The following is a 68,517-nucleotide window of genomic DNA, read 5'->3' as shown; positions in this document are numbered from 1 at the left end:
AATGCTGACATGTCTCATTGTAGGTACCCTAAACAAATGACGAGCCGCAGAAGACCAAGCGATGAGGGCAATGAGTCACTTGAGAGACGCACCAAGCATAGGCAAGAGCGGCCTTCTTCGTCAAGGCGACAAGACGAAGAGCCTGATACTGTTGACCTCTCGTATGGGTATCTGTTTGAGGACGACCCTGCCGTCCACGCTTCATTCGTACGTGACCATTTGAACCGGCCGTTATGTGCTCCAAAATCTTTGGATACAGCCTTTTTTGATAAGGAGGGATTTGAAATTGTGGGGGTGTTGGAGGCGGCACATCTGAGGGTGTTGGCCGAGACCCTATGTCCGTATTCAGAGCTTATGGTGCGGGCCTTCTACCATAACCTCAGCTACGTACAGGGCGAGCTGAGGTCGAGGGTCTGTGGAATAGAGATCATCATGACGGCACCTGCATGGTTGGAGATACTCGGCTATGATTTTGACTCTTCTCAGACTGTGGTGTATGACGCTGATAGTGGTGTAGTACTTCCAGGATATGTACGAGAGGATGCCGTGCAGGAGCAGAGAAGAGTCTGTGGGGAACACTTGCACTATACGGTGGGGTTGCTTTCTGTGGAGTCCCGTATACTACACTATGTCCTCACCCACGTTCTGTTTCCGCGATCTTTTAATCATTCCAGGGTGTTGGAACATGACATTCCCATTATGTGGGCTATCCGACATGCCCAGATGGTGAACTGGAGGCACTATATCTGTTGGTTTATGTTTAAGGCCAAACATAAGGGTCATCTTCCATACGCCTGTCTGGTACAGAGTATATTGGTTCACTTTGGTGTTCCCATGGAGACTGAGCTGTTAAAGAAGACCACGGGCTATAATTGCAAGTTCGGAAAGTGTCTATTGGAGCAGTGCAAGATTACTAAGAACACGAGATCGGGTGTGTGGGAGTTTAGTGGTATGCCCCAGGTTGAGGTTCCTTATGTTGCCCCAGATGACCATATTGTTGAGCCAGATGTGGAGGAGGAGGAGGAGGATGTGGCTGAGGTTGAGGAGATAGCTGAACCTGAAGGTGGATTTTCACTGCGTGATGTCATGAAGGGCATAAATGCAATGACAAAGAAGATAGGAAAGATGGCACTGGCACATAAAAAATGGAGAAAGAAAGGGAATGAAAGGTTTAGACACATACAGGGAAGGTTTAAGGGTGTGGAAGACAGGCTTGCTCGTCTGGAGCTTGCAAGAGGTGGTCAGGTAGCTGAGGCAGCAGGGGATGGGGGTCATGTGTCAGATGAGGACGACTCGGAGACGGACACAGACGGGGATGACGAGTAGATTTAGGGTGTACATCATGTTATTATGTTTTGTTCATGTATTTCCTTTAAGTCGTTGATGTAATGTAACTTTTTTTAATGAATGCAGAATTGTTATGTTTTTTGGATCTATGTTATGTTGTGTAATGAATTTAATTCCATTTCAATATTGTATAACTTATGAATGGAACCTTTTTAGCAATTTGATCATCACGGCACAAAACAATATTGAACAGGTCACATTCGTCCATAACACATCACAGCAAATCAGTACATGTGTTTAAAAAGGCTACATCTTGTATTGTTAACCGTAAACAAACGTTATGACAACATACGACTTGGTTTTAGGAATTTAATGTCCACATGGGTTTTTTGACTCGGAAATTATGCTCCCTAAGTCACACTCCCTTAGTGGATCAGTGTAGAGTGGGAACCTAGGGCAAAAAACATGTGTAATTCGGATTTGGGGTCCTAAACCAACAATTTAGTCGATTAACCTGTACTGGTTTAATCGACTAAATTGTTGGTTTAGGACCCCAAATCCGAATTACACATGTTTTTTGCCCTAGGTTCCCACTCTACACTGATCCACTAAGGGAGTGTGACTTAGGGAGCATAATTTCCGAGTCAAAAAACTAACTACAACCTTAGTAGATTTATGGTTTTATATGCTTGTATTTGATGTCATGATGTTTGTATTTGAATGTAATGACGGTGCTATGTTTGTATTTGATCTCATGATGTTTGTATTTTAATGTAATGACGGAGCTATGTTTGTATTTGATGTCATGATATTTGTATTTGACTCATCTTAGTTTTTTGACTCGGAAATTATGCTCCCTAAGTCACACTCCCTTAGTGGATCAGTGTAGAGTGGGAACCTAGCAAAAAACATGTGTAATTCGGATTTGGGGTCCTAAACCAACAATTTAGTCGATTAAACCAGTACAGGTTAATCGACTAAATTGTTGGTTTAGGACCCCAAATCCGAATTACACATGTTTTTTGCCCTAGGTTCCCACTCTACACTGATCCACTAAGGGAGTGTGACTTAGGGAGCATAATTTCCGAGTCAATACAAATACAAATATCATGACATCAAATACAAACATAGCACCGTCATTACATTCAAATACAAACATCATGACATCAAATACAAACATAGCACCGTCATTACATTAAAACACAAACATCATGAGATCAAATACAAACATAGCACCGTCATTACATTCAAATACAAACATCATGACATCAAATACAAGCATATAAAACCATAAATGCCTATAATGTTAAACCATCAAAACATTAAGCCCCTCCCCAGCTTCCTCCGCAATTCATCTTGTATTGGGAATCTTCATAGGACATGTACGTTTGTTGTGACCAATTTGCTTACACAGGCTACATCTACTCTGACTGCTTGTCGGTTGAGACTCAACCCAATCCATCTCATTCTGTATCCTTGACGATTTGGGTCTTCCTTGTGCACGTACCAAAGATGCATTTGGGATAATGGTTGGGCCATCAATTTGTGGAATCAACAACTCATTGCCCATTGGATACCAATGTGCAGCATATACCTTATCAATTTGTGCAATTGAGAACACAGGATCAACATAATCATAGTGGTTCAACTTTTCTACCTTGCACACCGCTAAGACGTGACTGCAAGGAAATCTTCTAGATGTGAACCGTCCACATTGACATTTGCGATTGAGCAAGTCCACCCTGATTATGTCACCTGCATCATGAGTTGATTGATTGTAGGCATCCTCAACTTCAAATAGTTGCAGGTCCCTATCAAAAACCTGCACACGGAGGCTCACTGTTAATTGATCATTTTTTTGGATGATATCCTCAACTTTTTTTGCAATTCTCCAACCCTTTGCCTTTGCCTTTTGGATCTTTTCACGTCTCTTGACGAAATACTCAACAAGTCTACTTTGAGTCATCTTCACCAATGCTGTTATAGGCAAATTACGTGCACCCCTCAGGACCTTATTCACACACTCAGATAAGTTAGTCGTCATGTGACCAAACCTCCGACCCTCCTTATCGTAAGACCTGCACCATTTTTCTTTGGGAATCTGATCTATCCATGAAGCTACTTGAGGGTTACTGTCGATAAATTCCTGGAATCTGATATCAAAATAAATCTTTGAACTTAAGTACCCTGAAATACAAAATGATGCGTTAGATACAAATAGATGAATTATATACAATTTGTACATATTAAAAAGAAGATTGTACCTAGCTTCATCAGGGTTTTCTTTAATTCCACATCTCTGAACTTAGTGTTAAAGTTGCTTCCGATGTGGCGTAGACAAAACACATGATACGCAAATGGTGGCTGCCAACCGGCATGATCTCTTACAGCCCTGATGATGCTGGGATGACGATCGGATATTAGACAAATGCCATGCTTATGCGTGACGTGAAAACGCATGAGGCTAAGAAACCACGACCAATCATCCAATCTCTCACCCGGAGGAACAATAGCAAATGCAATAGGGAGAATGTAACCATCTCCATCTTGTGAAGTTGCAATCAAAAGAGTTCCTTTGTATTTACCGTACAAATGCGTGCCATCAATTTGGATTATGGGTTTACAATATTTGAAGGCCCCAATGCACTGGTGAAAGGTCCAAAATACTCGGTGAAAGACAGCCTTATCCGTATACACTCGACGTTCATCAACACATTGGTTCGTATCAATCTTGAACACAGAACCCACATTAACCTTCGTCATGTATGTCAGCCAACCAGGCAAGAATGCATACGATTTATCCCAGTCGCCAAATAACTTGACAATGCCTTTCATTTTAGCCTTCCAAGCTTTCCTGTAAGATATGTTGTATCCATACAAACGTTGTACCCTCTCTTGAATAAGAACTGGCTTCAATGATGGATCTTCTTTTAACATACCTATATAAAAAAAAACACCGGCCAACAGTCAGAATACAAACTGATTAACGTAAACATACCTTAGGAAGTTAGATATATCGAATAATACATACTGATAATGGTTGCACATATCACATCAGAATCCAACTGTCTATGATCCCGGGTAAGACCTTGGTTTAGGCAGGTGTGTTCTTTAACCCATTTACTAACCACCCAAGTATTTCCATTCTTCGGCAACAATGCCCTCACATACCAGGGACATCCATCATTATGGTGTTGACACTTCATCACAAATCTATGGTCATCACTTTTTGCCACAACGGCAGTACGGTGAGCCTTCATACAATATAATTTGACTGCATGTTGCATTTCAGATTTGCTACGAAACTCCTTATACAAATATAAAGGATCCTCTAATTGCCAGCCACCGTGATCATCATCGTCACCATACAATATCTCTGTCTCATCATTAGGGTGGGCCCAATTAATGAAGGTATAATGTGAGCTTTCATTCCAAAATGGCTGGACCTCAGAACCTACGGATGCATTATAATGCCACCGTCAATACCATTCATAACAACAAAAATAATTGCTAAATTAAATCTTTAAAAAACAAATCTTACCACTGCTAACAGGGTCAACACGAAGTGGTCTCATAACCTGCGAACCCGGGGATGGTGAGCTTGTGTCAGCGTCGAAATCACCTTCTACGTCAGTATCTGACGTGTCACCTAGCGGAATAACACTCTCAGGTTCACCTTCCTCATCGCTGTCCATATCGGCATCCTGTTCATCCTCATCTATTTCCCGCAGTGTTATCTGACTTATGACATGTGCAGGTGCAGATAAATCGACTACTCTTTCTTCATGACCAAAATACGGTTCACTTCTTGTATGCATGGGTGCAGATGAAGATTGACCACAATCTAATTCAACATATATCTCAATAAAATTTTGAAATTTTCGGTCAACAATTGCATCTATGACACATTTGACATCTTCATCATCACATATATCGTTACCAATGTAGTAAATAGCATCCTTACCAACTGTTGTCTCTACCCTGGCAATCATCCGTTGAACGCATTGGCTGCCTTGCAGACCCAATTTTTGCTGAATTCTCTCCTTTAACTCATTGTATGTAGTGCCCCGTTTGATTTTCAACATTTTCGTTTTTCCTTCAAATTGAACACCATTGGGGCCTTCATAATGCTTTCCATCATAGTAGATCATTGTCACATACATGTTTGGACTTGTGCTCATCTTCCTCACGAAATTGGGACTTGGGTTCTGAAATTGGGGGTTTGGGTTCGGATTTTGGGGTTTGGAATTGGGCAATGACAATGATTTCACAATATTAGGTCTGTAGAGATGGTGGGATGAAATACAATCGGATTGAGAGGATTACACATGAACAAAGGGAGCTATTTAGGTTTACACAACAACAACAATCGAAATGAGACCGAAAACATGGAAAATATAGGGTTTCAGTCGACATTTAGTCGACTAAATATCGTTACTTAGTCGACTAAATATCCCAAAAATGTAGTCGATTAAGATGATTTTTTAGTCGACTAAATTTGCGGTAGTCCACTTTCTGAAGATTGACCATTTGCTCGACTAAAACAGCATGGTAGTCGACTAAAAGGGGGCAGGTTGGTGGATAGTTCTTGATCAGGGGCAAATTGGTTATTAATTAATTAATGAGGGGCAAAAGGGTCAAAAAGCCTGTTTTCATATATTATATGTAACCCTTATGATATTTAAATGAAATTATTTTAATCTCTAGAAATTAATTGAATTAATTATTGGACTTTGGCTTTACTCTAATAGATGTGAATATTTGAATTCTGATTTGGAAAATTATGATATGATGATTGGATTTGGGTTTTACTCTTTAAATTATGATTTGGAAAATTATGATATGATGATTGGATTTAGGTTTTACTCTGGTAGATGTTGAATATGAAAATTGTGATATAACTGGACAATAGATTTGAAAATTATGATGGATTTGAAAATTATGATATTCTTGGATAATAAATCTGAAAATTATGATGGATTTGGAAATTATGATATTATTGAAAGATTGAATTTGGAAATTATACTCTTGATTAAATTGATGTGGAAATCATGAAAACTATTTGACAATTATGAGAATCGTGACAAGATTGAATTGATTGTGTGTGATTGTAATAAATAATAGTGGGAAGATAGCTTTTGGGATGGTACCTCCTAAAAATGACGAACACAACATTTGGACTTTATGCCTTTGATATTTATTTGATGTGACAATGATGTTTACGTTCTTCCCAAAGTGGTATCTGGCAACAGGTTTCTCGGGGTACTAGTAGCAATTTTGGGAAGAGGTGTGTACACTAGGATTTGATATTTTGATGATGGCCAATTTTGATTATACGTGGCTGGCAACAGGGTTTCTCGGGTCTACCATGGTTCTCTTTCCACTACATACACTAAATAAACTTAATAAAGATTATGAATAATATTTGATTCGATGTGAATATATATTGAAGTTGATAATTTGATGTGATTATTATGAGAATATATATGATGAATATTGAAGTTGATATTTGATCTGATTATGATGAGAATATTTTATACATATGATGAAGTTGATATTTGATTCAATTATTATGAAATTATATATTTAGTTTGATTACTATATTTGAGTTATGTAAATTGTGTTTTTGATTAGGATTACCAGTTTGGCTGACTGTTTGTGTTTGTGGTTGTTTGGTTGCAAAGATCCTACGGGGGAGCAGAGTTTCAGTGATACAGGTAGCAAAAGATGGGGCTAGCAGTGGGCAGTGAGGATAACGACTCAGAGAATTTCCAGCTAGTTCTAAAAAATTTTCTTTTTTGGTACATTGCCAGGAGGTATTCCCATTCAACCTTCTCCGGGCACCATGCCCTCGGGGTACGGCCCGTTTGGGCTAGCCCCTCATTGTAACAGTGGGTGCACTAAGCTTCGCAACCGGAGAAAGGACGAGACTAATCCCCCAACCGAAGATTTTTTGGCTTATCCTTTGGCCCCCAAAGATTTTCCAAGAAACTGCTTGAGGCAGGGTTTGATCCCTGCACCAAGCAATCCCTTGGGAGCTCAGCTGCCAACTGAGCTACCCTTGGGGGTTAGTTCTAAATTTTATGTATAATACAAAGTCTCTGATTTTATTTTGATATTTATGAATGTAATAGAGTTGGCCTTGCACTTGTCCATGTACAGGTGTGACGGTAACATTTCCCCAAATTAGTTTTAGATTAACTTCCGCAATATTACTATGATCATAAATAAATAAAACGTGAATTTTGGCAATTTCTTTATTATAATAATGTTTCATAAATTGTTAGAAATTTGGGGGTGTTACAACGTATTAACCGTGATGTTATAAAAGAGGATGAGACTGGGTTTCTCAAAAAGATTTCTCCAGAACCCCGATTTTGGTTGTGGGGAATACCTCGGACCAAAGAAGAAAAACTTGAAGCCATGCTTCGTAGATATCATGGTGGGAGTAATAGGAAAAGATCCGAATTACGAGGTTCCAAGAATCAGGGTCGAGGTAGATCTTCCTCAAATATTCATACTTCGCAATATATTTCAAGGACTAAATTTAATCCATTAAGTACAGCTTCTCATCATATCTCGGATATAGCAACTTCCTCAAAAGTTACTACTCCAAAATCTTCAAAATCTAAATAGGTTGACTCCAGCTATTCCTGCGTCTTCTTAAGTTATAAGCTCATAGAACAGGTTTGTGACACTTTAGCCGATTCTACTTTATTAGGTTGCTCTCATAAAAACATTTCAGAACCTAAGTCAGCTCTAGGTGATATAATTCATCCAATTTTAATATCGGATGAATCATCAAGCTCATCAGCTAGTAGCTCTTTTGATTCAGGTATATCTACACTTCTTATTTTGATTTTTCTTGTTTTAGGTATTTATTGGGTCATCTTCTATAGAATTATTGAGGAATCTTGCTCTGCTGAGTCGGATTCTGAACATCCTCTAGTTGTTTTAATATCTAAATACCCTTGGGTGACATATGAAGTTTTGAGTACTTTATCCGAGTTAAGTGTAGAGGATGTAGCTGAGATTTCTGTTGGCAATTTAGAAGATTATGATATTTTAAGCGTGAAATCCGGTTGAGGAACTTAATTTGAGAAATAACATTGTTGAAAGAACTCTAAACAGCTTTTTCAAGCTCATATTGATAATATGAAGCATCTGCTTGAGCTTCTTTCAACTTAGCTTTAGTTTGCTCTATTGTAATCTTGCAGCTTTTTCAGAGAATCAATATTTGTAGAATTAGCCTTCCTGGAAGTAAATAGATCAGCCTTCATCATTTTCAACTCCTCCTTTACTTTGGTAAAGTCCTCAAAGATCTTCTCAGCTTTGGCGTTTTCTTCTCTAAGGGCAACAATCTCGAAGTATGCTTTGCCATATTTAGTTTTTAGGGAGGCATAAGTTTTCACCAAAGAAGTTGCCTTCATCGAATATTTTTTGGAAATATTCCATCGGTTCATCGCTTCGTGATTAGTCCGATTCGGGGCGGGTCCAGGATTAAGGCTTTAAATCCCTCCCAAATGTGGTACTGGGGAGATTCGAACACATGCCTTCACCCCCAGTTAATCTAAAAAACGGGGGGCTAAAATAACATTATGTTAGTTCTAAACGAGGTGCTATTTTATATTATCATTATGAGCTTGAAAAAGCTAATTTGAGTTCTTTCAACAATGTTATTTTTCAAATTAAGTTCCTCAACCCGGATGTCACGCTCAAAACTGTCATCCGGTTGGATGGAGACAATAGTGAAGGAGATAATGAAGTAGGTGATGGAGATATTATTGTTGTCGGGGTAGATAATTTGATGAAGGATCGTCTCGAGATTCCTAAAGAATGAAGAACCGAGATGCCAGTTTGAGATTGTATCTTGATTTGGGGCCTTTGAGCCCCATTTGATATTGTAACGAATATTGTCGAGTTTATTCCCGTTTCTTTTTGCTTTTGATATTTTCTCTTCATGCATATTTGCATTTTTTTTAATATTTCAATGCATTACTTTGCTTACAATATTATTTCGATGCAGCCGGCCATTTAGGCCAAGGTCTTTAATTGCTTGATCATATATTTTGATTGAAGATATGATCTTAGCTTATTTTACCCAATATCTAGGTTTATGATAAACTCTTTATCTATTGACTCAGATTTATATCCGATGTATATTTTTGACCTGGCTGAGGTCATACTATATTATGTGGAATCCATGCTTTTATTTGACTGGTGTTACCATAACATTTTATTTATTTTAATTCGGCCTATTGCCAAATCTTATATTTTGAAGGTAACTTTATCCCTTCCATTAGTAACCCGGTTTTCATATTAACCAAGATCAATTTACCCAGATTAATAGCGATAACGTCATATGTCAATTTCAGCTTATTAGCCACACTTTTTGAACATTCTGACTTGATCAGAATCATTTTGACAATTTGCCTCCGTAACTCGGATCATTATATTGATGCATCAAAGTTGACTTTCAAGAATATACTTGAATGAAAATTTCCTCATTTATTCAAAATGAAAATATTGATTATATGATTTTGTCGATGTAGTCGACTTCAAACGATCCCTAAAATACAAAAAGAATTCACCTAATTACCGAGGAATATTTGAAATAGTCTTTCTATGGAACTCAGATCCTAATTATAAAATAGATTTAGCTTATCCGCATTCCATGTTCCTTAACAGGCTTCTTTTCTAGAGTCTTTAGGATATAGGCTCCTTTACCAAGTTTCTCTTTTACCCAGTAAGGGTCTTCCCAGTTTGCAGCTAATTTTTCATCTCTAGCATTCTTATTTCCAATATCTGCTCTCTGAAGTACCAAATCATCTTGTTCAAATGATCTTGGCCTTACTTTTCTATTTTATTTAGCTACAACTAGTTGTTTAGTTTCCATATCTTGACAATGTGTCATTACTCTGACTTCATTTATTAAATCCAACTCTATAGCTAGAGCTTCACTGTTCTTTTCTTCTTCTTCTTTCAGAGTCTTCATTCTCCTCCAAGATGGCTATCTTATTTCAATCGGGATCATAGCCTTACATCCATAAGTATGTCTGAATGGAGTTTCCCTAATTGCCATTTGAATGCTTGTCATGTATCCCCACTAGACAAAATATAATTGTTGAACCCAACTTGCCTTAGCATCTTCCATCCGCATCCAAAGTCCATCCGTAATTATTTTATTAGTAGCCTCGACTTGCCCATTTGAGTAGAAATGTGAAATGATGTTGAATCTTGAAATCATTCATCAATTCTTGGAACCTCTTATCAATAAACTAGGTTCCATTATCTGTTACTATCTCGGCTGGAATTCCAAATCTGGAAATAATATTTTGTTCAAAAATCTTTGAACTTTAATCGAGGTGATGGTGGTAACAGGTTCAGCTTCTATCCATTTTGTGAAATAATTAACAGCTATAATCAACCATCATAACTACCTTTCAACCGCTTTAAATGGTCCCAACAGGTCCATGCCCCATTTATAGAAGGGCCATAGAGCCGAGATGGAAGTCAATTCTTCTGGAGGAGAAAATATCATCTTTGCATATTTCTGAAAACTATTGCATTCTTTTGCATCAACTTCCATAGTTGGCCAATGATGTCCTACTCGGATAGCTTTTCGAGCCAAAGATTTGGCCCCTATATGTTGACCATTAATTCTTTCATGGATCTCTGCCAATATATACTCAACCTCTTCCGAGTTCAAACATTTCAATATTGGAGAATGCAAGCCCTTTCTGTATAATTGATCTTTTATCAATGTATACATAACTACATCTCGAATCAATTTCTTAGCCTCGAATGAATCTTCTGGTAATATTCCTTTTTCCAAATATGTAATGATTGGCAGCCTCCAATCTTCTGACGACATAATAACCATCACACAACAAATCTCAGCTATACTCTGTTGAACCACGGTTCTACGATTATTCGAGTTCTTTGTACTTTCCAATTTAGAAAAAATATCAGCTCTGATATTCTCCCCTCAAGGAATATGAGTGATTATAACTTCATCAAACTCGGATATAGTCTCTTTCACTATATTCAAATATTTTATCAACAGAGACCCTTTAGCTTGATATCTCCCTTTAATTTGTGAAGTGACAAGCTGTGAATCACTTAAGACTTTTATTTTTTCTGCTCCATGTTCCTTTGCTTGCATTAATCCGGCTATCATGGCTTCATACTCTGCTTGATTATTTGATGTTGGAAAGTTCAAGTGTAAAAAGTGTTCTACTGAAACCCCTTCTGGGCTTTCCACAATGATTCACACTCCCTTTAGTATTTGATGATCCATCAACATAAACTTTCCATATGTCATCATTATCACCACTTCCTCCATTAAATGCAGTGAGCTCCATTATGAAGTCTGCTAGCACTTGAGATTTGATGGCATGCCGAGTTTCATAAGAAATATCAAATTCAAAGAGTTCAATTCCCAGTTAGTCAGTCACCCAACCAAATCCGGATTATACAACACTTGTCGAATTAGTTGATTAGTTCTGACAACTATCTGACGCTCTTGAAAGTATGGATGAAGTCTCCTTGCAATAGTGAGTAAGGACAATGCCACTTTTTCTAATTTCTGATATCTCAATTCAGAACCCTAAAGAGCCTTGCTAACAAAATATATTGGATCTTCCCTTTATCTATTTCTCTCCCTAACACAACACTTATTGCTTCTTCTTCAACAGCCAAATATAAAATCAAGATTTCTCCTTATTCCGATTTTGATAGAACCGGAGGCGCTGCCAAACATCTTTTAATTTTTTCAAATGCAGCTTCACAATTCTAGTTCCATCCATATTCAGCTTCTTTTTTCAATAATTTAAAAAATGGTAGAGCATTTTCTGCAGACTTTGGCAAATTTAGTCAATACAGCCAATCTAACTGTTAGCTGTTGAACTTTCTTTTTATTTTTAGGAGCCTTCATGTCTATTACCGCTTTGCATTTATGTGGATTTGCTTCAATTCCTGTATGGGTTAACATAAACCCTAAAAGTTTTCCAGCCGGGACTCCAAAAGCACATTTAACCGGATTCAAACGAATTCAGTGGACACACAACTTCTGGAAAGTTTGCTCCAAATCCTGAACATGGTTTGCAAGATCTACTACTTGACAATCATATCATCTATATAAACTTCTATATTTCTACCAAGCTGGTCTTCAAATACTCTATTCATCATCCTCTAATATGTTGCCCCTGCATTTTCCAAAACAAACGGCATTATATTATAACAATAATTCGCCTTCTACGAGATAAATGCCATTTTTTCTTGATCTTCAGGATACATTGGGATTTGATTATACCAGAATATGCATCCATGGAAGATAACAATTGAAATCCAAATGAATTATCAATAAGTTGATCTATATTAGGCATTAGATATTAATCTTTAGGACATACCTTATTGAGATCAGTATAATATGTGCAGACTCTTCATTTCCCACTGAATCTCTTCACCATAACCACATTGGATAACCATGTGGTATATTGAATCTCCCTTATGAACCCGACATCTAGAACCTCATTTACATGCTCATCCAAAACCTGCCTTCTTTCAGGCCCTAGCTTTCTCTTCTTTTGCGCAACCGAGGTTGATCCGGGATACATTGACAACTTATGACAGCAAAACTTTGAATCAGTCGTAGATATTTTGGATGATTTTCACGCAAAAACATCTTTATTCTTCTTCAGAAAGTCTATCAACCCGGCTTTTATTCAATCTTAGTAAACCGCCTAGGTTCATTACCAAAGACAAGATCTTCTAATTTTCCATCAGGTTCTGGTCTTAAAATCATAGCTTCTTCTCTCATATCCAATTCAACTATATTGACTGGCTTACTTGGATAGCGAGAGATATCTTTCTTACCTGCTTTATCCCCTGGACGAATCCATGGTGGAGATGAATGCCCTCATTTATTGTCTTTGACAGCATCAAAATAACACTCATGTGACTCTTTTTGGTCTCCTTGGATAGTGATGATTTCATTCTTATTGCTCACCATCTTCAATTTCTGATGCTTGGTAAAGACAAGCATATCCCACTTAAGAATAGTTGGCCTCTTCAAAATTATATTGCATGGAAAGGAAAAGTCTGCAATGAATCTCACTTTTTCGACTTAAATGCTTCCTTTGTTCCCAAAGTTAATTTGAGATCTATATATCTCTTTGGAGGGATATTTTCTCCATTGAAGGCTATCAAGTTAGTCTTGCATGGCTTCAGATCTTCCTCATCAAGATTCATTCTTTTAAAGATATTTAAAAAAAATGATATCGGCACAGTTGCCAGCATCTATAAAGATTTTCTTAACCCGATAATTACCAAGGTTCCTATGATAACCAGTCCATTTTTGTGTCCTAGTACCACATCTGCCAAATCCTCTATGGTAAAATTTAACAAAAGAGGCTTTGGTTTATTGGAATCTTCCATGAATTTTGGCCGATCCCTAACCGAGAGCACTTCCTTAAGATATTTTCTTCTTGTACTTATTGTATCTCCCCCTCCACCAAGAGCTCCACTGATAACATTGCAGTCGAACTCGGCTTCAGGAAATTCATCATCATTTGATTCTGCATTTCCTCCTTTTTCATCTTTCTTCTTATTTTCAGGAACCAGGATTTTGCTCTTGTTGCGCCCTTTTTGTTTTCGTTTGTTATTTTTCCAGCCCTGAGTTTTGATCACATACTGGCGTAATTTGCCTTCTGTGATGAATCTTTCAATCGCATCTCTAAGATCCCAGCACTGATCAGTAGTATGCCCAGGTCCATTGTCCAAGCCAACTACAATCAAATGCATATTTTCCTGTAACCCAAGAACCTACAGTGCTGCACCCTTGAAATAATCCAGATACTTCATAAGTGTCTCCCCAAGTTGTTGTCTAATTTTTCCAAGTGCAAACTCGAACTTCGGGTGTTTCTTGCTTGTAGCAAAATTCAGCAAGAATTGATCTTTAAAATCCTCAAAGGATCTTATTGAATTTTCTGGCAAAGTAGAAAACCACGTCTGAGCTGCTCCTATTAGAGTTGTAGCAAATATTCGGGAAATGATAGGTTTATTAATTCCTCGTATATACATATCTGTATTAAAAGTATCTATATAAACTTGTGGATCCTGGCTTCCATCATATTTCGGCAAGTGTACTGAATCAAACTCTTTCGGGAATAATGAATTCACAATATCATCAGCACGACCTTGAATCTGAATATCACAGTTGTGATCAGCTTCATACCGGTTCTGCTGAACTTGCATATCCCGATTATGATCAACTTCTCCCTGGTTAGGCTCCACATTTTTTATTCTTTCAGCATTCTGATCACGAACTACGACATTGGTAATTCGATCTATATCAGTTTCACCTCAACCCTCTATCTTGAACTTGATTATTGGCATCCCTGACCAGGTTTTCATTATCATTAGCATCTTTGCTGTGATGAACCTCTCTTTGCCTTTCTCTTCTTCTATTTTCTTCATCTCGAATTTGGCATCTAGTGCATTCTTAATTTTGCAATTGCAAAAAATGCTCCTTCATCTCTTGAAATCTTCAAACATCTTCCTACCTTTGAAGATTATGTTGTTCCATCTCTTCCATCCACCTTAAGATCGCATTGAAAGCGGTCTGTGCAAGGCAAGCATCTAGATTTATAGGTTGATGTTGAAGAGGTGCTATTTGATTCTGAGGATTACCTGCTAGAGCAGGTATGGAGGTTGTATCCGAGACATCCTCACTTACATGAACTGCATCGTAATTTGGCGCAGCTTCATGTTTAGGCTGATTGAAAGATTGATCCACCTCCACCAGAACTGGATTCACCGGTAGTTGTGCATAAGGTGGCAGGTGACTGTTACTCTTTGTATGAACCATTCTTGGCTGTGGGAATGAAAATTTATCTTTTCCACGGATTGCGCCAATGTTCTCTCCTGAAGACAAAGATGTCTAGCTCAAAGGACTAGTAAATTTATCTTGGATCTAGGTGCTCTAAGATATCTATGAATTAGATACCCTTGAGTATGGCAGATCATTGTGCACAAATAGCTAAAGAACAACTTTCGTCAAAGGGGTTGTGTGTGCACAATGATAACATAACAGTAAAATAGAGAGAGAATGAAGCATACATGTAGGTTTTACCTCTTATTTATAGGACTTACCTGTGTGTATGAGAATTCTGGACCATTTGTGCCTCCTCTAGAAGCCCAAGCCCAAGTCTGATAATGTTGTATTAGGATTAATATTCTCCTTTGATTATATCAAATTCTTATTTGGATTATCCCTTATTGGGCTATACACTAAATGGGCCTCATATATAAGTCCATAACATCATCATTAGCAATAAGTGAACATGTCATGAGAGAACCAATTTGATTGTCTTGAACCCGTGATTTGTCATAAATTTTCTTCTTCATATTATTGTAGGTCGTGTCATGTCTTATTTGCATTTTTTACCTTTGAAAGTTATATCAATTTGACCTTCCAAATTTTCTATAATTGTGATAAATTATTGCACGAACTATTTAAAAATTTAAACTAGCTTTTAAAGAAGAAAAAATGGTAGAATTTGAAAGTATTCGAGGAGTGAAACAATGATAATATGAGTGGCTGAGATTTGATAATATGAAAGAATGGATGTGAGGCAGTGAGTTAAGAGTGTGATGGGAGAACTAAATGGTGGTAGCTCAGTTGATAGTAAGGGAGCTGAGTAAGTGGAAAAGAAAGGGTCTTGGTTCGATCCTTACATGCCACCTTTGGGAAGGTTTAATTATCTTCATCCCTAACCCGCCCCGTACTCCGGATTAGTCTCACGACTGGCTGAAAGAATTGAAGCTTGTGGGGATATTGTGGGAAGCCAACTCGCTTCAAAAAAGTAATTATGATTGAATTAACTATAAAAAAAGTGTGATGAGAGAACATACTTTTATAGAAGAGAAGAAATGGGGTACCCAGCGTGATTTTTAGATGTTACTACCCTCAATAACATGATTAACTTCATTAGTTTGATAAAAAAAAATTCTAAACATCATTTATTTTATATTGGTCAAGAAATCAAGAGAAACCGCTCTTGTGAAGAAAAAAACTACAAAAACCTCTTATTCTTCTTGTAAAATATGTATTTTAATATGTGTATAACCTTTGACCTTTCACATGCTTTATGATGTGTGGATGAACATTTGATTTTTCATAGCTTTTGATATGTCATGTAACCATTACACTAATGTGTATTGAAGTGTATTTACTTCCCTATTCATATATAAAGCCCTATATAAAGACAAGACTTAAAGATTGGATGATGAATGAATTCATAAATTAATAACATTTCTATACTTTTCTAAGAGTTTTTCCTTTAATCTTCGCATGTTTTCTTTTTTCAGTTTCCCTTTTCTATTTCTCTCCATTTATTTTATAACAATTCTAGTGTTCTTGCGGAAAAAATAGTCTCGTACACAATTCGAATGGCCTAAACTTGCTAAGTATCTCAAAAATTCACTAAAAAGAAAAAGATAATAGTAAATAGAAATAAATAAATAATAAAATTACTTTATACTTGGAAAAAAAATATAATTGAAGTGAATAATAATTACATATTAAGAAAAGTTTAAAAATATTTATAAATTTTACAATCCAAAAAATAAGTGTTGATAAAGTTATATTTTCAAGTATTTAAATGAGCAATAAGATATATTTATAATTCTATTTTTTTATCGTTAAAATTTTAAATCAACAATTAATAATTGTACTTTAAAAAAATTACATACAAAAAGCAAAAATTATCCGAACCCTACTTCGGTATAGATGCATGCAACAAGTTATCCGAGCCATGCCATTCTCTCCAGCTAAACATGGTTTTATGCAGTTTGAACTCGATTGGAATTTTCATAGTTCTGAATGTTAATGGCTTTCATAAACACAAACAACAAACATCCTAGATCCTAGCTACATCTAGATGCACAACACCAATGTAAAAGTGTGCACCTCCAAATGTTGATTCATATAACTGAGCTCCCAAGAAACGTGAATTTCCATTACACAGGGCAACAAAGAGATGGTAAGATTACACAGAATTGATGTCAATATAAGCAATCTAAATTGCTATGACAGGATAAACCCAAAATGAGAGGTGAACCTTTGGGTCAAAACTCAATTGTAGTAGCGTGAACCAGTATCATAAACACGTCCCCCAGGATATGGACCTCTTGGCTCAAATCCTTGATCTCTTGCACCCCCAAGAAATCGAGCTCGCTCATTGTAAGAATCAAAGTGATCAGAAGAATAGCCTCTTTGCACTTCTCCCCCAGCAGCTGAAGCATTATCAGTGTTGTAACCATGAGGGTCTCTGGGTGCCATGCCACTGCTGGGGTAAGGATCCTTTATGGTTTGCTGATACTGCTGTTGTCTTGCATGTGATTCCCTTTGAAGAAATTCAGCTCTGCGGCTGCCATGCCGAGCTCGGAGTGCTGCCAGTTTTTCTTCATACTGAGTATTGATTGTATTTATTTTCTGAAAATGAAAAGTACATGGAACTTTGTTAAAGCTCAATGAAATTGAGAAATATAGTTTTAGAGAACATATAAACATATCTAAAGAATTCAAAATGAATTATAGATTATCTTGCTCACCCCCAGAGTGTTTCAATATTCAATTGCAATACACAGTGACATAGATTTCTTAAATACAAGGCAGGAAAGGTTCAGGTGGAAGAACTAGACTTGGAGCTGACAATCAGCTAAAAGATAAACCTAATTCAAGAATAAAAAAGCACTACTCTTGCAAAGGTGATTTCAGAAAGTACTCTAAAAATGGGTAAGAGTCACACAACTAAAATAAAGTATCAGGATCCCACAACAATAAACCTTAGTTCATACTTTAAAAGATGCAAAAAGCAGTATAAAAGTTACATAAATGCAGCGTTTGCAAAATAATGACTTCAAGTTTATTAAATATCATGGAAACTGACAGCCAAAGCCTAGAACAAAACTAGCCAATACAATTTTTTCCTTCTGGAAGCTTTTTTTTTTTTTTTTTTTGGGAAAGGCTCTAAGCAATCCATTCATAAGCTTGCACTCCTGGGATGCAGTTCAATCCATGCCAATGGATGATTCTGCAGGAGGATCTATATTTGGAAAATATTTTCAGTACTCCCGTACTACGGAAGACTCAATTCATTATTTAACAAAGTTGGAGAAAAGTAACCCACCTACCTACATTTATTCTACTCATCCCTTTGTAGTTAATGTCATGAGTCCCCCCCTTCTACTTTTTTACTTCTGGTAAACGAGTACCTACTATAGGAGAACTCAAAATATGCTTCTGTATCTGATACTTACTGTACTTCTGTAACAACATATATCCTCTTAATTAGCCACACTATCTTCAAAACAAGCAATCCGTTCAACAAATCCCAATAAGTTTTATATCAAAGTGGAATCCAATTCTTAAAAGAGAAGCAAGTGCAGCTTTACTCTTACAGAGGAACCAAGACTAGAGGATTGAGCAGACATGCATTTTTTTTCCTTCAAATTTTGTTTGGATTATTACAGTATGGCTTTAACGAAGGAGACTGTCTTAATCTTTATAGACTTTATTGACCATAAAGTAGCACAAAAACGTGTATATCAATGCCCTCTAACAGAGCAAGACCCTCCAAATCTGTCTGCCAAGTAGACATGAATTCATGTCACAGCTACGACAAGTCGTCAAATTACAGCAGGGCAAGTTTTTAAAATGAATATTAGGAGTAAGTTTCACACCCTGGAACACTAGGACATAAAAACTAATTATCATTATTCTATAAAAATATAAATATCCATGAAGCAAACTAGACTCCAGATGGCTCATTATGTTTCTTCTGGTTTCACAGTGTGCTGAAGCCGTACAGGTCAGTTAACCTAGTAGGGTCTGGATTCAATCCATCAAGGGGGTTGCATGATTATAGGTTCATCTATCAAGAAAAAGAAAGAAAAAAGACAAAAAAGGTTGCAAAATGAGTAGAAGATTTCGGGTATTTGAAGAACACATTAAAAATTAATACTGTTGACGTTTAACACTAACCTCCCTGTGCCTGGCATGTTCTGCATCTTCAGCATCATTCTGTTCTTTGGTAAGTTTAATAATGTCATTCTGAAAATTCTGCTCAAGAGATTCAAAAGTTGGTGATAAATGATTTCCCTCATATCCAACGTCCCTATCTTCTTCATGAGCCTGAGATCTGGAATCATTGTTGCTACGGTTCTGCAAAGCCAACTTAGGGTCAGGCCTCTGCCCCTGAAAATAGGACCTTGAAGCATCACCCCCTTGACCTACACTAGAACATGCAACGATTCCCCTAAGTTTAGTAGTTTGAAAAACATTTCCATGATAAAAATGGCAAATCTGTACCTAGGCATTTTAGACATTGAAGCTAACGTTTTAACAATTCAAAAGTAAGATAGTTTCAATAAATGTGGCAATGTTGGCTGAACAAGAATATCATTGTAACCAGGGACTGCTTCTTAGTGCGTTCATTGAAAAAGAGTTATTCATCCTATATACATCAGGGACTGCTTCTTAGTGCGTTCATTGAAAAAGAAACAATTTTTTATGACTAGATAAGATACAAAGAATACCTGCAATGTGAGTAACAATACGCAGTTAGCAACAAAATAAAAAGGGCAGCATTTAAAAAGATTATCCTGCCCAATGAGTCACATGATACTATCAATAATCCTGCCTAACATAATTATCCCAGGGTTATTACTTATTACCTCACTTCTTATTTAGTAACAGAAACCTTCATACTGTAGCACAGAAGAAAGGTTAACAATTACAAGGAATAAGTGTTTTCACATTCTAGTAGAGACTAAAGAGCGTATAACTCACATACCAAAAAAAAGAGAGCGTATAATACAAAGCAAGAATAGGCATCATTATCTTAATTATCCCACAGGGTCATCAATGAAGACATACAAAAAACCAAAAAACAAAAAAAAATGCTAACAACATGTGATCCTCTATCACCTTTTAAATAAACAAATGACGTACTAAAAAATTGGACAAAATTGCATGCCTACAAATTTTCCAGATAACAAATGAGAAAGAGTCAAATGCTCATTCCTGTATGCATAACACATCAACGTGCACCTATATTTCAGAAAGAATCTGATGGATTAAGTTTCTTAACTCTATATTAACAAAGAGAGCAAGAAGGTAGTTTTCAATCTTCACTCTTTGTCCAAATGTTTTTTTAAAAAGAGTCCGTATAGTACTTTATCATTGTTTTATACATTTATAAAACATATAACGTTTTAATTATGTGTGTAATTGAGTAATTAAAATAACATGTAAATTGTTTCAGGTAACTACACCGTATAGTATCGCTTCATTTCCTTATCTTCTTTGTAGTCTTTCTACCACTCTTTCTCTTCAATCTTCATCACATTAATTTTTCAGAATTTTTTTTTTTTTTAATTTGCACATATGTGTAGGGTGTGTTATTTTTTTCATAGAAGCATTTATCATGTGCTTTACTTCTAATAATAACATAAAAAGCAGCAGATAAATCACACACACACTGCTCCTCCTATGTCTGCATTATAGGTCCTACTTGTTTTCAGTGAAAACTGTTGAGATATATAGTCCCACATTGATTGTATGTGCAACTAATGTGGAGTTCATAAGGCCTTGGGCACTCCCACCCTCTGAGCTAGCTTTTGGGGTGGTGCATCCCAAGATTCTTCACATGGTATCAGAGCCTCGCCGCCCCCCACTTTCTCTTGTGGCGTTTCTTAGCACAGGTAGGCTGGGCCTGTTGCATTGTCCACTCTTCAAGCCCAATGGGCTCTCGTGTGAGGGGGCGTGTTGAGATATATAGTCTCATATTGGTTGTATGTGCAACTAATGTGGAGTTTATAAGGCTTTGGGCACTCCCACCCTTTGAGCTAGCTTTTGGGGTGGTGACCTCAAGGTTCTTAACACGTCCCCTCACACGAGAGCCCATTGGGCTTGAAGAGTGGACAATGCAACAGGCCCAGCCTACCTGTGCTAAGAAACGCCACAAGAGAAAGTGGGGGGCGGCGAGGCTCTGATACCATGTTAAGAACCTTGAGGTCACCACCCCAAAAGCTAGCTCAAAGGGTGGGAGTGCCCAAAGCCTTATAAACTCCACATTAGTTGCACATACAACCAATGTGGGACTATATATCTCAACAAAAACTACTGCTGTTAAGCAAACTTCGAGACACAACGTTTTTGTCTATTTAATGATAATAACATTGAATATATTAACCTTGGCAAAGATGAACATAAAATCTCAGTAACTAGTCACTACTTTTATATTTAAAAATGGATTCGTTAAAAGCTTTTAATTAAAGGTCAAAAAGTTGTAAAAATTATATCTGGTTACAACTTCACAAGATTTGTGTCCATCACATGAGAAACATCTTAAGTTTGCAAAATAATGATCATTTTCATCTAATCCAGATGCAATGCTTAGCTAGGTTAATTCAGCCTTTAATATGCGGGTGCATAAGCAAGCATGAAGAGGCAAAGAATAACACTTGCCTTCAGTAAACATATGAGATGTCATTGAATTAGACATCTTTGATTCATCCATTTCCCATCTCCACTGACCCTCTGGCTTTGAATTTGCATATGGATTGTCTCTCTCCGGAGTGAAGGCCTCTAACCGTTCTTCAAAATTGTCAGGCTTGGTTTCCACCCTCTGACCAGCCATGTGATGCATCTGGCCACCAACATAAGTATTGGCAGATGGATCACCATACTGCCCCTGCCGTCTCATTGTTGAAAAACAACACTTATGTGAACACAACCTAAGAGACATTAAAGCCATAAACCAATCACTTAACCACATAACCAACACTGCAACTGTATGTAATCATGCATGAACATGTATTTTGGTTTCATATGAAACACTCCACGAACTAAATGAAACAGATATTACAGAATAATGCATAGTTTCATACAAAATTTGGGAACAAAGTCCAAATGGAGTGCATCATGTGAATCATTTTATAAAACATATACATTAAAGAACCTTAGTCTTAAAGAAACCAAACTAAAATCTTGATTAAATATAAGAACAATTTTTTGCAAGCTTACAGAGCATGTAAATTAATGGGAAAAAAAAAAATCAAATCTTTCAATGGAAAATAAGAGCCCTCTCCTCTAAGTAATATTAACAAAGTTTACGTACCTCCTACCCAGCACATGCACAGAATCTTAATCTCATTCTCTTTTCATACCAAACTCACTTTGTGAACTCAGTTTTTACTGCTTAGTTTTACTCTTACTTATCATAAATTATTTCAAGGTGCAAACGCTTTGATAGAGAAGGGAAAAGGTGAATTAGCAGAGGATCAAACCTCCAACATCAACACTGGACTCAAGTCTTAAGCTACAAGCTTGTTGGCAGAAATAATTCCTTTATCTTAGAGATTGTGAAAAACATGGTAAATGAAAAGTTGGTCTTAGTAAATGAAAGCAGCTCTTTGATTTCTTGGTGTCACTTAAACTATAGCTCGTGCTTTCCACATCAATAGCTCGTGGTTTTCTATACCGAGCCAAACCAGTTCAGAGAAAATTGTTCGGTTCTTAAATTGGTTTGGAAAAACATGATGTAATTCAGTTTGATTCAGTTTATTTGGTTTTTTTACACTCCTAAGAGTAGGTATGGTTCAGTTTCGGTTTTTAACCCGAACCGAACTGAATTGGTAAAGTGGTTCGGTTCATAAACCGAACTGGTTTTGAAGAAATGGTTTGGTTCTTGAACTGGTTCAAAAAAATGTGGTACTTTTGGTGGGGTTTGGATTGGTTCACAGTTCATTTGATTTTTGTGCACACCCCTACTACTGTATTTGGTAAGAATATATCAGCTGATTTTTTTTCATCATAATAGATCAAAGTAACGAATATCTGTATATGACTTCTGTATTCAATTAAAAAAGCATTACTGATTCCGTCATTTTCAAGGAAATTCAGGGTTCAATATATTTTTCTTGTAAACTATATACATGGATCATAATGACTTAAATTTTATGTTAAAGTCTTTTAGACACCAAGCACGCCATAATAGTATCCTTGAGTAGCTAAAGAATTTGGGTTGAATCATATGCTGATTGTAACAATAATACAGGTACAAATTGGTGTTCATTCCTTTACATTTGGATTCATGCCAACCTCCAACTACAATTTGTATATTCAGGACTGAATTTATTTATTTTTTAGTAACAAAAAAATAATAAAGAAAACTAACCTAAAAGAAATTCTTGGAATTTGAATGAAAATCAAGCACAAATTCACTGCAAATGATAAAATCGATCAATCAAGACTATCCATTTTGATAAAATGGAAAACCATTTAAATCTCAAGTCTATCCATTTCGATAAAATACATAACCATCAAATCTCAGAATTAAAAAAAAAAAAAAAAAAAAAAAAAAAAAAAAAGAGGAAAAAATAATAGGAACAAAAAGGAACACATGAGGTTTTGAAGGTAAGCTTCGTACCTTAGTTATGGAATAAGTCTTGAGCATGGTACGACATCTCCCTATGTTTGACGAAAAGAGCTCATAGTCCAAGGATGTGCTTGATTTACTGGCGAAGGCCGAGAGAATGCAGAAACAAGTGTGAGGGATGAGTTTAACGTTAATGAGGGTTGAAATTGAAAATTAAACTTTTAATTGAGAATATAAATAAAGTAAAAATTTAAAATATTAAATTTTTAAAAAAACTGACATGTTGTTTCGTAATAGGAGAGATATTTTAATTCTTAAAATTTTTCACTACCAACTTACAACTTATCTAATCACCATCAGATTAACATTTAGTCTCTCTTCAAATATTTTTTAACATTCTCTTTTTAATCCAATAATGATATGATAGGTAATAAATTAGTAATAAAAAATTTTAGTAGTTAGAATATTCTCCATTTTTTTTTTAGAGTGAGAAGCTAGAAGTTTTTGTAAATTACTTTTTCATTTCATTAAAAAAAAAAAATCAGCTGAAAGTCCTGGGTTTTGACTGTACTCTTGCAATTATTTAGATATTCCACTGTTTAGTTCACTGATCAAATATATTACTGAATAATGCAAACAGACGCGTTTTAAGGGATTTGGTCACGCACTAACCAAATGCGTGTATGACATTACATGGCTCAGATGTACATATGTATGTTCCTGTCGCGTGTAAGATTTCAGAACAGCCAAGACGCGTCAGAGGCATGCCACATCATATGCACATTTAATTAGTGCAAGACTAAACGCGCACACAGCTGAAGCATGTCTATCTGCATTATTATTATTACAATAAGACCAACAAACTAAACTAGTGGAATATATAATTAATTGCATTAGTACGGTCAAAAACCCGAAAGTTCTCATAAGTTACTTTTATTTTATTTTTCTTCATTAAAAAACAAAAAATTGCTTTTGCCGGTCCAAATAAACACGAATTACACTACATGTTTGGTTGTCTACTTGCACAAGTGAACTTCGGGTGCCAAAATAATTGCTTGTGTGGGTTTTCACTTTTCACATACTTGCTGAGCTTTGTCTCCAGCTTTTACGGTTTTGTTCGACTCATCAGATTATAAGTTATAGAATATATATATTAGGGATAGTCTTCTCTCTCCTTCAATCTTAATGTCATTCTCTCCATCAGAATACATAAAAAAAAAGAAGGCTTAGAGAGAAAAACTATCCCAATAGAATTGCTGACAAGATGACTGTTGTTAATGCCTCGTCATCGAGATCTGGTATGTTTTTATATTTTATGTGGATGTGAAAATCATATATTCCCAAAATTCTTTATCATGTTCTTATTTTATAATTTATGAACATGATACATTATGCAAACTAATATGTGGTATCAGAACCAGGTTTAAAAATTCATGTTTTTTCATGTATGATTATGATCGGATTCTTGATTTTGAAAAAAATTAAGATTTCTAAAATTTATATTTTTCCCTAATATTTTTTTGATACAATTCCATGATCTCATGTTTCTGAATGCACGTCATATTTTGTAAATTAATGTTGTCGAATCCAAATCTTATCTTCGCAATTCACAAAAGGACAAAAGTGTGCACATTTACCATGATATATTATTTTCTGAATGCTTTTCCGAATCCAAATTACTGGATATGGATACCGTACACATATTTAATGGCTTTATGTTAATCTAAAGTATATATTTTGAATTATTGATTTATGAAATTCGAACATAAATTCGATTATATATATATATATATATATATATATATATATATATATATATATATATATATATATATATATATATATATATATATATATAGGCAAGATCATCTTACACCAGTGTAAGAGTAAGAAATCTTACACCAAATCTTAACCATTGATTTTCTTCATCTAACGGTTAATATTTATTAGGTCTCACTCTTTAATTAATTTTTAATTCCCAATAAATCTCAACCGTTAGATGCACGGAAATCAACGGTTAAGCTTTAGTGTAAGATTTATTATTCTTACACCGGTGTAAGTTGATCCTATCTCATATATATATATATATATATATATATATATATATATATATATATATGGACAGAATATTCTTACACCAGTGTAAGAGTTATAAGTCTTACACTCAATCTTGATCATTGATCCACTTGTATCAAATGACTCACATTACTAAAAAATTTGAACCCTTAGATATAAGTGGAATCAGTGGACAAGAGTGAGAGTGTAAGTTACACTGGTGTAAAATGATCATGACGTGACTATATGACCTTTTGAACGCTGATGTATTTGATTCTCGTGACCCAATATATATTATAATAGAACGAATTCCATAGATGGAATGCATACATCGTTTCCGGGGTTATACGTGATCTTTTATGAGATTTGTATTTGTCATTTAATATGACACAACAAACTTTCTTACACACATAACATTTTGTGGGGCCCATACTTTTGAAGAAAAAAAAAAATTACGACACACAAAATGAATCTCTATAACATTACACAATCACTTTTCTTACAACATAACTCTTATAAAACCCATCTTTTATATATATGTTTAGATTTTTGCTTTTATATATAAATCGAATGCATAAAACTAATGTTTACAAATATAAAGCTAATGTTTATAAAGGTGAGACAAATGCTTGTGGCTTAATGCTTATATATATTATTATACATATAAAGTACTATGTTTATGATTTGATGAAAATTGAATGTTAAATTTTAATTCCATAATGGTTTAATATATATCTATATATATATATATATATATATGCATTTTTTATATTATAAATAATACGGTATGTATAAGAGTATGATTTCCGCTGCTGAATGAATTTTTATTTTTTATTTTTTTTTATATGGGTATTAGTATAAAGATTTCCGTCGTTCATGTTTAAAAAAAATAAAAAAATTGCAATATGTATATTTGAAGTATGGATTGTATTGTCTTATATATACTTATTGTTAATTTTTATTGATGCAACATATTGTGATTATGATATGAAATTGATCTGTTAGTTATTTTCACAAATTATGTTATAGTTTGTTAGTCACTAAAGTGGCCAAACTAATAGTGTGTAGATAACATAAAAGTTATTTATTTGTGTGCATTATGGTTAAAGTTTGTTAGTCACCAAAGTGGTCAAACTAGAATGTTATTGCATGCATAAAATTGTCATTGGATAAATTGATGTTGGAAATGAGGGATTCACCCAAAGGTGAATCATATTCTATAATTAGTGACATTATGTGAAAAATTAGTATTTTGATTAAATATGTTTTGATTATCCAAAGATAATGGATATATTTAATTGAAAAATATTTTTTGTCTATTAATGTTTTGGTATTTGTTTATGATGAGTATATTGTAGTATGTACCCAAAGGAGTGCTACTTTGTGCTTGTATGATTTAATTTGAATCATATTTATGATTATTCATGAGCTTTTGTGTATGTTATTTAAATTGCAGCTTTTCCATGAATTCACAAGCTTCATCTGTTACTATGTTTGCTGGTGAGAATTTCTCAGAATGGCGTGAACAAGTCAATTTTCATTTAGGTGTTATGGATCTTGACTTGGCACTCCTTGAGAATGAACCCGCTACTATTATTAAAACCAATAGTGAGGAAGAGAAATCTCACCATAAGGCATGAACTCGAAGTAACAGAATGAGCCTTATGTTCATTAAAATGAATGTTTCCAACTACTTGTAGGGATTCGTTACGATCCGAATTATTAATCCAGATGAAGATTGTTTTCTCTTTATGGGAAACAGAAAGAAATCTTCAATTGAAGGCATAGGGATTTATCGGCTGGTCTTAGATAGTGGCTATCATTTAGACCTATTATGCACCCTTTATGTACCTTCATTATTTAGGAACCTTATTTCAGTTTCTATGTTGGATGTTAATGGTTTTAAACTTATGTTTGGATCTGGTTATTTCAAATTATATAAGAATACTGATGTTGTTGGTTCTGGTATTCTGATTGATGGTTTATATAGATTGAAATTGAATGAATCTTATGTTGAATCATTGCTTAATGTTGTCTATAATGTTGGATTTAAGCGTGACATAGAGAATGAGAATTCTGCTTTCTTGTGGCATAGAAGATTGGGTCATGTATCCAAAGAAAGAATAATGAGATTGGTGAAGAATGATATTTTGCCAAATTTAGATTTTACTGATCTTAAATTATGTGTGGATTGCATTAAGGGAAAACAAACCAAATATATTATAAGAAAGATGCCACAAGAAGCACCCAGCTTCTAGAGATTAAACACACTGATATTTGTGGACCTATGGACACTCCAGCTTTTAATGGAGAAAATATTTCATTATCTTTATTGATGATTTTTCACGTTATGGTTACATCTATTTGCTTTATGAAAAATCTCAATCTGTAAATGTCCTAGAGACATTCATTAAGGAGGTTGAGAGGTAGTTAGATAAAAAAGTGAAAATCGTAAGGTCAGATAGAGGTGATGAATATTATGGTAAATATAATGAGTCAGGACAATGTCCAGGTCCATTTGCAAAATTCCTCAAAGAGCATGGCATATGTGCACAATATACTATGTCGGGCACACCACAACAAAATGGTGTGGCAGAAAGGCGTAATCGGACATTAATGGATATGGTTAGGAGCATGATGAGTAACTCCTCATTACCCAAAAATTTGTAGACTTATGCGCTTAAAAGTGCGACCTACTTGCTGAATAGAATTCCTAGTAAAGCAGTTCAAAAAACTCCTTTTGAATTGTGGACAGGAAGGAAACCTAGCTTAAGGCACCTGCATGTTTGCGGTTGCCCAGCTGAAGCAAGGATTTATAATCTACATGAATGAAAGTTAGACTCTCGAACAATTAGTGGATACTTTATTGGTTATCCTGAGAAGTCCAAAGGGTATGTATTTTATTGTCCGAACCATAGTCCGAGAATTATGGAAACTGGTAATGCAAGATTCATTGAGAATGGCGAAGTTAGTGGGAGTTCTAAAAGGGAAATTGTGGAAATAAAAGAGACTAGGATAAATGTTTGATTGCCTATAATTGTTACTCCATCTACTAAATTCCCTAATGTTGTTCCAGTTGTTGTAGAATAAGATAACAACATTGAACAACATTTGAATGAAGAAGTACTCCCAACAGATGCTAACTTGCAGAATGCTAATGCACAAGAACCATATGAAATAGAATTAAGAAGATCCCAAAGGGAACGTAGGCCATCTATTTCGAATGATTATGTGGTTTACTGCAGGAGTCAGATTATGACATTGGAATCAATAAAGATCCAGTTTCGTTTTCACAGGCCATAGAAAGTATAGAATCCGATAAATGGATTGAAGCTATGAAAGAAGAGCTAAAATCCATGGATCAAAATGATGTCTACGATCTCGTCGAATTACCTGAAGGTTCCAAAAGAGTCGGTTGTAAGTGGGTTTTTAAGACGAAACGTGACTCTAATGGTAATATCGAACGATATAAAGCTAGACTTGTTGCCAAGGGTTATACTCAGAAAGATGGCATTGATTATGAAGAGACATTTTCACCTGTCTCGAAAAAGGATTCATTAAGGATAATTATGGAATTGGTGGCTCATTATGATTTAGAGCTACATCAAATGGATGTAAAAACATCCTTTCTTAATGGTGGTGACCTTGAGGAACAAGTTTATATGGATCAACCTGAAGGTTTTTCCATGAAAAGTGAAGGAAAATTAGTGTGTAAACTCAAGAGGTCAATATATGGACTTAAGCAAGCATCCCGACAATGGTATATCAAGTTCAATACCATTATTACATCTTTTGGATTTGAGGAAAATACTGTTGATCGGTGTATTTACCAGAAGATCAGTGGGAGTAAGTTTGTTTTCTTAGTTCTTTATGTTGACGACATCTTACTTGCAGCAAATTATTTGAGTATATTGCGTGAGATTAAAGATTTTCTCTCAAAGAATTTTGAAATGAAAGATATGGGAAATGCGTCTTATGTGATTGGAATATAAATATTTTGTGATCGATCACAAGGATTGTTGGGACTATCTCAGAAAGGATATATTGAGAAAATTCTGGAGAGATTTAATATGAGTAAATGCTCACCTGGAGTTGTTCCTATACAGAAAGGTGATAAATTTAGTCTCATGCAATGTCCAAATAATGATGTTGAACGAAAAGAAATGGAACCAATTCCATATGCCTCTGTTGTGGGCGGCTTAATGTATGCTCGAACCTGTATTCGGCCAGATATCAGTTTTGCGGTCGGGATATTGGGCAGATATCAAAGTAATCCAAGAATGGAACATTGGAAAGCTGCAAAGAAAGTTTTAAGATACCTTCAAGGCACGAAGGATCACATGCTCATGTACAAAAGGTCCAATGAATTAGAAGTAATTGGACATATTGATTCAGATTTAGGTGGATGTCTTGAAAGTAGAAAGTCAACCTTTGGTTACTTGTTTGCCCAAGGAGCCATATCATGGAAAAGTGCAAAACAGACTATCGTTGCTTCATCCATTATGGAGGCAAAATTTGTGGCATGTTTTGGAGCCACAACTCATGCATTATGGCTGCAGAACTTTATTTCAGGGCTTGCGGTTGTCGACACCATTAGCAAGCCGCTGAAAATTTACTGTGATAATTCTGCAGCAGTATTCTTCTCTAAGAACGAAAGATACTCTAAAGGTGCCAAACATAAAGAGTTAAAGTATTTTTTGTTAAAGAGGAGGTTCAGAAACAGAGAGTGTCAATTATGCACATAAGAACTGAACGCATGATGGCAGACCCTTTGACGAAAGGGTTACATCCAAAGCTATTTAAAGAACATGTTGAAAGTATGAGCCTTGGTTGTATTAAAGATTATTGATATGTGACACTCTGAGCTCACCTATGTGTTTCTGACATACATTATGTTTCCTTATTATTTTATGGTTGTATACACATTATCAATTTTGACAAGGAAGTCTTTGTAAGACATTATGTGGACCATTATATTTCCTATATTATGAATTTTATATAATGGATTGTTGGTTTTGTAGTATATGGAAGGGAATGTACTGAATTAATAGCGCACTACCGCCATAACTCACACTTGACAATTTATCTTTTATGATGACTAACATTAGAGATGCATGTATATTAAGATTAATCGGGACAAGTGGGAGAATGTTAGAAATATTAAGAATCAATTATAATATTAAAAAGATTTTATTATAATTATAATATTAAGATTCTTGATATTACCCATTAAACGTTATATGGCCCAATTAATTACTGATACATTTAATCTCAATCATATCATTGATTTGGTATATGATAGACTTTTTTTTTTTTTTGATAACATGGTATATGATAGACTTACCAGATTATAAGTTATGAAATATATATATATATATATATATATATATATATATATATTAGGGATGGTCCTCTCTCTCCTTTAACCCTAATGTCATTCTCTCCATCAGAATACATAAAAAGAAAGAAGGCTTAGAGAGAGAAACTACCCCAATAGAATTTCTAACAAGATGACTGTTGTTAACGCCTCATCATCGAGATCTGGTATGTTTTTATCTTTTATGTGTATGTGAAAATCATGTATTCCCAAGATCCTTTATCATGTTCTTATTTTATGATTTATGAACATGATACATTATGCAAACTAACATGTGTTTGGTACATGTCATCTTGAAATATTGCTAGGCTTTTGAAAGTGGGTAAGTAGTATGTCCATGTTTGGTAGAGGTTATTTAAAAATTTGTCTAGCTAACCCATTTGCCTAGCAATTGAACTTTGTATGCAAAATTGGACAAAAAATATGGTGCTCAAATCCTACTTGGAGGGTGGTATTTGAGTGATAGCTAGCTAAGTGAAAAAGGTGAACATGGGAGATGTCAAAATTACCCTTTGATGACTTCAACATTAGTTCTCATTATGGTTATTTTGTAAAGGGTTATTTTGTAATTTCAGCCTGGTTTTCCATCAATATTTTATCTTCAACCAAACATAGATTCAGGAATTTCACTCAATTTTTCCAGTAATATTTTGCTCAACCAAAAAACTTTTTTTTAACTTTCCTAATAACTCACTTTTCCTGCAGATCCCTAGTAATCACATTTTTCTGGTAAAAAAAAAAATTTACATGTACCAAACGCCCCCTAAGGGAAAAATATGTTTTGACATATAAATATGGAGATTAATGTTTCTTATATTTTATGAGACATAAAAATATATGGTGTTTATGTTGGACCACGGGAAAAGAAAAAAAAGGAGAAAAAATATAGGTCTCACATATTTTTATGTGTGTGTGGAGATAATTTTATCTCCTGCAATATGAGAAATATTAATCTCATAAGAGATAAGTTATTCTATCTAACTTTTTTTATACCTACCATTTTTTAATACCGTTAGATCAGAATCTCAACTAATCTTTATCATTTCTCTCTTCCCTTGAGATTTTGATCTAACGGTGTTAGAAAATGATAGATAATGTGGGCATAAAAACATAGGTAGAATAACTTATCTCATCCCATAAATAGGGGTTTAAATGACTCTCCTGCAACAACAGGAGAGTCATTGTCTGCAGCCACAGAGACAAAAAAAAAAACATGTAGGGTCCGCATGTAAAAATAAAAAAAAACAGGGCCAACGCAAAATCGACGGGTCCGTAGGAGAACTGCTGCTAGAGAGTCATAAAGCTCATAAATAGGGGTGTAAATGGATCAAACAACCTATTTCTAAAATAGAATAAACTCATATCTTAAAAAAAAAACTAGTTTAGAAAATATACTATATTAAAAAACTTGGCCTATATTATATTATTTTTTAATTATAGATATTGAGGGTTTGATAGGATTAAATAGGCTAATAGGCCTATGTTAGGCCTTTTGACTTTTAAATATAGGATAAATTTTTTAATTTTTAAATATACACAAACCAAGCCTAATTTAGTGCATCATGCTAATAGGCTAGGCCCGACTCAAATATTTTAGAGTAAACACCATTTTTGGTCCCTGGCAATATCTATGAAATCCTTTTTAGTCCTGGCAATAAAAAAAGACCAAATTAGTCCCTAACAGTATGTAAAAAGGGCCACGTTAGTGACAGAGGAGTTGACATAAGGACTAATGTGGCCCTTTTTTCATAATTTTAGGGACCAATTTGGTCCTTTTTTATTGCCAAGGACTAAAAAGGATTTCGTAGATATTGCCAGAGACCAAAACGGGTGTTTACTCAATATTTTATAGAGGCTTGAGCTATTTAGACCAAAATCTAGCTCGATCCAGTCCATTTACACCCCATACTTCTAGATCCGACAAAACAGGCTCGGTTCGGCGGGCTAATCCGTCCGGCCCGCCAAATGGAGCGGGGCGGACTGAGTTTTATAACTCACTTTCAAAAGCGAGGTGGGCGAGCTAACTCATTTTTTGGCAAGTTGATAGCGGGGAGGAGCTGGACGAGGCGGGTCAATGTAAAATAGGTTCGGGTCATCAGACCAAATTTTTAGCCCACTTTCAAAAACAAAACAGACTGGCTCATTTTTTGACGAGTTGATGACATTACAGGACATGCTGTCCATTTTGCCACTCTATTTACTTCTGAGATTGGCTTGAAGAGGAGCTCAATTTGCAAGAAATTTTTAATGAGCTCCTAAGCAATTTTCATAAATTTTAACTCACCTTAATAATAATGAAATTAAAAAAAAAATTATAAGTACCGGTTAATTTAGTGATGCAATTTTTATTTTTTTTTGGAAACAAAAATGAAAAAAAAGTGCATCGCTAAATTAACCGGCACTTTGGTCCACCTTGAAACGACATTTCGAGCATAATGAAAAGAGCACATGAATAGTGGACTAGGTGTAGGTACGAAGTACCAAGAAAGTGAATTGGACTTGTTAACATGTCGTAAAAAGTGCAGCAAAGTTCAATAAGATCACAGTAGCACGGCTCGTCCAAGGTGATGTATGGTTTAAGAACATTTGGGGTGACCTTCATTTAGGGCATGTAGACATGGGCTTAAGAGAGCGTCTGCTTGTTTCTGATGTGTGTTTTTTCAGCATGAGGTAAAATAGAAAATATGTGCTATATGGTAGAGGGAGGTTCGTGAATTTTTATTCATGCGAAGTTTTAATAGCCTTGTAATAGCCATGTATTGCATCATATCTGTTCACATCCACCATCATAAGCAAGCTTCTAGCCAAGCCTAATGTGAAGTTGTTCAAAGTTGCGGCTGTTGAGGATCCGATTGTTAAAGGAGTGGGGGTAGCTGGTGTTATGACCAATAAGGCTTTGGTTTCCATGAACCATGACACAGTCTTGTATGGACCTAAATAATAAGATGGAGGTTAAGTTTATGGTGTGCTCCGGTGGACATGATGGGCCCTTTGGTGCCACTGGGGTTAAGAGGGTGAAGAGCATTGGCATGATTCATAGTATTCCAGGAATGAAGGCATTAGAAATGAATACAATAAAAGATGCTAGTGTTAAGCTGACAAGGGCGATTTTCTGTTACTTTGTATGAATTACGTTATGGAAATCATACTTCTAAACTCTAATCCAAGTTCACAAAAAAGAAAAAATTTCTGTCATTGACCTTATCCAACATCATATGTCATGTCATTGATATTACTGTTCTTCTAAAAGAACATTAGACAACATTGGCCTTAAATGATATGACTCTTGAAAGGTAATATACAGTACATATTGCAACAAAGCATAGTAGTACCCCCCAGATCAGTCGTGCAAAGAACACTTCACATATCAGACACAAAAGATCGAAGAACGATTTTAAAATTAAACTTAATGCAAGTTAACAGCTCATTCTTGTCATTCTTCAGTGTCATCTTAAGGGCGTAGGGTCCCTGCAAAAACAAACATCAAATTGAAGACAAGGAAATGAACGCAGTAATGTGATGTTTAACCAAAACAAAAAAGTTTTACCTCAACAGAGATTGTTATCTAAGACAAGGATGATTAAACAACAAGAATACAGAGCGCAAAAAAATCATATATCATGACTATATGCCCCAAGACCCAAGTCTTCACTATAATATGTGGCAATTGATGTTGATTGCCACCTTATTATCTGATGGGCCTCTTGGGCCTCTTAAGCCTTTTGCTCAAGTATACACTCGGAAGGCCTTGAAGAGGAAGGAAAAAGACAAACCACAATCTGTTATGGAAAGGGACACATGGCAAGCAATGAATGGAGAGGAAGATATTGGAGAGGAAGGAGAGGAGAATATAAGTTAGTTACAAGGAATAGTGTGGGGTGTGAAGAGTTTTGTTGAGTGAGGTTGGGTAGTGCTCTGAGAAGGTGTTTTCCTCAGTAGCAGTAAGGAAAAGTGTCATTGTAATTCCCCTCTTCAATCGGCCAGTCCATTGAAGGGAATATAGTCTTTAGTAGTCTTGATTTTGCTGTTGGCTGTAATAATTCTGAGTTGTAGTCACGATGGTGTATGACCCAGTTGGCCATTAATAAAATCTTGTTAAACGTCTTTGTCTTAATATATTCCTTATCTCTGTTTCAAGAACAAATCTAGGTACCAACAATTGGTATCAAAGCACTTTTCTGGGAAAATTAATCCTTGAATGGTGTTGACGCGAAACATGGATCATCGAATGGAAGCTTTGGAGGTGAGGGTAGGAGGAACGGAGGAGGGGATCCGCCGGATTGAGACAGATCTGGCTGAAGTGATGCGAACGCTTCAAGATCTCGCGCGAGAAAGGAGAAACGGAGGAACCAATAGTGATGGAACAGGGAGCCAAGGAGGAAACCAGGAGACCAGTCCACGAACGGTGAGGAACGAAGAAAGGATGAAGAGAGTTGAGGTTCCATACTTCTCAAGCGAGGACCCATACGGATGGATCTTTAGAGCAGAAAGGTACTTCCGGGTCAATAGGATTCCGCCGAAAGAACAGCTGGAGACGGCGTCGATTTGCTTAGAAGGTGAGGCTTTAAGTTGGTTCCAATGCTGGGAACCACGAAATCTGTTGGCGGAGTGGCTGATATTCCGGACGGCGGTCCTCCAACGTTTTCATGCGTCACCCTCCGGTAACCCTTATGAAGCGTTAATGGAATGGAAACAGTTGGGAACAGTCGCTGAGTTCAGAAAGCAATTCGAGGTGCTATCCGCTCCGTTGGGGCAAGCCGATGAGGAACTCATGCAACCGGCCTTTCTGACGGGTTTGAAACCTGAAATCCGAGCGGAGGTTCGTCTTCATTCTCCTGGTGATATTGGGGAGATGATGATCCTTGCTCAACGCGTGGAGGAACGCGAGGCTGTGCTACGGAGAAGAGAAGGGAACTTGGGCCGAGCTGGAATTGGGCCAAGCATGAACCATACAAATAATGGACGGCCCGCTTTGGGAAATAAAGGAGTAAATAATAGGTGGGGGCATACTGGGCCGGTGACATCAGCCCAACAAACCCCAACTTCTAATATGCCAAACGTGTCAAATTCGTCCGTGCCAGCAACACGAACGCGAGCCCTGACCGCGTGGGGGGTGTGACGGCAGAAACTGGGGGAGCAACGGCGAGTGGGACGGACGGTCGTCGGAGGACCAACTTCCGTCGGTTATCACCTGAAGATGAGACGGATCACAGGCCTCGCAACTTATGCTTTCGTTGTAGCGGTCTTTTTGGTCCTGGACATGTGTGCCCTACCCCACAGATGAGAGTGATGCTCGTGTGTGACGACGGCGAGGGCGAAGTAGACGAGGGTCTGGTTCAGGAAGATGGTGGTGACGAGCAGCCTGAGGCCCTGCAACTGAGCATTCAGAGTATGGTGGGGATCACTTCCAATCGATCCCTGAAATTATGGGGAACGATCCTTGGTCAGAAAGTGATGGTGTTGGTAGACACGGGAGCTTCCCACAACTTTATTGGAGAGTACGTGGTAGAAACGGTAGGTGTACCTTCACTTCGATCAAAGACCTTCACAGTCGAAGTAAGAGATGGCCACTGAGTCCAAGGTATGGGGATGTGTCAGGGAGTGACGCTGGTTTTGCCAAATGTGTCTATCGTCCAAGATTTCTACATCTTCGGACTTAAGGGCGTGGATATGGTGCTGGGATTTTCATGGTTAGAAGGCTTGGGGGATATTCAAGCTAATTTTCGGAAGTTGTTGCTACGGATTCCATGGCAGGGAAGCATGGTCACCTTGCAAGGAGATCCTGAGTTGTCATATAGTCAGGTCTCCTACCGCAGCTTGAACCGCTCATGGAGAAAAGGGTCAGAAGGGTACTACATTGAGTTGGGTTACTCAGCAATGGGGATAGAAGCCACTCCTACAGCTGATCCTCGAATTACAGAGTTACTCAGTCAATACGAAGATGTTTTTCAACCTCCCTCAGAGCTGCCTCCTTCTAGGGAGTGTGATCATAAGATCCTTCTGAAACAGGGAGCAGACATCCCTAATATTCGTCCCTACCGATACCCATACTACCAGAAAGAAGAAATTGAGAAATTTGTCAGAGAAATGTCAGTGGTGGGTATGATTAGACCCAGTTGCAGCCCTTACTCAAGCCCCTTAATTTTGGTGAGAAAAAAGGATGGGAGCTGGCGTTTCTGTGTAGACTACCGGGCCTTGAACAAGGTAACAATTCCTGACAAATTTCCCTTACCAGTTATTGATGAGCTGCTTGATGAATTGCATGGTGCAGAAATCTTTTCCAAGTTAGACCTGAAATCAGGCTATAACCAAATTAGGATGAGGGTGGAAGACATTGAGAAGACAGCGTTTCATACGCATGAAGGTCATTATGAGTATCTCGTCATGCCCTTTGGCTTGAGGAATGCTCCTTCTACGTTTCAATCATTGATGAATACGGTCTTCAAACCGTATTCACGAAAATTTGTCTTGGTGTTCTTTGATGACATTTTGGTCTATAGCACCAGTATGGAACAACATTGTGAACACTTGCAAGTGGTGTTGGGAATTTTGCGACAGCACCATTTCTCGGCTAACAAAAAAAATGCACATTTGTAGAGAGGGAATTGGAGTACTTGGGTCATCTTATTTCACAAGAGGGAGTCAAGGCTGACCATCACAAATTGGAAGCTGTACAAAAGTGGCCTATTCCATCGACAGTAAAGGGGCTTCGAGGATTCTTAGGCTTGACTGGTTACTACAGAAGGTTTGTCAGGCAATATGGTCAGATTGCAAAACCTTTAACTCAGTTGCTCAAAAAGGACAATTTTCATTGGAGTGAAGAAGCCCAACTGTCCTTTGAAGCTCTAAAGGGTGAGATGTTGTTGCTGCCCACTCTAGCATTACCTAAGTTTGATGAGACATTCTTTGTAGAGACAGATGCTTCCGGAGTGGGAATGGGGGCTGTATTGATGCGAGAGGGCCGCCCAATTGCCTTCCTGAGTAAGGCTTTTTCCGAGAAAGACAAATTGCTATCCGTCTATGAAAGAGAACTGAAGGCTATTGTATTTGCTGTTTACAAGTGGCGTCACTATTTGTTGGGCCGTCATTTTGTGATTACAACGGATCATAGGAGTCTCAAGTACTTAACAGAGCAACGTCCGATGGTTGAGGGACAACAGAAGTGGGTGGCGAAGTTGATGGGATTTGATTTTGAGATCCGTTACAAACCAGGAAGGGAAAATACAGCAGCTGATGCCCTGTCTCGTGTCATGGATTGCAAAGAACTTACCATGGTCACAAGTCCAGACCTACAAGGGCTGTCAGAAGAGATCCTTTTAGATCCAGTGACTAAGGGCATTTTTACTGATGTGTTACAAGATGCTAATTCTCACCCAGGCTATCAGGTGCTCAAAGGCAGCCTTTGGTATAAAAACAGGTTAGCCATTCCTCGCTCTTCTCCTCGGATAATTGACATTCTTAATGAGTTCCACTCTTCTCCTTGGGGTGGTCATTCTGGGGAATTGAGAACATTGAAAAGGGTGGCTGGTGTTTTTTATTGGAGGGGAATGCGCAAGGATGTCTCAAAGTTCGTGCGTGCTTGTGATACATGTCAGCAGCAAAAATATGATCACTTGAAACCGGCTGGCTTATTGCAACCTCTACCTATTCCTCAGCAAGTCTGGGAGGACGTGTCCCTTGATTTTATTGGGGGTTTACCCGTGTCCAAAGGGGCTGACACCATATTGGTGGTGGTAGATAGACTCTCAAAATATGCCCACTTTATGACACTCAAACATCCTTTTGATGCTCACACAGTAGCTACTGTCTTCATGAGGGAGGTGATCCGATTACATGGGATCCCAAAGTCCATTGTATCAGATCGCGACAGAACCTTCATTAGTAAGTTTTGGGGTGAGCTCTTTAAACTCACAGGAACTAAATTAAAATTTAGTTCCGCCTATCATCCCCAAACGGATGGCCAAACAGAAGTGGTTAATCGCACTTTGGAGACGTATTTACGTTGTTTTGTTAATGGACATCCTAAGGGTTGGGTCAAATGGTTGTCATGGGCTGAATTTTGGTTCAATACCACTTACAATAGGTCCATTCAAATGTCTCCATTTCGGGCTGTTTATGGCAGGGACCCACCCACAATTATTTCATTTACTCCTGGTAGTACAACAGTAGCAGCAGTGGATAAGTGGATGTTGGCAAGGGATGCTATCTTGGTGGAGTTGAAAAATAATTTGTGCCACGCACAGCAAAGGATGAAGTTGCAGGCTGATAAAAGGCGAAGGGAGGAAAATTTTTTGGTTGGTGACAAGGTTTTTTTGAAGCTTCAACCTTATAAATTAAAATCCTTAGCTAGAAGTATTAATCAGAAGTTGAGCCCACGGTTCTATGGGCCGTTTGCCATTACAGAAAAAATTGGTCAGGTGGCTTACAGGTTAGAACTCTCTTCATATTCAAAGATTCATACTGTTTTTCATGTCTCTCAATTAAAGAGAGTTGTCCACCCCTCTACATTAATGCTGGCCTTACCTCACTGTCTATCTGCTGAATTGGAGTTACAAGTGCAACCTGCAGCCATTTTGCAAGCACGACGTTTATTGGATGGGCAGGTGGAAATATTGGTTCAATGGGAAGAGTTGGCACCTTGTGACTCTACATGGGAGAATTTGGTAGACTTTCAAGCTGAGTTTCCTCATTTTCACCTTGAGGACAAGGTGAATTTTGAAGCAGGGGGTATTGATGGGCCTCTTGGGCCTCTTAAGCCTTTTGCTCAAGTATACACTCGGAAGGCCTTGAAGAGGAAGGAAAAAGACAAACCACAATCTGTTATGGAAAGGGACACATGGCAAGCAATGAATGGAGAGGAAGATATTGGAGAGGAAGGAGAGGAGAATATAAGTTAGTTACAGGGAATAGTGTGGGGTGTGAAGAGTTTTGTTGAGTGAGGTTGGGTAGTGCTCTGAGAAGGTGTTTTCCTCAGTAGCAGTAAGGAAAAGTGTCATTGTAATTCCCCTCTTCAATCGGCCAGTCCATTGAAGGGAATAGTCTTTAGTAGTCTTGATTTTGCTGTTGGCTGTAATAATTCTGAGTTGTAGTCACGATGGTGTATGACCCAGTTGGCCATCAATAAAATCTTGTTAAACGTCTTTGTCTTAATATATTCCTTATCTCTGTTTCAAGAACAAATCTAGGTACCAACATTATCTATGTGCATTACCTTAAATGCTCAGATCAAGCTTCAAGCCATACGAACCATGAATTAACATGGGTGGACCTTTTCCCTCGACGAGGGAACACACAACTTCTGCAGAATTTTTCACAAATGCACAAAGTCACCGTAGTGACCCCTGACCATGTACACTGGACAAAAGGGCAGCATGGGGCCAGGGCCTTGCCATGTGCACCCATGGATCCTCAGCGGTACACACCCAGCAGTGAGTATGCAGGTTCAAGCAAGACTTGTGCAGTTACTCACAAGTCACAACACAAACATGGCATTGGCAGTGCCATTCTTCTTAATGAAAAACATACATTCAGTTGTGGCCTGATAGTGGATAGGCTTTAGATAGAGGGCCATACCATGTGGAATGCATATTTCATTGCACAGCCCCTTAAGCAAGATAGGTATTGTTGCGTTAAAGCCTACAACAGTTAGCAAAAGTACCTCCCAGCACCTGCTCTAACTTTACCTGTTCCATCTTCCACCTCCTTCTAGCTTACTTTTGCAGTAAACTCCCTCATCTATCATACCCAGTCATCCATGCACGAATGTGCCTGTCAATCCTTGTACCTTCAGTACTTTCTGCCTCAGAAGGCCCTATATGCCTAGGCTTAACTTAAATGTTGGGTGTGTGGATATTTTGGGTAGAAGTCTAAGGATTGACTCCTAAAAATAAAAAACAAGGGTTTATGTACGTATTTAAAAATAAATAAATAAATTGTAAGATTGCTCTTACCTATAAGAGTTTAAATGCCTCTTGATAATCAACCACGACAGTCATCAAACCAATTGCCAATAGGTAATAACTAATTATTACAATTCCATATAATTCCATAAATACCAAAAAATGATTTAAAACCTTAGAAAGAATTCTAGATGGAAGGATGTGTATCTAACAATTTAATCCCATGAAAGTGGGGTGTTCAAGAATTAAACATTGACTAAAGATTGATAAGAAATTTGTAAAACTTAACTTTCAAGTAAGAACAACGTAAAACTGAATCAGCAACAACCACCAAGCTTTATTCCACTAGGTGGAGACAGTTACATGAATCAATCGCTTCCATTGGACTCTATCAAAAAGACAAAAGCCAAATTATCTTCCACTTGATCCACCTTTCTTGCTAAAAGCCTGTATCGGTCTTCTTCTCCTATGTCCAAATCACCTTAGATGAGTTTCCATAATCTTCAGTTCTTCACAAGAGGTGCTACTCCAACTTCTCCCTAATACATTTGTTCCTAATCTTAACTTTTCTTGTATGTCTAATCATCCGCCTCAACATTCTCATCTCCATTACACTTATTTATTGTTCTTGTTGGTATTTCATTGCCTAAGCATTGGTAGTCTTAGAGTTGTATAGCAGAATTTTCCCTTAAGTTTGACAGGCACTTGGTGATCACAAATTGTGCTTTAAACATTTTTCCATTTTATCCACCTAACTTGAATCCTATGCGTGATATACCAACCACTTTGTAAGGGATCCATGATACATCAACCATGTAATATAATGTGGTCCCCAACTAAGGAAAAACCAATAAAATGAATCACCAATGAAAATTGCTTAAAACGATGTAAGGAGAAGAAGAGAGAAACTATAACCATTTCTAGATATCAACCTACAGGCTTGAACACCTAAACATAGTTTGCATTATTAAAGAGTCAGTAATGTATGTAGAAGAGATGGAGTGGCCAAGAACATGCTTCTACTTATTTATTTTTTCGAGATATTCCAATCGATTCATCGCTTCACGACTAGTCCGATTCGGGGCGGGTACCGGGATTAAGGCTTTAAACCCCTCCCAAAAAACATGCTTCTATGAAAATACATAACATCCTCCAAATATCATGATCTAAAGAAAAGTTGGGTGTGTCTTGACACTTGATTTGGTATCTAGCACCAGGTAAACTCAGCATCATAGTAAACTGAACAACCAAAGGCGGGCAAACAATTTAGTCAACAAGAAAAAAGAAACAATAAGAAAGATATGACTCTACAATATAATTGGAAAATTGATCAAAATACCACAATACCACACCCTAAGAGGGAGCAGTGGGGAGGGAGCATGGAGAAGATGCTATGTTTCTAAAGGATTTAGAGAGTAAGTATAATAGAATATACCTTTTTAGACAACAGAGATTTAAAATTTAGACAAAAGGAAGTCTAGTTGATTCAAAGGCCAAAATTCCAATCGAATACATTGGCTTAGTTACCTCTATCTCTATGACATCATTGATAAAAATAGCATTCCAACAATCACCTATTTGCATGTTCACTGGTGGTAAAATGGTTTCGACTTTACATGTGATACGTGAAGTGATAGATAGAGACAGAGACAAATTTCCTATGTATATTTGTATAAAGGAAAATCAGTTATGTGAAAGCAATGCAAGTTTAGATCTCCTTCTACAATAAGCCTTACTTTTCAAGAGGAAAAATTCATTTGGGTGAAAGAATTACATATGAGGATCTCCTCAAAGGTACACTGCATGAAGTTTGAAATTCTAAAGGGATTAATCTAATGACACTTGATTAAAGAAACCTTTATATTGCAATAATTTTTGCAGTTACAAGCCCAAAAGGGAAGATGGAACAGAACACCAATTGCAAATTTGCAAATGCCCAATAATGAAAAATTTAACACCAAAATCAAAGTTATATAAAGTAAGCTCATAATGCCAGACTGCGTCAAGTGTCAAGGCTCAAGGGGCCCTAAAAGATGTGAAAGGAAGATCTACTTCATGATAGGATGATATTTTTAGAATGACTTCAACATTGCTAAAAGTGTTTATTTGATAAAGTGAAACTAACCGGTGGAGTAATTGAAGGCAATGTTTGGGTGTGAGTAATCACAAAATTGCCATTAGTAACAGGACAGGACACTTCCTCACAAAGATCAATGGTTTCAGTATGGACAGGCACTCCAACATATGAAACTCCAATTACCAACTCTCCTCCAGAAATACCTTGACCTGCATGAAATATAGACAGAAACTCCACTTATAATTCCTAAAAATAAGTAACACATTAAATTGGTGAAGCAGCTCCCATACACTACGCATAAGGAACAAATACAGTATGTCAGAATATAAATGATAGACTATATAAGTTTACAGAATATTTTGTGGACAACATGAATTACTATGTTCACGCGCACTTAAAAACAATAATCAAATATAAGTGATAAGTACGCAATGTAACTATTTGTGGTGAACTTCATATTGAAGGCAATGTAATGGTATGTCCTGTAATCACCACATCAGAATATTACAACGCACAAAAATGGAAATTTGAAAAACAGCAAAAAGAGAGATATTACCAGAAGTAGCCGAGATCTTAAAGGTAGCCGGGTCACCACTAACCACAGGGTTCGGTAATATTTCAATTCCAGACACCTTCACAGCATAGTTTGCCTTCTTATCTACATAAATTTTTTAGAGGAAAAATAAACAGACAAAAAGATACCATAATCTAAAACAAATCTGAACAAACATGATCGTAGGTACTACTGCTGCCAGTACAGAAGCTCACACATGATATCACACAATCACCAAAATTTATCTACAGTAACAGATTGCAATCTCCAACAAAAAAATAAAAATAAAAAAATAATCCCAACAAAAAGACCCCCTTTTTTCATAGAAATTCATTACATAAGGGTCAAATCCGCTAAAATATCTGAGAACTGCAGATTCATGGAGGAGAAGAAAAATAAAGGTATGAATCCGGTGAGCAGATGAATAATTAACGAAGAGGACTAAAACTAAACATTAAAAACAAAGATACGTAAAGAAACTGAATACAAAATCCTAATATTGAACTGATCGAGATTAACTCCCCCTACCCAAAAAAATAATAATAATAATAATCGATGATTGATAAAAATAAAAAGTCAACAGAGAGAGAGAGAGAGAGAGAGAAAGAGAGAGAGAGAATTGAAGTACCGCAGTATTTGAAGTTAACTTTAGCTTGAGCGTGAAAAGATGAAAGGAAGAGGATGGATAAGGATAGAAGAAAGTAGAACTTGGGAAGAAACTGAAACTCCATGGATTGCAAAAGAAGAGTGAGAATGTGAGATGAACGAAGGAGACAGACGAAGAGAGTGAGGGAAAGGACACTCGAGGTATTATTCTTCAATATACTACGCACCCCAACATGGACCCAACCTTAACACGTGTGTTTACATTATAAGAGTTATATGGTAGGAAGAGTGATTCTGTAATATTATAGAAATTTATTCTGCGTGTAATAATTTTTTTTGTGTTTCAAAAAGTGTGGATCTCATAAAATATTGTCTGAGTAAAAAACTTTGTTGTGTCATGTTAAATGATAAATACAAACTCCAGTAATAAATAACAACAACCTCTGTAAATGTGATCGTGGTCGTGGAGACATTTGCTTAAAAAAAATTTCCTAGAGGGTTTTAGTTAGGTATTCTTGGTGGAACTTCACATAGACAATAGTATTTAAAAAAATAATAATATTAATATATATAAATAAATATGATTTGAAAAATCATATTTGTTTTATTTAATTTTTAGTTATATTTTTGCTAATATTTATAAAAACATCATATGCTTTTACTTTTTTAGTATTTTCAATTTTATTCTTCGTTGACTTTCTTTAAAATTAAGGAGCAAAATAAAATAAATAACGTTTTTATAATTCTAATAAAAACTTATTAACTAAAAATAATTCTGAGCTGCATAGCATCTTTTGCTACTAGACATATGGGTCCAACGTTCAGCCCATTCAATTTGGTTGGTGCATTGGTCCATCTAGTTAAAAACCACCTTTTGGGTTTAGGTCCGATTCATTCAATATTTACGAACTTTAGCTAAAATTATACAGCTCGGTTCAAATGGATTAACAAAATCTTAAATGAGCCTGGCTCACTTTTGATTCGGGCCAAGTATTTTTAAAATTAGCGCAATTAAGGTTAGGATTGACTTTGAATCTCAAAAGGGATGGTTGGAAAGAAGAACCGGTCAACGTCATATAAATTAAAGTTAAATTTATAAGCACGTTGAGAGAATTTGAGATTTTTCATAACCGACTTAAATAAGATAAAAATAATATCTACAAAACAGAAACAATTATCCTTACTCAGCAATCTCATCTACTTATCCTTAACAAAAATAAAAAATTAGACGCTTTTAATTATATCAAGTGCACCAAAATTAGACGCTTTTGAAGCTTAAAAACCTGAACATACTCTTGCATCAAAATTCAGTGCATTTCACCAATAGAAATATTATACATCATAGAAGAGAAAAAAATTTAACAAAAAAAAATAAAAATTAACTGACATATTATTTCTATTGGTGAGATGTATTGAATCTTTGGTACAACATAGCACCAAAGATTTATTCCAAACGAAGATACAATTCTTCATTTTATAATATTCCTCTACAGTTATTTTCGTTACTTGTTTTGAGTCATTCATTACCTTCAGTATTCTTGGGAGAAATTTCGTTAGCAAACAAATAAAGCAATTCCATTTAAATAGCTAAGACATGTTATAGAAAAATTACCAAAGTATCTAGGTAAGTATTTAGGAAGTCAGGAAGGAAACCCTTCGACTTAAGAAGCAACAAGTACACCGTTCGCTCTCTCAAAAAAACCTAAGACACGATCAAACACTAGTTATGTTGAGTCCACACTTCGGTCAAACATCAGCATTATCATTCATCATCATTAACACGCCCCTGATTCCACTTCTGCAACAGAAGTCACTACTGCTGGGCGCACTGTACCCTTTGTGCACCACCAGGCATATCATCATCGTCATCATCATCCTCATATGCCTCCTGCTGAGCTTGCTGCTTCTTCCTCCTTGACTCTTCCTCCATATTGACATCATGAAGTGTAGTTTCCTCACATTCGTCCAGCTCCATTTCTGTCAACTGTGATGAAAGCTTTGCTGGCAGAACAGCCTCAAAAGCCTTGACCTGATCAGGATTTAGAGAATCAGGGAATTCCACAGTAAAGTGAATGTAAAGCTTCCCCTTCATGAATGGCCTCTGGTACATCGGCATTCCCTCATCATTAATAGCCTTGTATGAATCTGCATGTATAAACAGCAATAATTCAAAGTTTTTTTTAGCACATAGCAATTACACAGCAAAATTGAGTGAGTGACAGGCCAGAGGTGAATCATTTACATACCAGGCTTGACAACTTCCCCAGGGTTTGATTTGATAAGGAGCTGCCGGCCATCAAAGTGGGTCAGCACAAATTGGAAGCCACATAAAGCCTCAGTAAGGGACAAATTATGCTCTACAAAAAGATCTTCACCCTTTCTTCTAAACTTGGGATGTTCCTTCTGCTGAAGCACAAAAACAATATCCCCAGTAATTGTGTCTGGCTGCAAAACACAAACAACTCAAAGTCATTCCAAATCCTATTATCCATTATTAAGCTCAACAGCAATAACACTCAGATAATAGCATACCGCTTCATCAGCTTCACCAGGGAATGTAATTTTCTGCCCATTCTGCATTCCCTTCTCAACAACAACTTCAAGTACTTTCTTCTCTTGGACAACTTTCTCTCCCTTGCACAGCGGGCAGCGGTCTCTGTCACTGATAGTTTCTCCAGTACCTTTACACTCATTGCAAGGATGCTGCATTTGCTGAATCATACCGGGACCAATCTGTCTTATAGAAACCTTCATACCAGTTCCTTGACAAGCAACACAGCTCGGGGCAACTCCAGACTTAGAACCTTTGCTGTAATAAATTATAAAATTCCCTAATGTAAGAAATAACTCATTTTCTTTTTTAAAAATCTTAAAATCAAAATCTGACTCACACCAAAAAAGCAATTTTTCTTTAAATAATTAACAAAAACCAAACTCTCATGATACCTACCCACTGCACTTTGAGCATATAACATTTCTAGAGAGGGAGAGCTTCTTGGATGTCCCAAGGTAAAGATCGTCCAAAGAGACCTTGAGAGGGTGAACAACATCTTCTCCACGTCTCTGCCTTCGTCCTCTACTACTACCACCTGTTCACATGAATTATAACTCTATTAACACAAACAAACCATACAACTCTTGATTGACAAAGATGAACAACAAGTCTAAAAAAAAGCCATTCATCAAAAACCACACCTGATGAAAATGGACTCCCACCAAAGAAAGACTGGAATATATCAAATGGGTCAGGGCCACCACCCCCACCACCCATTCCTTCCTTAAGAGCATCTTCACCATATTGATCATATATCTCACGCTTTTCAGGGTCCGCCAGAACCTGATAAGCTTCTCCAATCTCTTTGAACTACAAAGACAACAACAACAACAAAAAGTCAAGCCTCATCTCACATGCTTTTGCAATCTAACTGCAGCTAGCAACAGTATAAACTTAAACTGAGAACTAGAACCTCATAGAAACACGAAAACCTAACCCTAAATCAATCACGAAAACCCAATATTGTTATAACATCCTTAAATCAATCACAAAAATTCAACAGCAACAATTATGATACCATATTAACAATTAGCATACCTAAACCAACAATTAATCAGAATAACATAAACGAAAAATAATTATATAAAAAAAAAAAAAAACTAAGAAGAAAACGAAGGGAAATTGTGAACATGTATATAGCTACCTTCTCGGGATCACCACCCTTGTCGGGATGAGCCTTAATGGCGAGTTTCTTGTAAGCCTTCTTCACATCTTCCTGAGAAGCGTTATTGGAGATTCCGAGGATTTCATAGTACCTGCTGCTGTCGCTCTTCTTCGGTGCCCTTCCAAACATCCTTAAATCTTCAAAAACCTATCACAAAAATCGACACCCTAGTTTGAAGAAGCGAACAACAACGAGAACAAGAACGAGACTTCAGATCGGATATGACAAGAGAAACAGCACAAGAAGTATTCTCGTATTTATAATTTACTTTTAGTGAAAAATCATTGGATCGAGAATAGGGTTTTGATGGACGGCTGCGATGGAGTTTATTATGAGGGCCCCGTAGAAGGTTCTAGAACCTTTGTTTCTAGTTTCAGTCGCTTGGCTTGGGCTTGAACCATTGAATTTTGATCCACGCGAGATTTTGTTCTTGATACTTCGTATCAAAATTAAATACCAGTACTATACAAAAAATAATAATAATAATTAAATACCAGAAAAAATTACGAAAATAAAATAAGTAACCTACTTGATTTTGTCTTTGTTTTTCAAAGGACAGAATATTGTTACTATCAAATAATGTTACTATTATTGTCACTATCATATATTAACCGTTATAAATCAATGGTTATTATTTTCACTAATCAAATTCATTAATTAATTATTAATTTGTAATAAATAATAACTGTTGATTGACATAAATCAACTGTTAAGATATGATAGTAACATTGATATTAACATTACTTGATAATAACAATATCTTATTTCTGTTTTTAATAAGGGACAAGTTTATAAATTTCCCTGTGATTACTTTTTTATCACTTACATCTTTATATATTTTTTTCGTATGAATTATTTTCTATCAAAATCCATTTTTAATACTGTTAGTATTTAATCTAACTTATCCATTTTACCCTTGTTTTATGTTTAGAGTTTTATTTATGGGAGATGATTTTCTTTTGTTATAGGAGAAAATCATCTTCAACTACCTTCATAAGATTGTTTTTTGAAGTTTGTTTTTTATTTATTTATTTAGAGTAAACACCTTTTTTGGTCCCTAGTAATATCTACGAAATTCTTTTTAGCCCCTGGCAATAAAAAAGAACCAAATTGGTCCCTAAAATTATGAAAAAAAGGTCACATTAGTCCTTATGTCAACTCCTCCGTCACTAACGTGGTCCTTTTTACATACTGTTAGGGACCAATTTGGTCCTTTTTTATTGTCAGGGACTAAAAAAGATTTTGTAGATATTATCAGAGACAAAAAAAGTGTTTACTCATTTATTTAATAGTGGTGGGACCTACTATACGAATGTGAGTGTGGTAGAAGCAAAACAATCTTCTCCTACAGCAGTATAGCCTATTTCCCCTTTGTCTATTATGCTGGGATTGCAAGTCCGTTTATTTCCTTCTATTTTGCAGTTCATAGTGACTCCTCCTCACATCTTCAAGTCAAGACAAAGATACTCGGAGATATGAACTATTACTAAATTCATATTTCATAAGTATGGTATTAGCTTGAATTTTGAAGTTAATAACATTGTCCTTCCAATTCGTAAAAGTGATGGGGTATAATCAAACAAGTACCAACATCGATACGGGACAAGAGACACGTCACGATACAACATGTCGATACATTAATTCCAAAAAATGTCATATTTTGATATGTTAGGACACATTTTGATATTAAATAATAATATTAATATATATAATATAATTTATATTTAATACATAAAATAGTTCATAATAAGTCATATAATCAATCAAATATTCAAATTCTATAACATAAATATAAAGCAAAAGTAATTTTTCATACCTTGTTAATTTTTTAGATCAAATTTCATAACAGAAAAAAATTGACTTATAAATTAATTTTTGATTTTTAGTTAATAAAATTTAAAATTTAGACCTTAAAAAAAACATGTCAGATGCGTGTCGGAACGTTGATCGAGTGTTGGAAAAAGTTGATCGCGTGTCGGAAAAAGTTGACCGCGTGGCCAGAAACACGTGTCGGAAAAAGTTGACCGCGTGTCGGAAACACGTGCCGAAGCGTCGATGATACAGAGTATCAATGAACACGAGAGAAAACGAAACAGATTGTATATTTTCTTATTCCGATACCTTTCAACAGAACTACAAGGGCTTATATAGCTTCAACTCCCTTTACAATAGGGGCCCACTTGTCCACATGGCACTATTCTATAGGTACAAATGTCTAACAAACTAACAGATACTCTTGCTAATGTCACAACTGCCACAACTAACTATCCCACGTAATCCTCCATCCATATTGGATGCTGCTTTTCCCTTATAGACCTATGAGGAGTTGTAACAACTGCCCTTCTCTCCAGAGAAACCTTGTCCTCAAGGTTTATCGTTGGATAAGCCAAACGAAAAGCTTCAGCTGGTTCCCAAGTGGCATCTTCAGGAACAGTATCCGACCATTGAACCAGGAACTGTTCTTGAGACGTGCCCTTGACCTCAATGGTTCGTGTGGCGAGGACTGCCAATGGATATTGAACTGGTTTATTATCCACACTAATGACAGGTAACTGAGCAACCGGAACACTCGAATTACCACGAAAAGGTTTCAAGCATGATATATGAAATGTAGGATGGATCCTGGACGAAGCAGGCAAATCCAACTGATAGGCTACTGCACTGATGACTTTTTTAATCGCAAATGGACCATAATAACGCTTTGCAAGTTTCTGATTCGATCGAGGCATTACCAACATCTGACGATAAGGTTGTAACTTCACAAGCACCAGATCTCCTTCAGCCAAAACCAAATCACGACGATGACGATCGGCTTGATTTTTCATGCGATTCTGAGCCCGCAACAGATTGGCCTTTAATTCGGACAGAACTGAATTGCGTTGACAGAGCATGGTATCAAGAGCTTCTATGGTAACTGATCCTCTAGGATAATGAGGAATGGTTGGAGCAACCCTACCATAAACAGCTTGAAAGGGAGACATCCCTATAGCATAATGAATAGAAGAGTTATAATGTAACTCAGCCCAACACAAAAAAGATGACCATCTGTGATGTTGATCAGAACAAAAAGCACGTAAGTATTGTTCTAGATAGCGATTAGTAACTTCGGATTGGCCATCCGTTTGAGGATGGTAACTAGAACTGGCCTTGAGCTTAGTTCCACTTAAAGAGAAAAGCTTTTGCCAAAACTTACTCATGAATATAGGATCCCTGTCAGATACCAACGAACGTGGAAAGCCATGAAGTTTGACTACATGTTCACAAAAATGTTTGGCTACAGTTGCAGCAGTGTATGAAGAAGACAAGCCAATGAAGTGAGCGTACTTCGATAAACGATCAACTACAACCAATATTGTCGACCAACCATTAGAAACTGGCAAGTTGGTGATGAAATCCAACGTTAAATCTTCACAAATGGCTTCTGGAATTGGAAGTGGATGCAGTAATCCCAATGGAGCTGCTGTTGATGTTTTAATATGTTGGCAGACGACACAGTCTTTAACAAATAAGGTGACATATTTGCGCATGTGCGTCCAATGGAAGGAAGCTGATAAACGGAGAAACGTGCGAAGAGCTCCAGCATGGCCACCTACAGGAGTGGAGTGAGCCTCTTCAATCAACTCTAATTTTAAACCAGAATTCACTCCCAAATGGATCCTGCCCTTACGATACAAAATACCATCACGGTAAGTGAAAGAACTATCAGGAAGTGTTCCTGCATCCAATTGCTGACGCAAAGAAATCAGCTCAAGATCTTGAGAATTCTCTGTTTTTATACGAGCGAGAATGTCAAAATGTGGTTCTAAAATAAGAGCTAATAACGAACTCTTAGAGGTGTCCTCAAATTGTCTTGAAAGGGCATCTGCAATAACATTCGAAGAACCTGGTTTGTACTCTATTGTAAACGAATATCCAAGTAGCTTATGGACATATCGATGCTGCTCAGGGGTCTGTATAGTTTGAGAAAGCAACTCACGGATGCTTTGGTGATCTGTCCTAATTATAAAATGCCCACCAAGGAGATAATGTCTCCACTTCTTTACAGCTTCCGTGATTGCAAACAACTCTCGAACATATGTGGAAGAGGCTGCCATACGAGGTCCCAATTTCTTGCTAAAGAAAGAAATTGGTCTACCATTTTGGATGAGTACAGCACCAAGGCCAGAACTGGATGCATCTGTTTCCACTATAAAAATAGCAGAAAAATCCGAAAGACCCAATACAGGTATGGAGCTCATGGCTGTTTTGAGTGCACAAAAAGCCTCAGTTGCTTCAAGTGGCCAGTGCCATTTATCTGACTTCAATAAATCAGTCAATGGACGAGCAATCTTTGCATAATGATGGACAAACTTCCTGTAATAACTGGTCAACCCCAAAAAGGCTCTTAATTGCTTGATATTAGTAGGTTGTGGCCAACTGATCATAGCATCTATTTTCTTAGGATCGGCTTTAACACCTGCAGCACAGACTATATGACCCAAGTATGAAATTTCAGATTCACCAAATGCACACTTACTAAGTTTGACAAAAAACTCATTTTGCTGAAAACAGGCAAGCACCAAATCCAAATGTTGAATATGGTCAGTGAGTGTAGCACTGTAAATAAGAATATCATCAAAAAACACTATTACAAACTTCCTAAAAAATGGACGAAATATCTGGTTCATAACCGATTGAAATGTGGCTGGAGCGTTGGTTAATCCAAATGGCATGACAAGAAACTCATAGTGACCTTCATGAGTACGAAAAGCTGTTTTGTGAATGTCTTTAGGTAGTATGCGAATTTGGTGATAACCTGCTCTCAAATCCAATTTACTGAAAATAGTTGCACCAAGCAATTCATCCAAGAGTTCATCTATAGTTGGTATGGGAAAACGATCTGGTATAGTCAGTGCATTAAGGGACCTGTAATCTATACACATCCTCCAATTGCCATCCTTCTTTTTGATCAACAACACAGGGGAGGAAAATGAACTCTTGCTTGGTTGGATAAATCCTGCAGCTAACAATTCGGAAATCTGGTTTTCTAATTCAGATTTTTGATGATGAGGGAATCTGTAGGGCCTGACATTCACTGGTTTTGCACCCTCCACAAGATGGATAGAATGATCCATGCCTCTAAATGGTGGTAGAGTATGAGGAGTATGGAAGACAATCTTATAATTGTCAAGGACTTTCCATAAAGCAGGATCCAGTGTACCTACAAGAGCTTGTAAATCTGAATTGACCTGTACTCCAGCTTCAGAATCTGATATAGCTAACAGTGTGCAACAGATAGCTGAATTGGCAACCTTTTCTCGAATGAATGTTGGAGATTCCACCACACCTTGCAACTTCACTACTTGATTGTGCCATGAAAATTCCATGGATTGTTCTACATAATCATGAGTCACTCGACCAAGGCTGCTCAGCCAATTCATTCCCAACACAATACTCAGACCATGCAAATCCAAAATCCACAAATCAATAAGGAAAGTATAATTCTGAATTACCACTTGAACTGCAGGACATTTCCACCCACATACAAGAAAGTCACCATTTCCTATGAAAACCTTCATTCCTCTAGACTGTATGGTTGGAATCTGCAAATTATCAGCTAGTTCACGACTGATAAAGTTGTGTGAACTTCCAGAATCTACCAACACATCTACCCCTTGCCCTCCAATACAAGCAGCAAAAATTAGTGCTCTAGGATTGATGGAACCAGATAAGGAAAGCAGGGAAGCTTCCAATGATTCTCCTGGAACAGTAGGTGTCCACACTATCTCTTCCTCAACTTCATGATTATCCTCCTCCATTTCGCCAAACAACAATAGCATTTGAGATTTACATCGATGCTTGGCTGTCCACTTTTCATCACAAGTGTAGCACAGGCCAAGTTCTCTCTTCCTGGCAATCTCCTCCGGAGGAAGTCTTTTAATTGGCAAAGTAGAAGAATGGGATGAAACAGATCGTGACATATTGCTAGTAACTGGTTGTGTCACAGTAGATGCAGCTGGTGTTCGATGGAAAGGAAGGGATTGATTGGTACTAGTGTGTGTAGTGGTTTGTAGAAGTTTCTTCGTAGGAGAAACAAAGGAAGAACGTAATTCAGCATGGTGTGTATCCAAAGCATAAGCCAATTGCATGGCATGATGTAAGGATTTGGGCCATTGTAACTGTATAGCTCCTCTTAACTCAGAATGTAAGCCAGAAATAAAAAAACTCATTAAAACATCATCAGTAAATCCAGGGACTTGATTCAGTAAGACTTCAAACTCTTTGACATAATCCAGTAAAGAACCTGTTTGAGAGAGTTTAGAAAGAGAACCTCTCAAATCCACAAAAGCTGAAACACCAAAACGCTGATACACAGCCTTCTTGAAATCCTCCCATTGATTGATGGTACCGGTATTGAACATCCACTGAAACCATGGAGAAGCCTGTCCCTCCATTCTCAATCCTGCTAGTTGAACCTTCAGATGAGGAGGAATTTGTTGCATACTGAAGTAAAGTTCTGCACGAAAAATCCAATTACTGGGTTCAGACCCATTGAAAGATGGAATTTCCATCTTGACCGATTTCAAAAGCCGTTGATCAGGAGCTTCATGATGAAAACTCTTGTTCAACACCGGAGATTGATTACTGGAACCCGCTGACACCGAATGCTGTTGAGAGAGAGTGATGAACTCCTTCAATCGAACGTCCATCGCAACCATCGAATCGGTTAACAATTCCAGTTTCTGGTTCAGATCCAAGCGTGTAGCTTGAATCTCTCGCTGAAATTCGGAGCGAAGATCATCAGCCATTTCTTGAATCTTCATAGTCACAAGTGTGTTCAAGATGAAAGCACCAAATGATACAGAGTATCGATGAACACGAGAGAAAACGAAACAGATTGTATATTTTCTTATTCCGATACCTTTCAACAGAACTACAAGGGCTTATATAGCTTCAACTCCCTTTACAATAGGGGCCCACTTGTCCACATGGCACTATTCTATAGGTACAAATGTCTAACAAACTAACAGATACTCTTGCTAATGTCACAACTGCCACAACTAACTATCCCACGTAATCCTCCATCCATATTGGACGCTGCTTTTCCCTTATAGACCTATGAGGAGTTGTAACAGTCGACCACATGTCCCAAAATGTTGACCGCGTGTCGGTTGTCGTCGGTGTCCGACACACAAATTTTGAAAAAAAAAAAGCTTGTCCATGCTATATAGGGTATAATGTCTGACTAGGTAGCTTTTGAACATGTCATAACCTTAATCATTCAATGGGTTGGTGTTCATCAGAAATTTTCCATATTTTATGTTACCAACATCCTTCTCTCTTGTGCTTCTCCTTTGTGAATCAATTTCTTTACTCACTAATGTGATAAGCCTAGGAATAAAGGGTGTGCATATAGTTGACAAATGACAGAGCTCAATTTTGTTTAAATTTTGAAAGATATGACAGAGCTAATATAGGGAGGAAGATATACAAGATCTTAACAGAGCGACTAACACCAAGATGTTTACCTTCACTTTCCTTTCAATTTTGGTTTGCTTGTCAGTGGCTGGTTTGCAGCTATGGCATTTGAAGACATTCTTTGAGAGGAAGAAGCTCCTCTAAGATCCTTCACATCAATTTTGTTCATTTGGTAATGTATCCTCTAAGCTCCTCGATTCTTATTTACAGTTGATTGGCTGTTCCTAATGTATCCTGATACATGATTTAGGTTATGTTTTTCTTTGATAATTTAAGATGGTAATTAGAACTTGCTTCCGATTATAGTTTACATTGATGGAATTGCAAAATAGAAGTAAATAAACAGACTTGCAATTTCAGGATAATAGACAAAACTCCAAACATAAAAGAATAAAATGAATAAGTTAATTTAAGGGAAATCATTTTCTCATGTGATAGGAGATAGCTTTCTTATGTTGTGAGACATCGAAATCTGTGTAATTCTTTTTGTTTTTTTTTTGTTTTTTAACAAGTGGTGGGCCTACTTGTTGTGTCTATGGCATGAGAGATGCAACCTCATGTGGCATGAGAAAAGAGAAACCCTTAATTTAATTAGTAACAATGTTAAAAGTGAAATTGGATGGGAAAAAAATCGTAAGAGGTAATTGATAAGGAAAAAAATATATAAAAGTATAAGTAATAAAAGAATAAACCAGTTTATGAACTTTTCACTTTTAATAATTGCTTGATTGTTAGTTATTAGTTAGCGTATTATATATAGGACAGAATGAGTGAATTAAAAGATACGAAAATAAAATTATTTATTTATTTTAGATTTATCCAATAATTTATCGGTTACTTGATTAATTCATAAAATTGAAAAGGATCACGGGAGCAATTATAATAAAAAAAAGTTTATCATTTCTCTTATCACAAGAGATAAAATTATCTCTAACAACTTCAAAATTATGTCATTTTAAGGGTTAGGAGAATTAATGAATACTATTTTGGTAAAGTTTATATAAATAAAATAAATAAAATTCTTAAAATACTCTTTTGTATGAGAAACATTTTTTTCCTAAAAAAATATATAATTATTTTGTATTTAAAGTGATAAGATGGTATTAATTTGTAAAAAAACAATCATATATCATTTGTTTTCGTTTAGGTCTATATAATTTAGACATATAAGAATCTATATAAGAGGAAGACAAAAGTAATCATTGTGAATCAAATTTTTTTTGTAATATCTAATAGATCTGTTTGCTTTATTAGAAAAAAAAAATAAGGATAACACAACATAAAAAGATTCTATTTTGTTTGATTGTAAAATAATTTTTTCTTGAATACAGGAGAAGATTAAAAAAACAGAAAGCAAACTAAACAGCAACTAATATGGGCCAACTAGTGCCCTTACAATCACACAAGAATCTCTCCCTACAATCAACTGAAACTTCCAAAAAAATGTGAAAATCCCAACTATAATGAGAAGCATTTGTTGCAAGCCAATCTGTCACCGCGTTACCTTCTTTAAGGGTATAATTGAATCTAACATGTTAGGGTCTGTCAAGCATCAATCTAATTCTCTTAACCAAGTTGGACAGAGGGTGACTATCATTTACCACTGTGGTTAATCAAAGCATGGGCTGTTGTGGAGTCGTCCTCTAAATAAATTTGTTGGTACCCATGATCCCAGACTATCTCTAAACCCAGAAAAATACCCCAAACTTCAGCTTATGTAGCATTGATATCGACACGGGATACGGGATATGACATAACATGACACTCCGACACGTTAATTTTAAAAAATGTTAGATTTCGACACATTAGGACACATTTTGATATTAAATAATATTTTTAATTTATGTAGTGTATATTATATTTAATATTTAATAATTTAACAAAAAAATCAAGATAAACTCATAATAGCCATCATTTTGCAAAGAAACATAAGATATTCCAAATATTTATATTAAACTCAATAAAATAATAATCATGATCTAACGAATCTAATAGTTAGAACTAAAAACTCAACACAGCGCATCCTTTGAACTTTTTTTTGAGTCTCTACAACACGTGTTAGAGTATCGAGAAATGTCAGGAAGTATCGGACACGACACGTCAGAGTTTTTGAAGTGTCGGTGCTTCATAGACTTCAACCATAACAGAATTATCACACCCAAGGTATTTAGAAAAACCAACCTGCCAATTTCCAGTGTCATCTCTATCACACCACCACAACTAACCCGGTTACTACTATTAGAACAAAGATCCATCCATATTAACTTTCATCCAAACATCCAAGAGCTAGAAAATTTCACTTTATCAGTCTTTTTTCCTTATGATGAGTCTGCGGACGGCTTTTTGACCCTTATAACCCTTTATTAATAATTAATTACCAAATTGACCTTCATTATAAACTATTTCAAAAATTTAACCCCCTCTAAAAACATAACACCAATCTGCCCCTGTTTGACCGTTGACCACCAAGCCTACCCGGGTACACCCCTCCTTACCCGGGTAGACAAAAAATACCCGGGTAAAGAGGGGTGTACCCGGGTATTGTTCTTGGCACCTGAAAAATTGTTTGAATTATTTACCCGGGTACGAAGGGGTGTACCCGGGTAAATCATCATAGAAGAAAACTCGAAACAAAATTTTATTTACAACTTATAAGAAAAAGAAAAGGAAAATATCTAATGTTTTCTCAATTTACAATGGGTTACTGAACTAAAAAATAAAAAAACTTTTTCATCTACTAGACAAACCGAAAGTTCCAATAAATTGGAAGTGTCCCTTCTGTGTTCAGTCAACGTTATCTTCTCCCCCTTCATCTCATCATCTTCATGCTGCTGCATTATCTTGATGGTTCTCAATTGTTCTTGTTTTACAAAAGAACCTAACAAATGCCTCGATAAGGGTGTTGAAGCAACCAAACCCTCGTCGTCTTGTTTGGCAACCACACAAGCACTTTTCGCTCAACTTTTCAAAGAACCCTTTATGCCCAACCTTTGGGGGGAGTGGACATTTTTCAGGTGCCAAGAAATTTACCCGGGTACACCCCTTTGTACCCGGGTAAATAATTCAAACAATTTTTCAGGTGCCAAGAACAATACCCGGGTACACCCCTCTCTACCCGGGTATTTTTTGTCTACCCGGGTAGGGAGGGGTGTACCCGGGTAGGCTTGGTGGTCAACGGTCAAACAGGGGCAGATTGGTGTTATGTTTTTAGAGGGGGTTAAATTTTTGAAATAGTTTATAATGAAGGTCAATTTGATAATTAATTATTAATAAAGGGTTATAAGGGTAAAAAAGCCGTCTGCGGACCCACCAAACATAAAAGGTTTTTAGCCTCCAGGGTATTTAAGCTGAACCCCTTGGCATTCCTGATAAGAGTTTTTTAATTAAACCCATAATTGGAGAAAATAGTATTATTTCTATGAGAAAAATATGTATCATTTTAAAGGATATAAAGTTATGTCATTTTAAGTGAGAGAAATAGATAAATAAAGGAGGTGAGAGAATAGACAAAAAAATATAAAAGTATGAGTCTCACCTCTTTATAAGAGTGAAAGGATATAAGTTGTGTCATTTAAAAAATAAACATTTTTTCCTATTTCTATCATTCCAAATCATCCCGCAAAACGACCCACGTGTCTTGAGATACAGTTTGATTGTGAAATAATATAAGTGTTGAAAAAAGTAATTCCAAAGACAATATAACGATATTTTTGTTACCAGCTAACTTGAGAATAATTTTTCAATATTTACCAGCTAATTTGAGAATAATCTCTGAATATTTATCTCGAGGACTAAGTGTAGCACCCACTAAAATTAGAAACATATGCTTACCAAAAAAATATTAAAAACATATGAGTTTTTCAATCCACTTCTTTATTTTTAATATCACGAGAGTTGTATGAATTTTATATTTAGTAAGAAAGTGAATATACTGAAAATTTCCTCCTAAATTAAGTTACATAAATATTGTCCATAACACAAAAAAGAAAAAAGAAAATCAGTAACTCATTTCCCTTTATTATAGTTACTTTGCATAAAATCATGTACGACACAAAAAAGTTTTATAATCAATTTTTGTGTTATTCGATTTATGTATATCACCAAATTTTTAACACCGTGCACTGATTATCAAATAGTTAATAATAAAAAACTTAATCCAAATCTTAGGGGATGGTGCCACAGAAAGGTCCCAAATTCGATTTTTGAAGAGACTTTAGACCTAGAGTCGAAATATTTGTGCTGTCTTCGTTGATTATACACTCTAAGTAAGTAGGAAGAGAATTTGGATTCAATTTTTATCAAATACATTTTAAAGAGAGACAAAGAGTTTTAAGTGTGAATAAGTCCCGACTAAAGAATTAATCTTACAGTCGGCTCAAAGAGTTAAAATTTATGAAAATATCCTAAAAACCAACTCAACTCAAAAAAATAATTAAAGTTGGTATAAAAAAATAAATATATTTGTGCTCTAAATTTCGGTGAGGGATTAATTTTATCTTGTCTCTCTGATTTAATACATTATTTATTTAATGAGAAGCTAACTTTAAAACCCTATTATTATTTTTATATAACTATGAGGTATCCTTATTCAACCCACTTCAGCCCACCTTACTTTCAGAATACAACCCTAGAACTAGCTCTTCATTGAATGAGAAGGTCCATTGGATAATTGTCAGAAGAGAGAATGAAACAAATCCTCCGTCATGGCTTAGAGCATAAGGTTTCACCTTTAGCCCCAAAGAACTTTTCCAATGATCGAATCCAGGATCTAATTCTTGAGACATACTTCGGTACCTACTTTGAACACAAAGATCATTGGAAATGATCCAATGAGGATACCACATCTATATATATATAAAAAAATAGTTTGGTATTTTTCATGTTATAATATATAATTTTATCTCTTACACACATATAAAAATATGTGGGGCCATTTGAGATCAAGTGAAGAGAAGAGGGAGAAAAAAAGAGTCTCTCACACACTTTTATATATGGGTTTTATAAGAGTTATGTTGTAGGAAAAGTAACTATGTAATGTTATAGAGATTCGTTTTGCATGCCTTAATTTTTTTTATTTTTTTTTGCTTTAAAAAGTGTGGGCCCCACAAAATGTTGTGTGTAGAAAACTTTTTTGTGTCATGTGACATGATAGATGCAAATCCCTTTATATATATAGAAAATAATTTTATCTCCTATAACATAAAAGATATTAATCCTATAAAAAAAGGAGAAAAGTGTATGTCATTTTAAAGGATGTAAAGTTGTGTCATTTTAAGAGAGAGAAAGAGATAGATAAAGGAGGAGAGAGAGTTGACAAAAAAATAAAGGTGTGGGTTCCACCTTTTTGTGAGAGTGAAAGGATATAAGTTTTGTCATTTAAAATGATAAACATTTTTCCAAAAAAAAAAAAATACAAGACAAAACAGCCACATCATAACCTCTCCACCTCATCAGGGACAATTGGGATAGGGAAAAAAAATTTAAGGTCCTATTCCATTCTTGTTTTTTGTGGTCCATCTAACAATCAAACTTTCTGTTTTCGTATTTTACCACTGGTTTAATTTTAATTTTCTTTTTTTATCCTTTTTTATGTGAGTGGGATCATCTAATAATTCCATGGGCCTGGACCATAGAATTATTTCTCTTGCGATAGAGAGCAAGGTAGAGTCCCTTCCCACTCCAATGGCTTTTCTGCAGAGAAGGTGGGGCCCAAAGTCTAGCGGTTTTGGGCCATCACACTACCCATTAGGAGGCTCCAACAAACTATATAAGATTCAATTACGAATATAAAGTTTTCAAAAAAATAGACATTACGTTTCTGCAGCATTTTATGCACAAAGCAAGTCTATGTTAGCGAGACAAAATCCTAAACCCACTAATTTTTTTAAAATAAATAAGGGAAAAAATATTTATTCTTTTAAATGATATAACTTTGTCTCATTTTAGTAACTTATAAAATTTCACATTGTTAGCCTTTGGTTTTGTTGCTTTTGTATTTGTATGTTTACCCTTGTCAGGATTCCTCATAGTATCGTGACTGTTGGTTGCTGTGTAAGGTGTTAAATGCTAATGGAGAAATCTTAAGCAGTAAAATGACATAACTAGGAACGTAGGTGAAAACATTTCATTGCATTTATCTAATTGCTGCAAGTTTATCCTTAAGTTATTATACTTTTGTTGTTGTGACTCCATAGGTTCCAAAATAGTCTAAATATTGAGGGTTGGGGAGGTTTGGGTATTCTCCACCATAGGAACCAATTTTTTTGAAAAAAATCGTAGTAGACACATGCACTCATTTTTGTTCTTGACACTATATTGATGGGATGCTGGTGGAACATAAGGTTTGGACCTTTATAAAGCAAGCTAAGTAAACTATGAGGAACTGAACGTCCTCTATTGAATTTTATTTTAGATAGAGAAAATTATGTTGTATACATATACTTCTATGATGGAATACCTGATTATGAAATGGATATTGTAGTCCAAGGGACTGCATATTTTTGTGGTTCCATTCAACAGCTTTGGTGTTATTGTCTGAAATGGCATCAGTGTCTAGTCAGGCGCAATTTTGCTATACCTAACCACTCTCAAAAGTGCTTCACTTCAGAAACTTGCATGAGAATGCATAGAGGAGGAACTGATTGAACTTGGGAAGCCATTTGGTAATTTATGAACACAAAGTGCAATGTTGGAGCAAATCGAAATCAAGATTTTATTGAATTTGTAAGTGGAATACGTTCTCTTTCTTCCTCAGTTTTGTTTTGCCTTTTGTACGAAGCTACTGGTATTTGTTATAAATCATATGTTGTAACCTGCAGACAGACTTATGATATTAGTTATCTCTCTTGTCTACTATTACAGAGATTCTATGCATTCTGACTTTGCTTTATGTACTTCATATTCCCTTTACCACTTCTAAGCCCTACCATTTACTATGACAACCTCAGTACGGTGGCCTTATCTCACAATCATGTTCTTCACACTCACACCAAGCACATTGATCTTGACATATTCTTTGTTCAAGAGATCATATTGCTGATGTCATCACTAGTCAATCCTTACTAAGTCTCTCCCTAAAATCAGGGCCTGCCATCTTAACAACAAACTGTATTGTTGATCTCTTCTAGTTTTTGCAATCACCCAGAGTTTGAAGAGGGGGCTGTAAGAGACATTAAACTAATCGTGGACATCATGTAGTAACAAGTTGCAACATATTCTACAAAGTTAGTTATCTCCAAAATACTAAAACATATTCTCCCAACGAACATCCCCCCACTCAACATATAATAACTCAAACTCCCCACACAAATTTTTTTAAGTTGACAGGTTTAGGACCATAAGTTTCAATTCAAATTTTGGAATTTTCAGGATGGAAGCTACAACTATACTGCTATAACAGATGATGTTGTACGAGATCACAAGAGAATCATATTTGATATAATAAAGCCCATCCACCTTCCTTTTAACCAGAAAATATATCATAGTTCTACAAAGCTACCCTGCCATTAACATCTAATATCATATCAAATATAAAAATGAGAGCATTAATTCTGTTTCTTGGTTTTCTTTCTGGGCTTGGCGCTCCTTATTAACCTAAAATCAAAAAAGCAGTAACTATGAAAACAAATCACACCATCTAAAGATCAACACCTGAGATATCATTCATCTCTGAATCCAAAACACATTTACAACATACAATATTAAAAGACACTTTAACAAAAATATTTGAAAAAATGTTACTAGCAAAAATTGAAATTCAACTTAAAATACACCATTCTTTATTTAAAATTCACACCCTCATTCATATTAAGTTTCAAAATTAATTCATACTAGATTTTTAGCAAAACAGGGACGAAATAACTTAATTTTAAGAGAGAGAGAGAGAGGGGGGGGGGGGGTTTGGGTTTGGGCTTTTACTATCATGTTTTCATTGATTATAGATTGAAGAAATTATGTATTAAAATATCCACAAGCAGACTATACTTTTTCCTTTTTGATACGAATATAATATAACCCATTAGGATGCATTCTACTGCAGCAACGGAGATGAAGCATTTGGTTATCATTGAAGGCACTTCTAAGGAATGTTTCAGATTTTTGTTTCTTGGTTTTCTTTCTAGGTTAGGCACTCCTTTTTTGACTCAAAATCAAATTCAATGGCTAATGATGTAGAAGCAAATTCTTGTAATTGAACAGAGTAAATGCAGTATGAAATATGTTTCAAAATTATCTTTCTTGGTTTTCTTGCTGGGATTGTTAACCTAAAAAAATAAAGTAGTAACTATGACCAAAAAAATCACATCGTCTAATGATCGACACCTGAGACAAAAGATTTACAGCATCCAATATTAAAACACTAAACCTTTGATAGACCTATATTTTAATAAAACTCAAAAGGAAACAAAATCCTGAACCTAGTAATTCAAGAATCAAGTTTGTACAAACGACACTCTAACCAGAATTCAAAAACCTTGATTCATAGGTGTGTAACACTTCATTCAACATTTGGACATACTTTTCTTTCCGTTTCTTTTTTCAACAATCCGCTTTTTCTTCAAAGATTTCCAACCGATCTCAAAATTCTCACTAACCCTCATCGTAATCCGTGAATCTCATTCCTCGTAGGGTATAGCAATGCATAAGAAAATGCAAGCCTCATATCATCCGCAAATTCGTCAGGTCTGTAATAGAAACAATTGTTCAATTTGCACTCAATATCCTTCAAACCTATTGGCTTGGATACAACTTCAGGGTTATTAAGAAACTCCAACACCTTAACATCAAGATGTTGTTTGAAAGCACAACCATCTCTTCCTACCATCAACCTCTTCAAGATCACCTAACACTGCATCATTTTGGATCTTTCCATGTTATCTACCCTTTGTTTCTTCTCTTTCTTGCACTCTGCACCTTCCTTCCTCAACTCATAACCTTGAGATGTAGTTCTTGACATTCTTATGGAGATTTCTTTGATAAAAGATTTTGTTCTTGACATTCTTCTGTAGTTTTCTTTGATGAAAGATTTTGTTGGTGGGTGTTCAGTTGTTCTACTCATTCCCAGTGGCGGAGAAATTTCAGAAGCCTTGTTTCTTATCTTCTTGTAACGAAAATCAGCGATCTCCATTTGTTGGAACTCTTCTTCGACGGTTCTTGAATGTTTTGCACCATTCCTATAAAGCTTAATCACAAGTGACTTTAAGGGTTCAGCCATTGAAGAGAGTTTGAGTGAAAAAATAAGAAAAAAGAAAATAATCAGTTTTGGTCGTTTATAATTTTGTTGTTGTGGGTGTCTTTTATGGTATTGGTGGAGGGTGCCTTGTATCTTAAGTAACCTGGATACAGGAGTTTTGAGATTTATGTGTCTCAAATTTTCATTATAATTTTAATATTTCTAAATTTTTTATAATTTAATTAAGTTTTCAATTAGATATTCATTTATTATAAAATTATTTTTTTAAATGTTAAAAATGTAAAAATATAGTAAAAACATTTAAAGAACTTATTTAAAATTTATGTATTACTTGATTTGTCACAACAAAACAATTGAGAGTGCTATAAAAAATCTTGTTGAATTAATTTTAAAAAAAAATTAAACCGTTAAATTTTTCACATGTATTGAAAATATTATTGATTAATAAAAATCTCCATGGTAAGTATTAATGAATGAAAATATCTTTATTCAAGAAAATAATCAAAAGTGAGGAGTTCTATGTTTTTTATATAAAAACAATGGTTTAAAGTTATTTGAAAAATAATTAAAATTTTGCTTACATTTGTATGCAAATAGTATTTTATTTAAAAATTAAATTATGAAAAATTAATATTTTGTATTGACAATTTTTAGAAAATGTTAAATATTTATTTATTAAAATAATTTTGAAAGCATTGAATCGATTAAAGAAGGCTTTAATATTTCTACTAGATAAGTTATTTATATTCACTCTCAAAATGACTTTATTTTGTTATGAAAGATTAAAAAATTATAATGATAATGACTATTATAACCTTGGAATAATTTAAAATTACAAAAATACCTTGATTTCTATAACACCCCGTTCTAGAACCGGTTTGTTATCATTACTTTACGATACTAAGCGCAGTTACAATCACATTGGTTCAATTAAAAATTCGGATAGATTTTTTTCTTTTTAAAACTTACTTATTTTTCCTTTTGTACAACACCAAATTTAAAATAACCAATTGTGTGATCTTAACCGTATGACATTGCAGAATAATTGAAACTAAGCTTAACATCATATTCTTAATTTGTTCAAGTTCAATACTAAACTATCTTCACTTTTTATTAAATTGGGAATTCTCTACTTCTTTTGTAGTTCATATCTCTTACTATGTTATAGATCTCTCTGTTATCTTTGCGTAGGTTCAAACTGCGCTCAAATTGGAGATCTGTAGCTCAAGTTATTCCAATTTTACTAAACTATGTGCATGCTATTTTCGAGATGTGCGCTCGAGTGCCCAAAGGCAGAGAATTTTGCCATTGTCAGGTTTTCGAGTGCGCTTGAGTGTGCACTAGCGTGGTTGAGCACCCTAATGGGCTTTTAAGCGTCCAGAGGCAGGGAATTTCACTTGATTTCACGCACATAGCGCGCTTGAGCGCCCAAATCAGTGCTTCAGCGCCCTAAACCTGGGATAGACTTGGTCTTCCCTGTTTTTGGTGATTTTCTTGGGTATATTTCATTCTCCCCTCCATTCTCCAAGGGTTATAACACCTAATTGACAAGGAAAGGTCAACCATGGTCACACACCATGTGGCACATACATCCCACAAACACTTTACCAAAATCAAAATGATAAACATAACTACATATTCATCAATATATTAAAGTCTCAATTACATCAATGTTCTTCCAAATTTCATATACATGCCAAATGACTTAGCTACAAAAGGAACATGATCAAAGCTCTTAGCCATATACAACAAGGCATTCACCACCACAATGATCATGCACTAAGTCCTCTAAAATACATCATGTGGCCTCAAACATACATATACATATGGCAATGTAAATGACATATACATCTACAATCCTAGATGAGATGCAATCTAAAATGACAGGCTATCAACATATGACCATCTAGCTCAAGTATGGCCACTTGCCACCAGAGGCTCATGCAGCATCTGTACTTGAAAGAGGGTCCCACAATACGGGGTGAGATATATGAATACATCTCAGTAAATCGGGGGTCCTTGGAGCATATCTCCACCCCATAGTTCACTCACAATATAATAGCAATAACAGTAAATAATGCAATAAATACATATCCATGCAGTGTGTCAAACATCTCTAGGAGACATCACTCTAGCTCTCATGCTGTCCTACGGATACTCAGATGCAAATAGTTCTACTGATCAGAAAATCTATCAAGTATGATTTACGCATCGTCATGCAATATACAGAACATAGGAAAACACCATCCTATGCCACACCCAATGCATACACATACGTATAACAAAGCATTAAACTACTTTATTGCATTTATATACACTATCAACAACCACTACCCGATTAGGGCTTGGTGGAACAATAAAGGGATTAAAATCCAAGGTCCAAATGCTTACCTCAATGCTTCCAATTCAACCTTTGTTCACCAACAAGTTTGCAACCAATCAAACTCTGAATTCAAGCTACAAACTTGCAAAATACCCACCTACACAAAGGTGTCACACAATCAATAAACACGAGTTAATGAATATCAACTTATTCACCAACAATACAACAATTCCACACCACAACTTGGCATGAACTTACCTATCCAAATGAGCTAATCAAGCTCCATAGCTTCCTCCAATGGATGGTCACTCAAAGTTGGTCCACTTGCCTCAATCCTAGCAACACAAGGGACACAATCAATCATCCAATTCCCTAATTGCTCAAAATACTAGAACATTCATAAGCCCAAGCATGAATTCTTGGAAATATCATGGTATGCCCAAATGACTATTTAAACTCATTTCTATGAATTACTCATCATTTCTAACAACTTTTACAAAGTGGTTAAGCTTAAATCAAACTCAAACTCATACCACCCACAAGGACACTATTCATCATCTTCCTCCATCTTACAATCTCTATAAAAACTAAGTTTAAGTAGTGAAAACTTACCACAAATGGTTGCTTAACCAAGGAATGATTGTTCCTAAAGCTCCCAAGGAGTGAAATGCCCCCAATCTCCTCCAATCTTTAACGGCTTCGAACTCTTGTGAGGAAGAAATCTCACCGTAATGCTCTCCACTCAAAATCAAGATAGGATTAAGGATGAGAGGAAGATTCTAAGTGATTTTGACTTTTGAATCACTGAAAATGGTTGAGAATCAAGGGGTTTAGGTTTTCTCACTTTCTCCCTTCCTTTCTTTCTCTCTCGGGCTCGTCCACTAGAAGAAGAAGAAAATGAGACTTCTTTTGTTTGTTTGCACTTAACTTAGTTAAATTTTCTTAAATGGGTGAAAATATATCTATCTATTCATCTTCATTCACAACCAAACCTTACCCTATGGTCTGAAGTATTATTCTAGCAATATTTTTACTTTTATTATTACATTTTGTGTACTTTTGCCTAAACTCATTTTTACCTCTTAATACTCACTGAATGCAATTTTTACTTCAAAAGTGACTATAATTAATTAAATTAAATATTTTTTCTAATTCAACCCACTAATACAAGATTAATTGCGTAATTGCAAGCAATTAATTAAATATCATGGCAAGGGATAATATGATTTTCGCCCCAAAACAATATCATTTTAGATTTAATGCAGATAATTTGTCTGCATTCACTGTTGAAAAAATAAATCCTTAAAAAAACTAATAACTTTGAATGATCTGTAATTTGACCCTAACCCATATGCCTTTGGAGCATTAGGATGTCAGGATCTTTATTATTATGGGGTTTTTAGCCCCACCGACTTTTTTCACCCTAACTCACATGAGTTTTAGCTTAATAAGGTGGACTAATCCATTTTGACAACTTTACTTAGCAATGCTCACCATTAAAAACCATCCTTGTATTTTAAAATAA

General features: G+C 35.9%; 4 protein-coding genes across 5 annotated transcripts; 1 reads left to right on the top strand and 3 right to left on the bottom strand.

Moving 5' to 3' along the window:
* Positions 1-17,145: 17,145 nt before the first annotated feature.
* LOC133301257 (uncharacterized) lies at positions 17,146-23,925 on the bottom strand. Its single transcript, XM_061500873.1, has 4 exons — positions 23,787-23,925; positions 21,824-22,092; positions 19,337-19,584; positions 17,146-17,785 (listed from the first exon to the last, which is right to left on the bottom strand). Exons 2-4 carry the CDS (start codon positions 22,059-22,061, stop codon positions 17,426-17,428), a joined length of 846 nt encoding a protein of 281 aa, XP_061356857.1. The 5' UTR covers positions 22,062-22,092; positions 23,787-23,925; the 3' UTR covers positions 17,146-17,425.
* A 5,935-nt stretch (positions 23,926-29,860) lies between these two features.
* LOC133301252 (secreted RxLR effector protein 161-like) lies at positions 29,861-30,535 on the top strand. Its single transcript, XM_061500868.1, has one exon. It carries the CDS (start codon positions 29,861-29,863, stop codon positions 30,533-30,535), a length of 675 nt encoding a protein of 224 aa, XP_061356852.1.
* A 3,800-nt stretch (positions 30,536-34,335) lies between these two features.
* On the bottom strand, positions 34,336-44,501 carry LOC133301256 (uncharacterized). Its single transcript, XM_061500872.1, has 4 exons — positions 44,325-44,501; positions 43,700-43,801; positions 43,192-43,352; positions 34,336-34,635 (listed from the first exon to the last, which is right to left on the bottom strand). The coding sequence occupies exons 1-4, from the start codon at positions 44,425-44,427 to the stop codon at positions 34,528-34,530; spliced, it is 474 nt and encodes a 157-aa protein (XP_061356856.1). The 5' UTR covers positions 44,428-44,501; the 3' UTR covers positions 34,336-34,527.
* A 1,356-nt stretch (positions 44,502-45,857) lies between these two features.
* On the bottom strand, positions 45,858-48,256 carry LOC133301259 (dnaJ protein homolog ANJ1-like). 2 transcript variants are annotated; one of them, XM_061500876.1, is made up of 6 exons: positions 48,001-48,256; positions 47,503-47,666; positions 47,253-47,393; positions 46,835-47,111; positions 46,549-46,747; positions 45,858-46,447 (listed from the first exon to the last, which is right to left on the bottom strand). In XM_061500876.1, the coding sequence occupies exons 1-6, from the start codon at positions 48,148-48,150 to the stop codon at positions 46,116-46,118; spliced, it is 1,263 nt and encodes a 420-aa protein (XP_061356860.1). In that variant the 5' UTR covers positions 48,151-48,256; the 3' UTR covers positions 45,858-46,115. The 2 variants fall into 2 exon arrangements, with proteins under 2 accessions (XP_061356860.1, XP_061356859.1); XM_061500875.1 differs by having other exon boundaries at positions 45,859-46,447; positions 47,253-47,391; positions 47,498-47,666.
* Positions 48,257-68,517: the final 20,261 nt, after the last annotated feature.

This window comes from Gastrolobium bilobum, unplaced genomic scaffold (genome assembly GCF_033153095.1).
Source record: "Gastrolobium bilobum isolate Gb01-03AN ecotype WA unplaced genomic scaffold, APGP_CSIRO_Gbil_v1 utg27625, whole genome shotgun sequence".
In the NCBI taxonomy this organism is placed as follows: Eukaryota; Viridiplantae; Streptophyta; class Magnoliopsida; order Fabales; family Fabaceae; genus Gastrolobium; species Gastrolobium bilobum.
Note: the sequence above shows the minus strand (reverse complement) of the source record. Positions and strands in the feature narration are given on the sequence as shown.

Coding starts and splice junctions, on each gene's coding strand:
- LOC133301256 (XM_061500872.1), bottom strand. CDS start 44,427: ATGGAGTTTCAGTTTCTTCCCAAGTTCTACTTTCTTCTATCCTTATCC. Junction 43,802..44,324: donor AGTTAACTTCAAATACTGCG/GTACTTCAATTC, acceptor AAATTTATGTAG/ATAAGAAGGCAAACTATGCT. Junction 43,353..43,699: donor TAAGATCTCGGCTACTTCTG/GTAATATCTCTC, acceptor TATTTCATGCAG/GTCAAGGTATTTCTGGAGGA.
- LOC133301257 (XM_061500873.1), bottom strand. CDS start 22,061: ATGAGACGGCAGGGGCAGTATGGTGATCCATCTGCCAATACTTATGTT. Junction 19,585..21,823: donor ATCTCATATGTTTACTGAAG/GCAAGTGTTATT, acceptor GTTCTAGTGTAG/GTCAAGGGGGTGATGCTTCA. Junction 17,786..19,336: donor AACATGCCAGGCACAGGGAG/GTTAGTGTTAAA, acceptor TTTCATTTTCAG/AAAATAAATACAATCAATAC.
- LOC133301252 (XM_061500868.1), top strand. CDS start 29,861: ATGAGTAAATGCTCACCTGGAGTTGTTCCTATACAGAAAGGTGATAAA.
- LOC133301259 (XM_061500875.1), bottom strand. CDS start 48,150: ATGTTTGGAAGGGCACCGAAGAAGAGCGACAGCAGCAGGTACTATGAA. Junction 47,667..48,000: donor AGGGTGGTGATCCCGAGAAG/GTAGCTATATAC, acceptor TTGTCTTTGTAG/TTCAAAGAGATTGGAGAAGC. Junction 47,392..47,497: donor TGGGAGTCCATTTTCATCAG/GTGTGGTTTTTG, acceptor TCATGTGAACAG/GTGGTAGTAGTAGAGGACGA.